General features: G+C 40.0%; 1 protein-coding gene across 6 annotated transcripts; it reads right to left on the reverse strand.

The window, feature by feature from the left end:
* Positions 1-19,852: 19,852 nt before the first annotated feature.
* fgfr2 (fibroblast growth factor receptor 2) lies at positions 19,853-60,468 on the reverse strand. 6 transcript variants are annotated; one of them, XM_077495787.1, is made up of 18 exons: positions 59,882-60,468; positions 58,483-58,738; positions 50,634-50,891; positions 48,299-48,373; positions 45,034-45,203; positions 43,394-43,517; positions 39,773-39,963; positions 39,464-39,602; positions 35,543-35,736; positions 34,357-34,496; positions 31,701-31,822; positions 30,822-30,932; positions 29,553-29,743; positions 28,943-29,065; positions 27,544-27,614; positions 23,928-24,065; positions 23,552-23,657; positions 19,853-21,389 (listed from the first exon to the last, which is right to left on the reverse strand). In XM_077495787.1, exons 2-18 carry the CDS (start codon positions 58,661-58,663, stop codon positions 21,225-21,227), a joined length of 2,499 nt encoding a protein of 832 aa, XP_077351913.1. In that variant the 5' UTR covers positions 58,664-58,738; positions 59,882-60,468; the 3' UTR covers positions 19,853-21,224. The 6 variants fall into 6 exon arrangements, with proteins under 6 accessions (XP_077351913.1, XP_077351912.1, XP_077351911.1 ...); XM_077495786.1 differs by having other exon boundaries at positions 34,357-34,495; positions 35,536-35,736; XM_077495785.1 differs by lacking the exon at positions 39,464-39,602 and adding an exon at positions 38,106-38,250 and having other exon boundaries at positions 59,882-60,466.
* Positions 60,469-61,297: the final 829 nt, after the last annotated feature.

Below are 61,297 nucleotides of genomic sequence, written 5' to 3' on the forward strand. Positions count from 1 at the left end.
TGAAGTGCTCAGCAGATATTGCAGGTGTGAAGGTGAACACTACCACCAACGCGTTTTCTAACCCAGAGGCTATAGAAGCTTTTTTTTTTTTATTGTGGCAAATAAATCCTCTATTTTAGAAACACCTTCATTGTTCAATCTGAAGGTGGTAAAATGACTCAACCTGTGTTGAGAAGGATGCCATATACTGCGCTTTTTATTAGTTTTCCACCATTTAAAATGAAGAATATACAGTCTCATGTGACATTTTTGTGGGAGGTTTTTTTTTTTTTTTTTTAAGATCATGACTTGTAGTCAACTATCGTAAAAAATCAAAATAGGCTAAATCAATCATGAAGGTTGTGAAGTAATATGAAATGCTTCTATAATAGCTGTTGCCACAACAAAAAGTACACTACACTATTTGAACAGCTGGCCTTTTTAAATAAGTGAAAAGAGATGAAAATATGACGTTCTTTGCAGCTAAAACAGTTTCTTGGGAAACTTGCAGTGTGTGGATACGTTCCATTTAGGCAGTTGGACCTACAGACGTTTCCATTGCTGTTATGGTTCAGAGGGTAGAGGATCTGGCTGAGAAAACAACGACATCCCAAAGAAACAAGCAAGGCAAAACGTGGAGGGAACTTCAGGGCAAAAACGGGTAGCATGACATGAAGAAAACAACAATGAATCAACGCGGACAGCATGGAGACAAGAAACTGAATACACTTAATTGATACAACGAGACACAGCTGGGCAGGACACAAATGGCAGAGGATTCTCTGACGAAAAAGTCAGGTAAACACAGGTGGGCAGGACAATACTTGACGAGACAATCTGAGACACACAAGGAAAGCAGAACATAACAGATCACAACAGAAACTTAAAGGAACATGATGACAAACGCAAAACCCACTCCAAACTAGAACCCTGACAAAAGCAAATATCAAACCAAGACACAAATGATTAAAACATCACGATAGGTGTCATCTCACTGATAAACACCTGCCTACCTGAGAAACTGAGAAACATCAACAAGCATCCAGATCAGAACAGAAAAGAAAATTAAAAGGTTTTATTTATTCTTTCAACTTTTGGTAAAAATCCTTTTTATTTATTTATTTATTTATTTATTTATTTTGCAGCATGTACAAATTTTGAATTTGAATAATTTGGTAAATGAATTTGAATATTATTTATTGTATCTTCTCTGTTTAAATTCACACAAAAAAAATGCTCACTTAACTGTTCGTGTGCTTTGAGTTTTGGCCCCCTGTGCAATTAAGTTTGACACCACCTTAATCGAGTCGATCTCTCGTCAGTAGTCAATAAAGGAGCGCACAGTCTCCTGACATCACCTCTGAGTGACAATGATCTTCTGTGCAGTACAGGTCAGCAAAAATCCTCTTCTGCCTTTCTTCCTCACCAGCTTTTCTTTCCCAAACTGTTCCCCTTTCCCTTCCTGTGCTCTGTTAATATCATCATCGAGATTCCCTTGACTCATACTGTCATACATACAAGGGAGGCCCACTGCGCTGAATGCAGCGTATTTGTATCTGTACTTTTGTTTTTGTCAACTGGTATATATCAGACTTGGGTCATTTAATGTTACCTAACCCCATGGACCAGGACACTGACTCACAGAAGCATTTGGCATTCATGTATCACTGTGCTGCCATTCAAAAAAAAAAAAAAAGTGTCTCTGCCTGTTTGCTTCTTTGTTCCAGAAGAGGACATCACATCGGTGACGATGGGTGTTATTATTATCTCTTCCATAGCGCTAAGTGTCCAGATGAATTAATGTGCTTTTTAAGACAAAGCAAAAATCCCAAAAATTAGGGTTTTCACTGAGGCAAAACTGGCAGGATATTCAGGAATGTCTAAAGGTGGCGAAGTTGCAAAAAAATAAAATAAAATTCTTCCAATCAGGTCATTGTTGCTTTTACTTAACTCATTCCAGCTGACATCTCTTTATCAAGACGAAAGCTCACGTTTCTATGTTGACTGGCACCTTCCACTCTTTGTCTTCATTAGCGCTTCTTCCCTTTCTGACCTCTCACATATGGTCACCATCTCTTTGGCTTTGTGAGTTCAGTCGTCACATGAGGGTACAAAATTTCAAGTTCACGTGTTAGCGCACGCCGGGACGTTGTGAGATATGTTATTGTCAGTGAGCGCGGAGATATCCTGTATCTGCCTTAGGGCACAAAAGACATAATACAGAGGAATGCAAAGTGAGGCCACACCATGGCACCAATGTCTTCCGGCAAGCCCATGATAACCATGAAGTTCAATGCAAAGGATGTAGTAGTGTTGTTTGTTTTCAAACAATAGAGGATTGATTAATTGCAGTATTAAAATGCTCTGTATTGAAAAAATAAAGTTAAAGGGGAAGTCAACCTCTTTTTTTTAAACAATAATATCTTCTATTCAGCCCCACGAGTCTAAATATGGTATTCTGATTAATATTACATTTGTTGAATATAGTTATGAAGCAAAATCCAGCCGTTTGTTTCCATCTCAGGGGACGGCCATTTTGCCACTTGCTGTCGCCTGAAGATGACATCAATGTTGCTCAGGTCTCAAGTAACAACCAATCACAGTGCAGCTTCAGAAAACAGGTGAGCTCTAATTGGCTGGATTTTGCTGCATAACTCATATTCCACATTTGTAATATTAATCAGGATGTCATGTTTAGACTAGTGAGGTCACATACAAGACTGTCTCAGAAAATTTGAATATTGTGATAAAGTCCATTATTTTCTGTAATGCAATTAAAGCATTTTTAAGCAGAAATACTACACATTCTGGATTCATTACAAATCAACTGAAATTGTTTTAATATAGATGATTATGGCATTTTTTTTTAGTTAAAAAATCAGCAATATTAAAACAATTTCAGTTGATTTGTAATGAATCCAGAATTTTTGCTTATTTAATTGCATTACAGAAAATAATGGACTTTATCACAATATTCAAATTTTTTTGAGACAGTCCTGTATATTATTGTCAAGAAATGTTTGAGATTGACTTCCACTTTAAAGAAGAATGTGAAAAGTGAAATGACTTCACATTTATAAGTAGAAATATGCCATGGCAGCAGTACATATGGAAAGACTGTAAACACAGGAACCCACAATGGAATTTTTTTTTGTTTTCTTCATGCACGCGCGCGCGCACACACATACCTATATTCACTGAAAGAGTGTTTAAAGTTACAGCCCATCAGAAAGTACTCTTGTAAATGAGATCATATCTCAATTGCTAAACGCACGGCATGTGAGCTGAGTTTGTTTGCATCCCAGTCGGTATACCAAAGAACGGGGAGTTTGTTCAGGCTGCGGGTTACACTTTCCCTCATTTTCCCTCACTTTTGCGCTACACATACTACAAGTAGCCAGTTTTACACAGAACTCCTTTACGCCAATAACCACAAGATGATTAAAAGCCGTAAGACTGTTGAAAAACAATAGAGCAGAAAATTAAAATGATTTAAAAACAACTTTTGTCGAAGAATTTAATGGAAGAAAAAGTATTTTGTATTGTTCATGCGTTAATTTTTCAGTAGGTTTGCGTGCTTAAGCACAAGTGTCGATAAGTTACCAATAGCTAGCTATAAGCTGCAGCTATATTCAATATGTTACTTAGGTGCCTTCAAAGCATTATGTATACAGAAGTTCCCAATAGCTTGCCAGCTATATTGTAGATGTTGCTTAGAATTGAAAGTATTTACTTCCTGTTTAGAGCATATGTGTTGCCAATACCATGCTATATAGCTTAGAAAGTAATGTAGCTTGATTTGTGCTATGAATGCCATAGTAACATAGTACAATTGTCAAGAGACATGGATAAGTGCTTCACAACAAATTTTTTCATCTCTGTATTTTAAATTAGACATTGTGTAGTGGGTGGTGTTGATGGTTGTTCTGCGCCCTAATATGAAGCACTAATCACAGCAGGTGCTGAATCTCACTGGCAAGTTCCTGCCTGTCTGCCGCCAATCTGTAAACGATTATCCTAATCATCCGTCAACAATACTGCCAAACAAGGTCTGCCTCTCCCCCATAATGCAACACTTGTGTCTTGACATACCCACAGCGGGATCAATATCACATCATCTATCAACCACTTTCTTTTTATGCTAATGACCTAATATTGCCTGCGTAGTCCTGCTGACCCGTGTCCAACTTGTGCGCTCGCCTCACAAAGTTTTTTTCGAACACCACTGGGTGACTCCAAGACCGCTTTGTTTACATTGGAGCCCTGTCAGGTGATCTCTCCAGCCACCAAGCCAGGTGCTTATCTGATGCAATGGACCATTGATCACCTTTTACCCCCACAATGAATCAACCTGCTGTTAGCTGAGTGGCGAATCATCCACTTGGTAACTTAACACGAACCTCATATACGGCACCTCCAGGTTCATCGGACCTCCACTTGTTGGTATCCCGAAGATAATTTGACATGTACTCGGCTTTCAGTCTGGAAATTAAACGGGATGTCAGTTGAGTTTCAAAATGTTGCAACACTTTGGATGATACTTGCCCTAGCGGAAAAGAACAGGACACAATTACATCAACTTAAATAAACACCTTTCATGAAGCGAGTTGCACCAACAATTCCAACTCTGTTCCTCATTAATCTCACTTGTTTATCAGGCTGGTAAATATTTATCCACTGCACATATCCCAATTGCCATATCCCTTTCTTAAGAAGGCATATATGAAATGAAACATTAAAATGCTGACAGAGTTCAGTCAAGTGCCACCATATGGTCAGTAGTGCGTTGTTCGTTGTGTTCATCCTGTTTGGCTCTCATTCGTCTTGTCCACCTCCTGACAAACTACAGACAACGTTTGTAATCCATCATGACGCTGTCGCAAATGAACTGATTTGTTTGGGGTTGTGGAACAACACCCACTGGCGGGGGGTGGAAATGTTGAAACAATTGTTGCCTAAACTCTTAAAAATATAAATACAGTCAACTTTGTAACACAGCTGCAGGCTAAACGCTCTAAAAGTGTCCATTTGGTTTCTTTCCATTTATTTATCGCATACTGCAAGGGCACAAAACACTCAACAAATATTCTGCTGAAATTAAGCCACTATGAGATTTCAAAAAGAATTATAGACGCTGACAAATTTAAGTGCCATTTTGCAGGGAATTTAAACTCGCTCTGTGCCACAGCAGCTCATTTTATATTAAAGAGCTCATTATTCTCTTTTCAGGCCATTACTGGTTTTCGGACGTAATGGCACCAACAAGTCTGCCTCCATAGATTGTCAGAGGCGAGGCAGGGGGGTGGTGAAGAAATGTTTCACTGAGCTCCCCTGAACCAGAGCAGATAGCATCGCGCCAAGAGCAGCAGTTAGACCCTGAAATCCAAGCACCCCGCCCGCCACTTCGACCCCCAACTTAATTAGGCCATAATTTTACTGTACGCCACATAGGGGAGACGCTGCCTATGTTTGGGAGAGGGAGGTGTGCTGTGCTGGGGTTTACCACTGGTTCCAAAAGGCCCATTAAAATGTTTAAGTAGCCTTCCTGGGCTCACATTTAACCAAATGCTGCACATGATTTCAGTGCAGGTCAGCATTCCTGCATGCGTCTACAGCCACAAACCAACAAATATTCCACTCCAATGGATTCCATCCAGCTTGTACACATGGGGGGAAGTCTCAAAATGAAGGCCTTTTTTTTTTTTTTTTAATCTAAATTTAACAAAAGCGAAATAAAGCTAAAAAAAAAACAAAAAAAAAACAAACATCTGTTGGCATTTGTCCAACAATTCTCATGACAATGTACAATCTTATAATATTACATTATAAATAGCCCAAATGGTTGGCATGTCTGCTTCGCAGTTGTGAGGTTCTGTGTTAGAATCTCAGCTCTGGCCTTCCTATGTCAACTTAGTATTGTAACACATGTTTTGTTTGACAATGAGTATTTTTATTTACTTGCAACTGACTAATATTTGTTTTGTGAATTATTAATTTTGATATTGTATTGTAACGAACTAAGTGTTTGTGGTTTCCGGTGTTGCCCATTCTGTTTAGCACTCTTATGTCCAAGTGTTAGTAAATGCAACACACAAAAAGACGTTCCATTCGGGTTGGTTGCATGCGTTCTTTACCAGATGGATATTGCGGAGAACTCATTTGAATGAAAAAAATTGTTTTTTTTTAAATATTTAATAGGACAAAGGATTTAAAATCATATTTTATAAACCTAAAAGTACTTGGTATCTGTATCGGCGATATTGGTACCAGTATTTACTTGGTATCAATCAGCCCATATTTAATGTCATGTGTACAAGAGAGAGAGAGAGGTGCAACCGAGCAAGCCTCGTTTGAAAAAAGAGAGAGTTGAATAAAAAGAGACGAGCTTGAAATCCTGTCCTGCCGTGTTTGCTTCATTTAGCAGGGAAGATGCCAGCAAACGTCAGAAACTTGAATCTTTTTGTAACCCGCCTTTGCCCAGCCTCCAGAAACAAGAACAACCTCTATGGGTTACAGGATTTTCTTCCACTGATTCCAATATTACAAATCGAATTAAATTTCATTGGTGGTCGCATTTATTTGTATTTATTTTTATCATTAAATAACATTTATAACTAATTTAAATAAGATCGTCTTTTGATTGAAGCAGCCATGGCGAATGATCTGATAAAGTAAAACTTCTGTGGCTATTTTTAATAACTTAAAAAAAAAAACACATGGTGTGTCTGTGAATGCAGCAGAAAACTTATTAACCCTCCACCAAAAATAATTCTCATGTGCGCATATGTTTCTTTATGCATGAGTGTGTGTTAACACAACATTCTGCTCTATTTTATTGCTGACAGATATTTTGCAACTTTTCTTGCCCGTGAGCCAGAGGAAAACCAAACATCCTCCATCGTAAATATCCTGCAAGAACACAACCTGGAGCGCGTGCCACAAAGGAAAGCATTCACACTACACTCACACACGTACACACCGAGGCTGCAATGGCCTGAGAAATACCAAAATAAAAACACGGTATAGTCGCCTCATATGAAAGATATCAAATGTGTTTCCTTGTATTGGTGTTGTTGACAATTCATCAAAAACAATTTACAAACTTCAGAACGGCATCGTGTCATCAGTCATAGAGGCAAATTGTTTGGAAGGACTTTTTTTTTTTTTTTTTTTTTTTTAAATGAAAGTGCAATCATCCAGTATCCAAAGAGCAGCATTAACTTAATGCACTGTTAAGGCTCCATCAGATTCACTCAGTCAGATGTGGCCAGCACAAATTGAAATTCACCTCCTCCGTGATCGATGAGATCATTATGATCATTAAACGGGGTCTAATTGCGTTAGTGGAGAAGGAGCATTTGTCTCCACAAAAGATTTCAATCTTCAGTGAATCTGAACTGCAAATTGATTCATAAGATATGGAGGAACAAAACTGCCAAATTAAACAATAAATAAATGACCAAATAAATAAATAGATAAATAAATGACTAAATAACTAAATAAATGACTAAATAAATAGATAAATAAATGACTAAATAAATAAATAAATGACTAAATAAATACGTCTAAATAAATAAATGACTAAATAAACAAATAAATGACAAAAAGTGAAAATAAAAACAGATTTATTTCCATATATATTTATTTCCGAATTATATTTTTTTATACATGTCTAAATAAATAAATGACTAAATAAACAAATAAATGACAAAAAGTGAAAATAAAAACAGATTTATTTCCATATATATTTATTTACGAATTATATTTTTTTATATTTATTTTTTTATTTTCACTTTTAGTCAATTATTTATTTATTTATTTATTTATTTAGTAATTTATTTATTTAGTAATTTATATATTTTACATTTTGGCAGTTTTGGTCCTCCATAATAAGAGTTTATGCCTGACTAAAGACATACTAAAGCATTCATTATCGGAAGTGCTTGTATGAATTTTGCAAATTATGGTGTGTTGTTTGATTGGATGGAGTTTAATTATTCTGTGCTCTCAGTGTTGATGCACATCATGTTATTTGTTTGTTGATATGTGTAAAGACAAACAAGCAACATTTGCTTCCTTGGTTGTGCAATACACTATTTGCACAAGTGTTTGCATATTCATTATGTTTATTTTTTTCTAGGGGGGGGGATGATTGCAAATAACATTCTAGCATGTGAAGGCACAAGATGGTTTGAACACTGTAAACAATACCTGTAAAAAAAAATAATAATAATAAAAAAAATAAAAAAATGGTTTTGTGTGCATATGGCAGAAATATAGACAAATGACCACATTTCAGTAAATATCTTCCTAACCTTGGAATGAAAGTACTCAACCATTTGCAAATAAAAACAGATTGGGGGTGTTTTTACAGTTGCAGCACTTTTATAAGGGATATCGCCCAGAGGCTCTGTATAAAGTGAAGACTTACTCATGCCACTGACGTACAGGGTAAAACCTCTGCTTTGGCACTAATTGCACAATTTAAAGCGTAGTTGGAAAACAACTCAGAGAGGCCACACACTGACGGCTTTTGTTGGCATTATACAGGCAGCACACAAATCGCGTAGTCGATGATGAGCGAGAAGGAGCAACGGAACTTGGACTGCCAATATGGAGTTTACATTTTTGACTGGCCAACTCGTTCGAACTGAACTTATTTGCAAGTACGTTCCAACATATGTACATACGTACAGGTTATGCGCAGGCACAAACCAATACCCCGTTTATTATGGGGAAAAAACGGAAATCATGCACGGGCTAGTGGTTAGCACGTCCGCCTCCCAGTACCGAAGACTCGGGTTCGAGTCCTGGCTTCGGCCTTCCTGGGTGGAGTTTGCATGTTCTCCCCGTGCCTGCGTGGGTCTTCCCCGGGTACTCCGGTCTCCTCCCACATTCCAAAAACATGCATGGCAGGTTAATTGGGCGCTCTGAATTGTCCCGAGGTGTGCGTGTGAGTGTGGATGGTTGTTCGTCTCTGTGTGCCCTGCAATTGGCTGGCAACCAGTCCAGGGTGTCCCCCGCCTACTGCCCAGAGCCAGCTGAGATAGGCTCCAGCACCCCTGCGACCCTTGTGAGGAGTAAAAACAGTTAAGTTAAAAATAGTTAAAAGTTAAAAATAAACTTACTTTTTGAACATACTAAATGCTAAAAAATAAACAAAATAAATAAATAAATAAATATCCTTCATTACGGCATAATAGGAAAAATGATGTTTTTTGTTGTTGTTGTTGTTGTTGTTGTTTTTGTTTTGTTTTGTTTTTTTACTCCACATTTACATACAGTAAAGTCGCCCCAACCTCAAACTTCTCTGCCCATGATTTGGAAGCAAGGTTGGGGTTAAGATTTGCCACTTTCAAGCAGATACTGAACTACACTATTTTTATTTTATTTATTTTTTGGGGGGGGGGGGGCACTCATGACACAACTTGATAGCACCCCTGTCATAATCATTGTGGCAATGCATGTGGTGGCAATGGTTAATTTGCAGGCGAGAGGACCACCACCTTAAAACAGGCTAATTTCATCCGAACAAAAAAATAGGTGGTGTAAAGTATGCTATAATTTTGTATTCAATTGTAGGTATTTTAATTTGCCAACTATTGTAAATCATGAATAATATGTCTCTTTACCTCTTACTAAACCAGTACTACTACAGAAAAGTTTTTTTGTGTGTGTGTGTGTTTTTGTTTTTTTTTTTTTTGTTTTTTTTTTTTTTTTGTTTTTTTAATTCCCATCTGAGTTCTGAACCGCTCTCAAGCCCGCTCACTGCGCTGGCAGCCGTGAGGCCTGAGAAGACCGTAAAGGCTTTACAAGGTGACATAACATAAAAATGTGAGAAAGGGGAGGTCGTTTGAAGGAGAGTGAAGAAACTTTTATAATCACAATGCAGGCAATCAGCTTTCTTTTGGGCGAAAAGGAAAATCCTCCTAATGCGATCATTATCGTATGTATGTGTTGCATAAGAAATCATTTGTTCAAGTATTTGTGAATTTAGTTGTTAACAATGAGAATGTGATTGCAAATGAGGGAGCGAATGTACAAGCATGCGTTACACGTGTTTGAAGCTGCATAGCGGAGACGGATGGGTGGGCTGGTGGGCCGTTCCCCGTCTGCCATCACCCATGTCCACTTACACACACTCGGGGGCCTCAGTGGGAATGAAGAGGGGATTATGGCTGCGACCGATCCTGGAGGGGCATGCACTTAACACTACTGTAAACAACAGGGCCATTTGAGTGCTTCACACCAAGTTGACCCACTCCAAATCACGAGGTGAATGGTGGGCGACACAGTCATTGAGGGTGGTCTCGTGAAGACTAGTGACTGTGGCACCCGATTGAATGTTTACATGCATGTCTCATGAAAGAAGCTATTTGACCTCCTACATTTACTGTTAGAAGTAAATGTGTGATATATAATTATAGGCTATGTCTTTATCAATTTATGTACCTTGGCAAGCCAATTCTGTATCATGTATTGAGGTTTTTTTTTTTGTTTTTTTTTTAAGAGAAACTATTTCAAGAAGAGGAGAACAAAACAAACAAACAAAGGCTTGCACAGGTACCATCCCAGTGCCCCGTTTTTTGCAATATGTATGTCAAACATACAGTTGACATAGCAATTCATACGATAAACCCATTATAAGTGAATTTAACTGTTATATTCCTTCCTATTTACGTTGACATTTCGTTTGCGTTCTCGTTCTCATCCACATCTTCTTGCTGGAAGTTTTTTTTTTTTTTTTTTCCCGTCATACCGGTGTCGGTACTCGGTACCAAATGTGATCAGGCTGCCAGATTGTATCGGGTCGCCTGCAGATGTCGGTTTACAATTGTTCAAAATAACAAAAATTATGGACTAAAATTGTAAAAACGTAAATAAGCCTAAAAATATAAAAGCATGCTACTTTAAGAGTGAAAAAAAAAATTAGATTGAAGCACCTTTGTGCTTGCCGGTGACGTCAGTACAGCAGCGCTAACGAAGTTAGCTTCGGTTTGGTTTCTTTTTTAGCTGGTCACAAATCAATCACAATAACAAAAATAAAAACAGTCTTAATGATAATAGGAACACATTAGCAATCTAAACTGACGATATTTGTCACATCTGAGACAATTATTTTGTGTATTTATCATTTAGTCAATCTATTTTATTATTGTGTCTAAGAATCATGGGAAATGTAATCCTACTATCTTGTCACTGGGGTCGCTGGTGTTGGACTCAGTGCAAACTGAGCTTTCTAGCGGCACATTTTGTTGCAATGCGGGACCGGCGCATTGTAAATGGCACCGCCAGCTTCCAATAGCTGTCAAGGCCGAGCAAAAGCAGTGGAGTGCATTGAATTGTTTAGCGCTGTTGAACAGTCAACCAAGGTAGCATTCAGCATTAGCTAGCACAACAAAACTCCCCACCCCACTGACGAATGGGATTCGGTGCATGTAATATGTCTTCCTCACAAATATCCTCCACACCGACGCTGTATATTTGACTTTCAGAGGAACTAGCGTTCGGCCTTTTAATTGTGAAATTCTGGTCACCCTAGAGAAGAGTGAAAACATCAAAACACACAGGTAGCTTGCGACTAGCCTAAAAGCTATTAAAACAAAAACAAAAAGCCATGTCAATCCAGTAGCGATTGTGTCTCCTCAAAGAATGCTAACGTTTCATTTGAGTTTCTTCACGCTAATGTTCACTCTTTTCCACTTCAACTTGGCCTCAAGAATGCAAAATAATAGCATTCAACAGAAATGAGTGTTGGAAATGTTTGTGCGTGACAGAGGTTCATATAAAACGATTTTGCTGCGTATTTTGCTTGGCATGGCTAAGCTGTGTACTGGAGAGGCAAAGGAATTTTTATTCAGTCGCAGGAAAGGTGGTAGGGAGGGAGACTTACCCGATGAATACAATGTGCTTAAAATGTTTTCCTTCACACAATAAATGCACTACAATTCGCTCACTTACCACTCATAGGGGAAACTTAATTTAAACTTAGCAGTATAGTGTTCTATTTCTTTCAGTCTGTTTTGGTGTTTTGTTTGCCATCACTGAACATGCATCATAATCTGTTGTACTCCACAAGTTCATCATCACACATTGTTTAGATTAAAGTTTTTAGAAAAATACGAGCCAGTTAGAATTCCCCGCTCCTCCGTCAAGACTGACTCTAATTAGCAAACAGGCCTGTTGTGGTGGAGGTGACGATGGCAAAAATGATGAGATATATCTCAGCACACATCCCTGAGGAGCACAAGTATTCAGAACCAGTATGCAGGCAGTTCCCAACTCGGCAGTAAATGGTTGAGACATGAGAGACATGCTGATTTTTTGTCTTTCTGGGCAATCCAGGGCATGATTTGTCAATGCACTTACTTAGGTGCCATAATTATAATTATAATTATTATGATATCAGCACTGGCTTGGTCACAGTTGTGTCTGTGGGGTGCAATGAGTGAAGAGAGGTAAATCAGGAGTGTCAGGAAGAGTTCCAGTGTCTCAAGGCCATACAATAAATTCATTGCCTCTGTAAGAGAGATGGGTTATTGACTTCTCTAAATATATTTGATGATCGTGACTCATCTAATGCCATTTTTCCCCTTTCTTTTCATCGGCTAACAAACCATAACCACTGCCATGTAAACTTCTGCTCATGTTTATTACACTGGCAATTGTTGATATTGCAGCTTTGTCGCTTGAAGTAGTCTCATCCGAGGGTGTGGATCTTTTTATTCTCCCTTTGGGAACGAAAACCCAGACTTGAGGCTCCAAAGCTTCGGAATTAGAGCAAAGCAGCAGAGGTTTGTTTTTCGCAACCCGTTGGTGCGTCTGACTTCACCAACGTAGGCCAGCTCACGGAGACGTGCAGGAAGGAGCCGTCACCCCAGATGGTATAGTTCAGTCTCTGCCAGCAAGCGCGTCTGAAGGCCTGGCTGCTGGCCTATAACCACAACTTCTGACAGACGAAAGCCTCAGGCCCTTATGAAACAGCACAAAGCACCTTTTCAGGGGCCTTTGCTGCTTTGCCTCCCTCTTACTGCACAGCTAGGGGCCAAGCACCTCATGGAGGTTGGGATGGAAAGTATTCACTGCTTTGGTTCAACCTCTGCATTCATTACTTGCCAAGTGAATCAGATTAAAAAAAAAAGAAAAAAAAGAGATATTTACACCCACTTTTATGTTGAATATCTGTACATGCATGTATGCTATGTGTGTGTGCAATGTAGAGACGACAGGCGCTAACCTGCAAGTGAACCAAATACTCCCACAGTGCCTGAATCAGCAATGTAGCGCACTTGAACTGTTTAGCCTCTCTGTGCATGTACAAACTACGTCAACCTCAGCACCCTGAACACACCCTCCTTTGTCTTATTTTAACATGGCAAGTGATAGCAACCGCTGAGGACGGGTAGAACAGAACTTAAAAAAAAAAAAAAAGCACTTGAAGTAAGTGATTAAGTGCTTTAAGTATCTGTTCGTGCTTGAACAGGTCAGACAAGGCCCTTTTTGTTCTGGAGCGGAGAACCAGAAATTGCAGTAAGTCACTCAAAAATACTTTTCTTTAATTACGTTCTTACCACTGACAGTTGAAAAGGAATAATACATACAGGTGAGTGTCCTTTTACCTGGTTCCAAAATGTCATCAACCAACAAGAGAGAAGAGCAAAACATTTTTCACTGGTATCGGGAAAAAATAGGTAACTCAAAATGGAAAAGAATGGCAAAGAAGTTGAGAGCATATTTTTAGGTACCTAATGAGATTTCCTGCCATACAACGATATAGTCAAGTTTTTGTGCGCTGCAAAGAATGATGTAGGTTAAAAGGCAAGCCCTGTCCTGTTTAAGATCTTGTCTATCACCATAATATTGTCATGGGATCATTTGTCATTTGGATTGCGAAAAGAGTCTGACACAAAGGTAAGTACGACAATCTTGAAAGGAGATTGTGCGCTAAAAACTCCTGAGTACAGCTACAATATCAATCTTAATGTTTTCACCTGGATCTCAATCTTCCGTCTGCCTTTCGTAACGAGATGAATCATAACCAGTTCGTTTGAGTCATCGTCACCGTGCGGGTTGCCAGCGCCCCGGGCAGGTCACACAATTTGGCCGCAATTGAAATCATTCCACACACTGAGTTAATTTTGGCTTTCTGTGGTAAAGATTTCCAAAATATCACAAGCCACGTAAAGTTGTACCATGCCAGGCTGTGCAGTGGTAAACCAATTTGAACTCACCACCTGGGAGCACCATTCTGATGAACTGCTCTCCCGCGCAATTTCAATCAAACATCATTTATGAGATGTCCTTGCTTTTACGAGTTGTTTTATTAACGTGACTCTGTGTTTACTCAATACTCATAACAGTATGAGTGCAGCCGGAGCGCTTAAGTCCAGTCTGTCTCCTGACATGAAGCGAACGGAGAAGACAGACTCTTTACCTATGAATGTAAAATAATTTACTTTCAGATTGACGTATTGAGGCATCGATCCATCTGTTGAAAATCGAACCTTTTTTCATTTATTTAACCCAACCCATTTGAGTCACAAGTTTGATCATTTAGCCAAATTATGAATTATTATTTTTGTTTTGTCATATGATTAAAAAAAAGAAAAAAACAACACATTGACACATGGCCAGACATCACTCGCATACATGTCTGTCACTACAATGACATCATCACTGGCCACCCGAAGGGGAGCGAGGCTGAAGCTGTTGTGATTGGCAGCACAGTGCAGGGAACATTATGAGTAAGCTCATTTATAGGACACACCCAGACCTGTTAAACATGCTGTGTGAAAGTGCAGTGTATCAAACATCATGTATCGAAATAGATCAGCACTCATAACCACAGCAGTAAACACAGTATTTTTTTAATTTTTATTCCTGGCAGAGCTGGCTGGATTGTTATGATCTTCCTCCAAACAATTTAATTCTCGCTCTTCCTTTTCCCAATGATTACACACCAAATGCTCTTACCTCAGACCTTCAGACATAGTACAGTCAGTTTATAAACGAACTCAAAGCAGGACGTGTTAGCCACAACTGCAAATGTTTAGAAGATCCCAAAGGCCAACAAAGCTTCTTCACCCTTACTCACACATGCACAGCAGTCCCAAACACAAACATCCAGCCGACTCGGTAATCCTTCCATGCAGAACCAGACATGGTGCCTTCCCACTGCATAATCAAACACAAGCACAGCCGTCCCTCACACTCTGACCTTGTGTTGAACCATTGATTATCTGCTACCTAATGCAAATAGTGGAGGGAGAAATGTGCAGTGTGATTACACTCCAAAAGTGTTCAATGAAAAAGGATGAAAAGTCTAATGATTAAATATAAGTAAAATACTAGTGATGATGCTAAATGAAAATAAAATGTACATTTTTGACTGGCAAATAAGTTTAAAGGTTTTGTTGGTACGTACCTGTAGGCTAAATGCTAAAAACTAGGGCTGGGCGATATGGGCGCATTTTTTTTTGCAGTCATTCAGGACGATGACGATTTTAATCGATTTTAACCCTCATGGCACCCTAATCTACCATTTTTTGTAAATGTGCTCAATTTAAAGCTTATATCAAAGGCAAAGCAGGTGAAAAAAAACATCAGAGAGCCCAGCGATGCTAAAAACATAGAATTCCCCCCCACACCACAGTGCATAGTATTGACAGTATTGACTTGTCCATGCCTATGTAATTTTTTTTTTTTATTATTAATTATTTATTTATTTTTTAGCATTTGGCCTACATTAAACAAATAAGTTCAAGTTGTAGTTTTTGTTTTTTTAATTTATCATTACTATGTGTATAGTGCATGATTTACATTTTACATTATTTTTTCAATCCCATAATGCCACTTGTTATGCATATGCACAAGCCATGGCATCATGGGAAAAAATTACAGAATGGAAATCATGCACTGCAGACAATCATAAAAACTACGTTTAAACAATTTTTACTTTAATTTTTAAAAATATTGGTACAATATAGGACAAATGCAATAAAGTCAAATAAAATAAAATAACTTCCACATGTGCAAGTCAATACCCCGTTTTATTATGGTGAAAAAATGTAAAAGCTCTTAGCATTTAGCAGTATGTTTGATCATACTTGCAAATACTTTAAACGTTTTTGCAAATACGTTTGCTTTGAACATATTTGCCGGTCAAAAATGTTTGCTCCACATTGGCAGTTCCACATTTACAAACGTGTATAAGTTACGGGATCTTTTAAGGAGCAGATGATGCCGAGAGGATGTGTGATATACATCCTATGCTAGAAAATGTGATAGTCTTCACAATAACCTTAGCATCCCCATCAGAGATTTTCATACTGAGTAGCCAGGACGGAGACGTGTGTATTTCCCATGTTGAAAACACATACACAAAAATGGCACAAAAAAATTAAAAGTTGTTTAGGGTTAACCTCGTCACACAAATATGATAGACTATTAGGCTTGCTGGCCAGTGAATGAGTTTCAGGTATTGGGTAGAGGATTAAGTTGGGGGTATCATGGTCACTTGGCACTTTTGCTTAAATGAAAGTTTCTCTCTAACTCCATCATACTAAAGGTCACTCCGTCTCCCTCTTTGGGTTTGTTGGGGTCTTATCTCCAGTGGACAGGGGCTCCTCTGGCTTTACATAAAGCCTTGTGTTGACATTCCAGAGGACCAAGGTTTGTGCAAATGCACAAGGCCCCACCAGACGGCTGTTCAAGGGAGGATGAGGCAAGGATGAAGGAGACTGAGGGGGATTATGAAGGACAGGAAGAAACAACACAATGACTTTAGCCACCAAAATGCCAAATTAGCCATGAAGGCCTCAGGTTTAATAAACCAGTTATTCTTTGAGACTTTGCTTGAGCAAAGCATTGATATGCAACGAAATACCATACCATACGTAATAATAACGTATTCCCGCCACTGCCCCAAAAGTCGCACAAAACCAATATTTGGGGTTCAAAGGTTAATCTTGCCAGCACATGGAGCCAAAAGCTCTTCAAATGAAAAAGTAATTTAAGGCTTTGAGTGACCGTGGAGGGTCAATGTTTATCAGATTAGGTCAAGAAAAATATCACTGCTCACTATTTCTTGGGAATTTGAGCAGGGAGGAAAACAGCACCAAGGCATCCAGACAGCAAAGCTAACGCCTAAAACAAACACTTTCAATACCTTCTACCAATATTTTCCATTTATTTTTCATATCAACACAATATCAAAATGGACAATTTGGCTATAGCTTATTTATCTTATTTCCTTATTTTTGAAGGAAAAGTGATGAGCAAGGTAAATGGATGGATGGATGTATTAGCTAGCTAGCTAGCTAGCTAGATATGAGATAGATAGATAGATAGATAGATAGATAGATAGATAGATAGATAGATAGATAGATAGATAGATAGATAGATAGATAGATAGATAGATAAACAAGTGAGTTCATGGTTGTAGGCTACCCACTGAACATCTTTGATGCCACATTTCTGACATCCCATAATGTGATCTCTTACAGACACAACTTCAAATCAAGTGGCTTTTTGTCCCAATGGAACAATCTCATCCTTATACCCCCCCCCCCCCCCCCCCCCCCCCCCCCAGCCCCGGCCACCTCTCTCACACTGCCTGTTTGCGCCATTAGCCTGATGCACAATAGACAGACAGTCTAATAAATGTATTCACACTGCCACTAACAAGTGTGGATGGATATCCGGCTGCCTTCCCCCCCACATCCCACTTGAATGAGGGTAAGGTAGTTTATCCTGACACTTTGCTCCATTTTCACATTTTGCCTCCCCACCCATCCTTCAATCCTCAAGGGCTTTAGCTGCTTTCTTTCACTTATTCAATGGAATAAGAGGAATGCTTTTAGAGGGAATTTTCCCTCCAAGCTCTTTCCAGGTTTCCGGCAACATGAGGAGGCATGTCCAGTGGAAGACATGGGACTCGTTTGTATATGCTTGGGGATGACACCTCGTGATATGGTGGCTTAAGATATGCGCGAGTGTTGACAATTTACACATTTGAATGTTGTTTTTTGTTTGCTTCATATGCAGCACACACTTGCTGGCCTTTATAACCTTTACAAATTGTCAAACTCAAGGTCCAAGATCCAGCCCGCCACATCATTTTATGTGGCCAGTGAAAGCATATGAGCACCTATACTTCATGTTTCTTGCTAAAATCTGTACCAAACCTACAAAACATAATTTTGTGTAGAACTGTAACTTCATCAAACTAAAAATAATCTCAAGGTGCATATTACAACAACTTAGAACAAAATGATTGTTCATAATGTTGATCAAAACCAAAACAGTTTAACTATTCTAAGATGACGAGCATTAGCATACCCAGGCGCAAAATATTGCTTGTTGTCTGGTTAATGAGCCTTTTGTTCTTCATACAGTAGAGATGGTGCTACCAACTCTAGCTTGGCTAGCCAATAAATCAGCTTTGATTAACTTTAATGAATGCAGAAAATCAAAGACTTACTCTGTAGAATTAAATCTCTTCTGATAATGGAAAAAAAAGACAAGGAAAACAGAATCAATCAGCTAATCAGACGAATCATTAGCCTGCCAAGATCCAAACAGTGGATCTTTGTCTGATAGCAGATCAGGACACAGTTACACTATCGTGACAATGATGAGTTCTTTCTTCATTAAGGGAATTGCTTTGACCGCTTGCATGGATTCCCCATCTAACCTGATTGTATTGACTTTGTTGTTGTGTTGTATTTTCCTGAAAGCAGCAGACTCATTCTGAAAAGACAACTTAATTGAGATTCAGACTCTTGATACGACGTGCGGTCTTATAGACAGACGGGATACAGAAAAACGTGCCATCCTTTCAGTTTGTCCGGAAGCTTAGGAATGGTGGAAATTCCCTTACATCATGTAGTAAGAAGAGAATCAAAGCATACGAGTAAAATGTGTCATTTTCTCCCATGCACAAGATAGTGTTGACAAAGGAGATCTGGAACAAGATTTATGTGGGCTTTAGAAAACACATGAGCCAATGTAAGGTTTAGGCTACAACTGTCCAAAATTAACATTCCATAAACATTTGTGAAATCGTGTTTTATGTTTCTGTAGTGGCGTACTAATACCGGTATGTAGATTTTTAAATTAACTGGAATTGAATTTTTGAAGGAGAAATCAAACTTTTTTTTTATTTTTTATTTTTTTAACAATATGTTCTATGCAGCCCCTCTAGTCTAAACATGCTTGCTTATTAATATTGTTTGTAGAATATGAGTTAAGCAGAAAAATCCATTGCAGGGACTGACCAATCATGCCTCACCTGTTTTCTGAAGCTGAGCCGTGATTGGTCGTTACCTGAGCCCTGGGCTACTGTGATGTCATTTTCAGTCAACAGCAAGTAAAATGGCCGCCCACTGAGATGGAGAAAAAAAATGCTCAATTCATTTTTCACAAACATAATCTTAACCAGAATGCTGTTTATAATAGTGGAGCACATACAACATATTATTGTAAAGAACATTCTTGGCTTGACTTCCCTTCTAATGCTAAAATATAATTAATGTATAAATAGAAATACATGAATATAATAATGATTTATAAATATAGTTTTCCAAAATTTTTCAAATTTATTTGCTCCCAAAATACATTTTAAATACATATTCATGGTTAAGATATAAAATTCTAATTTTGTATTACTGAAAATAAAGAAAATGACAATCATTTTTGTAGTTATTATTAAAAATTACCAACTACTACTGTTGTGTATGTCATCACTCTCCACCCAGTTATCTTCAAACATCAAACAAATCACTTGGACATCATTATAAGATTGATTAGACCCACTGTTACTGGTCAAAAAAAGAAGAAGAGAAAAAAAAAGAAGCAAATTCAGAGCAAAAGGTGCATGTGGTTTTAATGATTTATTTGCAAATGCGACAGGTACATCTGCAACGGAACAGCTTAATGTTGGTCCAGTACAAAATAAAACCACACTGATTTCATACTCCTTAAGTGTTCGATTGTGTCAGGTTGGGTTCTAGGTTTAATCTAAAAGAGGCAGCAGATAATTAATTAGAGTGTCTTTCAACTAAATCCAGAAAACTTTCACTTCCAAAAGTAAAGCGAAGAAAGGGTTAAAGGTCTGGATAGAGAATGCCATCAAGGTCTACGTAAAAAAGGAATTAGCTTGCTATAAAATGTACAAATTTCCAAAAATTTAACTTAATATTCACATTCATATATAAAACTTAGAAAACACGGTTCTGTCAAACCCACTAAAAATAAGCCATTTTCCCCCATTACTGCAAAGAAATAATTTTTAAATTAGCATACATTTCAAGGATTATTTAGATATTATCTTCATTATTAATAACATCATATTGATTTTGTTCTTTCTCCAGACTTACTCATTAATACAAACATCACAAGTCAATAAATTAACATGCTACCTCAGTCCCTGAAAGCCAATATTGAACCATGAGTGAGTGTGAGACAGGTTTTTAGATGTGTATGTGTTTCGTGAGGAAAAGCTGTGTGCAAACCTGCCTATTACTCCAAGCCGGGTGGAGGGGAGTGGCATAAGGTGGGGTAAGTACCTTTTTATTTTTGAGTCCATACAAAAAATAATTCATTGTAAATATATAATATATATTTATACATATTTGAAGATATTTACAAATATACCCAAAACTACACGTTATAGTGTATTTTTTTTTCCTCTAGAATAAATGGTAGAGAGAAGTGGAAAAAGAAAGGCATCAATATTACAAAATAAACAGGAAAGCTTCTACGTGCGCTTTCCTCTTCCTCGGTTTTGTTAGTCAACGCTTGGTCTCTTTAGTCCTTTTCCTATTTTTACTCCTCTTCTTTAAAGTTCATATTGGTCCATATAGTCCTCCAGGAAAAAAAAATGCAAGTCTTGGAATGCCAGCCACTGGAATGAGGTCTCCAAATATTGTACATTCCGAACCTCTTTGTGTACAAATATAAATGTAAAAAAAAAGAAAAAAAAAGTTTCTGTTAATATGAAAACCGAGCGATAAGGACCCTTGAGAATGTCAGTTCATACATTCTAAGAAGAAAAAAAAAAAGCTCAGCTTGTGTCGGGCCCCCATCCTCTTCTTAACACACGAGGGCATGTAGGATGTAGTGCATCTGGTCCCAAAGGGGTCCATAAATCAGATGGACAAAAAGGGGGCGGGCCAGGAACCTGGGTAGATTTTCAGGGCAGGTGTCTTTGCTGAGCGTGATTTGGGTTTTCTGTAAAGAGCTCCTCATGTTTTGACGTTGCCGTTGATGTGCTGATACTTGGGGAGGCACGGCTCATCCGGTAAGGGCTCGTGAGAGAACACGGAGTCATCGCCCGAAGAGCAGGAGCTGCGCGTGTCCGGGAAGATGGGCGAGTACTGCTCTGTGGGGGTGCACAGGTCCAGATACTCCTGTTGGCACAGACATAAAAGCTTGGGACGTATTTTACAAGCGGGACATAGGGAATAATGCTCAATTTGGTCAAATTAGGGATGTTTGATGCCACTTTTTTTCCAGACTAATACAAATATTCATCTCTGGAGTAGTCACCAATACCAAGTACCGATACAATTAGTACTTTTGATACATACAATTGCTCCAAAAGACAATGACAAAGGATTTTAAAGAAAGACCTGTATATTTGTAATAATGGCAATTTTAATTCCTACTTCCTGATCGTTAAATGGCTGTAGTACGATACTGTATCTAGAAATAACGTTGGGTATTGGCCCGATACTGATATATGGTATTGGTACTTGCCCATTCCTAGGTAAAATAGCAATGTATTTTCTAAAAACACAATAGGATAAATGTAAAGAAATTATCACATTTTTATAAAGCGTAATTACTGTAGTATTTGTGTGTTTCCTTTAAGGGGTGTGGCAAATGGTAGTTTTGCCTGCTTGTATGAAAATGGCCAAAACCATAGAGGTGTGTTTCTGATCAGTGAAGATGATTTGAATAGGTTTTTTTTTTTTTTTTTTTTTTTAATAAATAAATTAAAAAAATATGCTGATACTCCAAATGGTTCAAGAACTGGTTCAAATTTACTTTGGGTGCCCATTTTTTTAGGTGTTTTTGGCAAAATTGCCCTAATGATAAGAGGTTTAAAGTAGTGCAATATGACAACTAGTGATGGGCGAGTATCTAGTATAAGCCATGCTCTTGTGCCCATTTTACAATTAGTAACTAGACATTACAAATTAGGAGAATAGAAAATGTGCATGAACTCCTTTGCTCCCAAAAATGTCTAAATACGTTCTATTTTAAATACCACCAGTGTCCCAAAGACGTATTTATACGTTTTTAAATTGTTTTTTTTTTTTTTTTTTTTATGCTAGAGCATACAGATGACTTTGATGCAGCCTCTGAGCTGAAGAGAAGGGGGTGAAGCAATGGTAGTTATTACAAAACGGCCAGCAGGTGGCAGCACAATATAAGAGATCAACCAGGGTCATGTTGCAACATGCTGTTTTGCCCACAGTTTTAAACAGATTTATGAATAATGATGAAGTTTAGCTATATTCTCATGCTAATTGCTGCAAAACGGAAACAGATAGAATTATACTTTTTTTCATGATGAAAGAAGAGACTCTAAATCTTTCTTTTGGTAGGTTTCATGTTTTTCTACAATATTCTGTGGGGCTTGCAAAATCAGTCAAAATCCAGTAAAACAGCCGAGAGCGGAGTGATGCTTATCGGTTTTTGGTATTGGAAACTATTCAAGAGTTGAGTATTTGTACTGATGTTGGTCTAGAAAAAATATCTATCAATGTGTTTATTGTAAATACTTCAATGAAATATCCAAGGAAAAAATGATCCTCAATGTATTTATTTGTTTATAAGGCCAAATGATGCATAATATATATTTATCTCAACAAAAGATGAGAAAATTTTTGGTGGGTCTGCTTGCGAGAGAGTCGCCTTATTGTGGTTTTGAAGAAAAGAGCACTGGCTTCCATTTTCTCAGCTCAAAAGGAGAAGAAGGCTCACATTCCTCAAGACCTCCACATCTGCCAATGGTTTAGGGCAGAGTGGGTGGGGGGTTTATTACATTTCAAAAGTTCAAAATGAAACTTGGGCTTTTTTTTTTTTTTTTTTTTGGCTTGAGTTCACGGAGTTCCAGAGCAGATATTGGTTTTGACAGCTTTCCATCTCCTCCGCTCAGCTTGCAGATACCACAAAAGACAGGAAGAGGACTGGGCTTCGCTATAGAGAGCACGGTCATAATGATCAGTCAAATTTATGGTGCCTTGGATCAAATAATTTTGATAGAATTTTTGTGTGCGTGTTGGTAGGTGTCACGAAAACGACTTTGTACCCGCAACCCCGATTATACGCCGAACGCTTTCAGAAACATTCTGCTGAACCTTGCATGTCCTGGCGAGCGTACAGTTTGGCTTGGACCAAAACTCATGTTACGCTGTGTCGGAATGTATCATATTATTCCGTTTTATTTTCACAAAAGGTCGACTTGCATTTGCAAGGAAAGCAGAACAATCGCGCGGTACGCTTTCAAATCACCCCGAATTCTTCCAGGAACTTTGCGGAAAAGCGCCGATGCTGCACCAACCTCGTTGGTGCTGAGGGTGAGAATGCGATCCAGATCCTCGACAAGCTGCTTGAAGGTCGGTCTATGGGATGAGATGGCGTGCCAGCAGTCTTTCATCATCATATAGCTGAGAGACAAAAAGACAAACGTTGCTTTCATTAATAAAATGTTCATACAATTTCTCTACCACTGACTTTGCGTTTTGACTGATTTTCAGCTAGCCGTACAAAGCAGTGCCATTGTGCTCTCATGAATGACAGACACTGACAGCAGCCAGTGTCAGCTGTGTGACAGAATGGACCGAGGAGACAGAGCAGGTCCCAAGTCATGGATCTGATGGCGCGCCATAAGAGGGCCAATGTGCTCGTTGGGAATTGAACACGTGAACGACTCTTACAGCTCATTGGTGCAGTTGCCGGGTTTGTCCATGCGGTGGCCCTCTTTGAGCAGTTTGAAGAGCTCTTCCACAGGAATGCCGGGGTATGGGGAGCCCCCTAGGGTGAAGATTTCCCACATCAGCACCCCAAACGACCACCTGTTAAGGGACAACAACAAAGGCGCAATCAACGACAGTGACGCAGCAGATTCACGTCATGTGTTGGACTACGCGGATTGCATCATCGTGATCATAAAGATAAATGCTTGAAAATGGGTTAAAGTGGTTTCACTTTTCAGAATTTTGGTAAATTACACTGGGGAAACACATTTTTTGTTAACTTGGGCCTGTTGGCTGTTTTTCCACAATCCTTTTGGTGTGAAATCCAAAACTGATCTTCTTCTTTTTTTCTCTATCATATCAAGTATATAGAATCCCGATTTTCTTAAAATACATTAAATAAATGTGTCTGTATGTAAATAAAACACTAGGATGGATAATTTACAAGCTAATAGAAAAGCCAGCACTAATAATCCTCTTAATTGCTACTATGCTAGCTTTCTGTTAGCTTTTATTGCTAGCACTGAGCTATAGGGAGCTGCACACACACCTCACTGTCTCAATTGTGACTGCACAAACAAGTTATAATATGGCCAGAGAGGAGTCCAATCATATTCAGCTCTTCTTACTACAGTCTTTCTACAGCTAACAGTGGAATATTACTTATCTCAAGATTTTACGTGCTAGGAAAAATGACAGCAAATTTGAAATTGGCACACCAGTTTTAGTTTTAATCAGCATAAAAATTTTATTCTGATTTTTTTTTTTTTTTTTAATTGTTCCCCAGTGTTATCTATTCAGCCTTGAGTTTAGACAGCCACAATCTGTATGAATGGACAACAATTTCAACAATCTTACAATATTACTGAAAGTTTTATTGCAATTGACATCGGGTCACATACGCATGTTTCTCGTGTCAATGCCGTCCTTCATCTTGCGACACCAACCCACTCCCAGTGCCACTCCGGCCCTGTTCTCAACAATAGCTTTTGTGCCTGCTGTGAAAACGACACACACACATTGTGGAATCACTCCACACCAAAACTAACTGGACCACCCAAATGGCAACAAAATCAGGTCAGGCCAACTGACCTATTGATTAACTATTAATAAAGTTCCTGTTTGTAAATATCTCCGATTCCGTGATTGTTGATGTGGGGCAAGTTTAGACAGACTGAACCCACATAAGATCAATCTTACAATGTAGCAAGCAACATGCAAGTGGGACTGCCGATATATATCAGTTTCTTCCATCTGTTTACACAAGCAGCACCAGCATCATGCTGGTCCGTCTTGTTGACACACTCGTCTCTCCTTTCTGGGCTACTTTGTAAATGGCTCTCAGCTCCGCGTCACCCCGTTTGCCGTGCGCGTCCGTGTCCTCGTGCGCCCACCCTTGACTCAACAAACAAGCACACGCATCAATATGTGACCTTTTACTTCACCTTGCATATCTTCCAGACAGCTAATCAATCGGAAAACAACTGTGCAACTGATAGATACACTACACCAGTGAGTTCCAGCCAACTGTGAAATTATCCAATTTCACTTAGTTGGTCCAAAACGTATTATTATTATTATTATTATTATTATTATTATTATTATTATTATTATTATTATTAACTAAAAATAATCTGTGTTGTGTCTCTATGCACATAGTGACAGGCAGATTATCGTTGGCGTCAGGCCGAAACCTTGGCCCTTTTCAGGAGACAACAAAAACAGCATGTTTGTTAGAAATGTTATGAGATTGAAAAAGAGGAGAATGATTATAGATTAGTGATAGGCCGATTATCGGTGCCGATATTGAGCATTTTGACAGTTAAAACAACCCGGTTGTATTATTTCACAGATATTGTTCAATTCTTTCCAATAAAACAAGGCTGGGAAATTGTGATCGGTGCACCCCTAATTTTGACGCTTATTGACATGAGCCTTTTTTTTTTTTTTTTATCTGATGGCTAATAATAGATACATTGCAATCTGATTTAACTACAGAAGATCAATACTTTAAATTACTTAAATTTATAGTAAAATAGTTTAAATTATTAATTAATTGATAATAACTTCATATAAAATGCAGCTGACCCTCTGTAACTTTTGCTGAAATTAAAATAAAGATAAGAAAAAAGTTTTATCATTCAATTAATTTGAATTTTTTTTATTTGATTTACTGTATAATTTGTTAGAATGTTATAATTAAGAATATGAAAAGTTGTTTAATAAAAATGCTTAAAGACATGTCAATAAAGCTAAGTGTTGGAATTTGTTGTTTGTTATTTTGTATTGACGCCATTTTTGTGTTGACGCTATTTTTGACTGAAAATGAATATCTGCTCCAAATATTAGTTATCAGCCTCCTGTGATTTCTTTCTTATAGTAATCTCTTCATATGTCGAGCAGAAGAAAGAAAGTGGTCAGAAGATCTTGTGAGCCTGATGCCCTACAAAGTTTGATTTTAATCCCCCGCTTGCCAACAACTGACCATGCTGCCATCTTTCTTTCATTGAGCTGCAAGGGACGACTTCCATTACAATTCATGTATTCATTTAATCTGATGTCATGTGGGGATTGCCTGTGCCTGTTGTGGCTTGTGAATTAAACAGCCCTCTTGCTTTTGCTTTCAGACGTTGCTGTATGTGATGGAAAAAACAATTACTAAAAGTGAGTGACGAAATCTAATTAGCTGACTCCCATCCACTCTCCTGTTATGATTGATTGGTGCAGCTCAGTGGAACACGACTGGCATCATGTGTACATGCAGATATTATTTACGGGCGCACGCACATGCACACATAAACACTTCCAGATGAGGACTCCACAACCCAACTGGAAGAGCTCCATATTGTGACTGCCACTGGTGCATTTATGTCTCAAAGACACACAAATGTACGTGGTCAGCTTGCGAGGCATTTACCTAATTGCCACATGCACCCTGTGCCGCCTGCGTCTGGAGCAGAAACTTCAAACGACGCTGTCAGCTCGCATACGACTCAAACACCAAAAAGGAGTAATGCTCTCCCTTTGTTCTCTTTTTAGAATGAGTGTTCTTGAACGTAAAAAAAAAAAAAAAAAAAAAGGAGACAGTGACGGGTCAGCAATTCACATGCCAGATGAATGAAAATAAGCATGGTGGGGGTGAAAGATTATTTTGAGCATCTTCAAAACGATGAGCCCGATGTTCAAAGTGAGGGCGAGACAGGAAGAGGACTGGGATGCAGGGCTGCAGATTTGCTGCACTTAGATGAGTGTGGGGGCCCAAAAAGAGGGCGGGTGCTGGGAGGCTTCTGAGCTGGGACGGAGAAGCAAAATGTGAATCAGTGGGGGTGTTGGTACTGGCGGGTTCTGGGCTCCTTCCAGGGCCCTTTGAAGCTGCTCAGATTAGTAACACGGCATTGGCTACAAGTCTAGCGTGAAATCTTCACTTTTGCCACAAACCGGCCAGCGTTGGCCCCCTATAGGCTGCTAGCTCTCCACCCAACAAACACCTCAAAATCGCCTCCATCTATAAACCCAAGACATAAAAAGTACAGATCGTATGAATATCACTATTATCTTATTGTTAAGTATTACTTACACGTCACTCTGGTGAGTGTAGACGCGGTCAAAAAGCGCTTCGGGAGCCATCCACTTGACAGGAAGACGACCCTGAAGACAAACAAAAGTGGAAAGCTTCATAAAATGATCAATTTCCATTTCTGGCCTGATCAGCATTTTGTCATCTGCAATGGGTAATAATCCACACCATATAGAGACAATACTTTTTTTTTTTTTATTCTATAAAAATGTTTTAATTTTGAAAAACAGGACATTATTTCAAATAAATTATGATTCAGTTTCTGGTTTGGCCAATAACATGTCGAAAAATAAAATAGGAAAAAAAAAAAACGTTCATTATTTTTGCAAAGTAAAAGCAATCGTTGTATTGATTCAAATCAAAGATAATTGGTCTGCTATCATGGAGGAGAACAGAAATTGGTGAATTTTTACCATTATTTACTGAATATTTACTGCTGAGAAGCTGAAATTCTGAGGATTTGTAGAATTTCTAATAAAAAATGTATCTAAATTATTTTAAAAAACAATTACCAATTAATTTGATAATCAAATAGTTGTGGATTAATCATTAAAAAAAATATAAACAAAAACAAAAAGGCAAAAGTAGGTATCAAAACATTATTGCAACTGATAGATAGATAGATAGATAGATAGATAGATAGATAGATAGATAGATAGATAGATAGATAGATAGATAGATAGATAGATAGATAGATAGATAGATAGATAGATAGATAGATAGATAGATAGATAGATAGATAGATAGATAGATAGACTATAAAATAAAAAAAACTTGCTTGGAGAGTGAATGATGAACTGTGATGTAGCCATACTCATCGATATTACACGTAGATAATAGAATTATGACCAAAAAAAATCATGTTTGTACGCCAACACAAATCCAAAGCAGCAAAACAATGGCAGCTCTGTCCAAAAACATAAGCGATGGTCATCAGTGTCACGGCTGCCAATGTCATAATCATCATTTACTCTCCCAACATCAACTGTTGTTGTCAGCTTGTTCTCAGCATGATCGTGCATGGGACGAAAAGGCAAGCATGCATACGAAATGAGGGCGTGCGGACTGGGCTGCTCTGCGGTGGGAAAGACGCCACCGGGCCACTATGCAGTTGTCAATTATATTTAAATTGCTCCCCCTCTCACTCGTTCAGGCTAATTGTATAAGTGCCTATGAAACTAAAGGAGGGTGAGGGATAAACAAGGCAGTGGACAGAATCCCGACATTCACAGGCTGCCTGGGAACCTGCGGCTTCTGCCAAGACACAAATCCAAGAAAAGAGTGAAAAAGAAAGATGAGGGAAGAGAGTGAATTTGAAGGATGGGTGAATAAATCACAAGTTTGCCAGTCCCTCAAAGAGCTGGATGGCATGTGTGCAACATGCACGTCCGTGACTCACATTGGTCGTCTTTTTATAGTAGTCGATGTTATGGACGTCGCGGGCCAAACCGAAGTCAGCGATCTTCATGACGTTGCTTTCTGTGACCAGGACATTCCTGGCTGCCAGGTCTCTGTGTATACACTAGGATGGAGAGAGGGAGAAAAGAAAGGGGGGAGGGTGGGGTTGCAAAATGGAAAAAATGAGGGCACAAGAAGAATAAGACATTTACGTCACTCTACAAATAAATTAACTCTGAATAAAAGTCTGAAAAGTTTGGATTCCGCCTTTGTTACATGCGTGATCCGCCTCAGATCAGTAGATCACGCATGTGCAAGAATGTGCGTGTGTGCGAGTGAGTGTTGCATTCCAACAGTGAGCGGGAGCGTGAGGCTGTCTTTGGACAACATGGCTGCACTACTATTGAGGAAAACAAAACAAAACAATTCCTCCACACAGAGGGGCCTTTGTCATGGGATGAGACACAATGACGGGCTTGGACAGGGGGGGTGACATCAATGTTTTTAAAAGATAAAACTCCCACAGTGACTCACAAGTGGCGGCCGTAGCAAAACCTTCCTTCATGCAACACAATCGCTACGGCAACAAAAATCTGTTTGACGTCGCTTACCTTTTGCGATGCAAGGTACTCCATGCCGCGTGCCACTTGATAAGTGCAAGACACCAGATCTTTGAAAGTGAGCTGTTCGTCAGAGACGCGGGCGATGTCGTAGGAGTATTCCATCCCGGGGGGTCGGCGGGCTCGGAGGTACTCCCGGAGGTTACCTTTGGAGGCGTACTCCACGATCACATACAGGGGGCCTGCATTGGACGAAAAATGGCATTGACTTGTTGAATGTGCTTAAATTAGTGTCAGTGCACTAAAGAAAAACTGTTTTGTGTTCTAGAGGGTTCCACATGGGCAACTTAAATGCTAGAGGGGCCATAATTTGTGCTACAAATAGGCGACTTGCGGCTGTTGTGATGGTACATCATGTAATTTCTTTATTATTGTAATCCCTTCATACTATGTTGAGCAAGAAAAGAAAGTGGTCGGACAAATATGTGCAATATGAATTCACATGTAAAACGGAATATAAGGCGTTCCACAGGGTTCAATTCTAGGGCTTCTACTGTTTTCATTGTATCTGGCGTCCCGAGGTTCCATCTTAAGAAAACAGTGGTTTAAAGTGCTTTATAAATATAGAGTTGAGTTGAGTGATGGCAGTCAATGTCCTAACTGCATGATTTGCAATTCCAAATTCAGAAATTCTAGTCCAGAACAACTAGCTATCTAACAACACTCAGAGACACTTCCTTAAAAATGCGTAGAGAATGTTTAAAGAACATTTAGAGAACAGTGGGACCTTGAATGAACCCCCAAGAGTAATCAACATTTGCCGCCTTTGAAAATGTTTGCCCCTCAAGTGGGATATGGGTTTAAGGCTCAAATTAAGCACAACTAAGACGTTTGCCATCTAGTGGTAAGTAGCGATATTACAACTTAAGAAGACTTGCAGTTTGGCACCCACAGATTTGCAAATTTAGGGATTGTTTTTTTCTTTTCTTTCTTTTCTTTTTTAACAAATATTTTTTTACATTTTGGTTTTTCACTGATTTTTCCAGAATGTTCCCCTCTGTTCTTCATGGAAAATATATATTTTTTTAAATTAATAATTAATAGAGGTTGTAAATCAATAAATAAATTATTTAGTGAATTAATTTTGTAAATAAATGAATAAAAAAAAGTTTGTTTGTTTGTTTGTTTGTTTGTTTTTTGGGGGGGGGGGGGTCCCCTATTTTTTATTTATTTATTTGTTTATTTTAACAAAAAACTAACAAAAAAATTGAATCATGCGTTGCCCATCCCTGCCCGAGAGACATAGACCTTTTTGCTTACCATCTTGTGTGCAGGCCCCCAAAAGATTGATGATGTTCTTATGTTTACCCATCATCTTCATCATTTCCATCTCCGACACCAGGTCAGACAAGTCCTTTTCCGTGGCGTCATCTAAAAGCAGAAGAGGAATGATGGAAAATTGCGCAGGGAAAACAAACACGCCCACGTCCTGCCTTCCTTCTAACCCTTGACTCGGAGCTCATTGTTAGCCAGTCAGACAGCACCTTGTTTTGTAGTGCTTTGATTAAACGCAGCTGACAGACAATGTGGACTAAAGTTACAGCACTGAGGGGATCTCCTCGTGCAGACTACAGGAGCATCCTTTCGGTGCCAAGGGGCGGAGAAGAGAATGACTTAAAGATGCTCAATCTGGATTCATTATCTGCTGCACGAGCTCACTTTTCATAGGAGAGTGCTTGTATCCGCACAGCTAGAATGACATTGCCGGAATTCCTCTGCATGACGAGCTTTACTAAAGAGCGCATTTCTATAGACGGGCTCCTTCTGCTGCTTTACCTGATCCTTCCCCACTATTGCCCCTGCTTTTATTAATAACAGCAGTGTGACTCGCGTCTTTGTGTGGGTGCTGAATGAGCTCCTGCCAGCTGCTGCTCTGGGGTCAGCTATGTGACCACTTCTCACCCTTACCTAGCCGACCCGCCATCCTCATAGGTGTCATTCTACAAGTACCAATAACAAATAGTAATGACTCCCCCAGGCTCCGCTTTGCCCTGCAATGAACTCTCACTGGAGCATCTATCCCATATTAAACGTGCTCAAGTTGCCCACACAACGTTAAGTGGTATACACGGCATCCCTGTAGTTTGATTTTTGGTCCCAAGTCAGGCGTTTATAGTTACAACCTCAAGATCTACTTACCTTTTAGCATTTTGACAGCGACAGTTACAGCCTCTTTGGGTTTGTCTTTATCAATGCCAAGAGCTTCTGCCATTACAACTTGGCCGAAGCAGCCCTCGCCGAGTGGTTTGCCCAGGGTCAACCTGCAGCCACATGCAATAAAAAAACGACTCTGATCAGGAGATGAAATACAGAGTAGAAGAAATTAATGTGACTCACTTCTAATAAATAAAACTGATTGTGCATGAGAGTAAAAGAGGGTCAGAATCAAGCTTGCTTCATCTTTGCATGGGTCGAATTTTTTTTTTTCTTAGTGGAGCAGTTTTGCAAATCAATGACTTCATTTGAGTTGCAACTTTCTAAATGTGTGGAGCATTTTTTTTAAAGGTTAATCCTGAAGAAAGGTTTTATTAAACAATAAAAAATGTGACAATGGAACAAATGAACAATGGGATTTATTTTCTATATAAGGAAGAGTTTAATTTCTTAAATTCACAGCAAACTCTAGTTTCTTGTCTAGAAGCAAAGCCAAACTGAGTTTCTCTCCGCAGTCTAGACACATTATTCTTATTATTATTATTCTATTTTGTTGGTTAAAGTTGGATGTTCTCCGCCCTTAACGCGGTTCCAGACAGACATCTGCGAAAAGTGGACTCAATCACCCCAAGCACTAAATTCCCGTGTTAAACGCGCTAGCCGTGCCAGTCTTAGGTTAGCTTAGCAATTAGCATGGCTTCGCCGTTTTTCCTAGTCATCTCTTTGTTAGAACAATACTTGTCAGATGTGTAGGCTTATTATCCAAAATTTTCCCCAAAAGCTGCAACGTGAAGCCATTTACTTATTTATTTTTATTTTTTTAACCTTTTTCACCAGCTTAGCTGCCAGTCCTGTATCGAAGGTGTGTGCTTCATTGGCACACTGACTGCTGTAAGACCAGTTGTTAGAAAGCTGGATATTGCAAAAATCTGATAAAGCCTGGGAAGGCACTCAATTTCTAAACTGTTTACCATGCTTTGGCACATGTTAATATGTGCTTTACTTGTGCCATTACACAAGCTCTCTCAGCCCAGACACATTAACTTGTGATGGGTGACAGCTGCCAAGTTGCTGCCACACCAGCGGACCTCACCACAGTTCCATATGGAAATGTAATTACCTATGTTTGGCATGCCATATTGTAAATGTAAACTATGTTACAGTGAAGGATAATTCACACGTAAGCTTTTAGCTGGAATCACGTGTAGGTGGTGAAAAAAAAAGGGTAAAGTCGATAAAGACTTTCCATTGACACTGTCAGCCATGTATAGTTTTAGTTGTTTGTATTTGTTTTCCTTCATCTTTTGATTGACAAGTGTTGGACTCACCCCTAATTTTCAACATCTTGGCTATGTAAACTCACACTGCAGGCCAAGAGAGGTCCGGGACCCGAGGCTAGCAGCTTGCCACAGTAACACAATCCCCTATCTGTCTACACGCGCTCGCCACACTCAATGGCCACCATTCTGTCCATACAGCCACACATAATTGATGTTATTTTTTCCTCTGCACAAGCCGCAAATGTTTGCATTCCTCAGCATTCTGCAATTCCAACATGATCCCTCAGGCGTCGGGCGACACGAGCAGTATAAAGGCCCAAACAGAAATACAGACATGGATTCAGCCTGAGGAAAATATCTTTTTTTTCTCATTATAAAGCATTATATATTATAATATATATCTGGGCGGCACGGGAGCCGAGTGGTTAGCACGTCCGCTTCCCAGTTCTGAGGTCTCTGGTTCGAATCCAGGCTCGGACCTTCCTGGGTGGAGTTTGCATGTTCTCCCCGTGCCCGTGTGGGTCTTCTCCGGGTACTCCGGTCTCCTCCCACATTCCAAAAACATGCATGGCAGGTTAATTGGGCGCTCCGAATTGTCCCTAGGTGTGCGTGTGAGTGTGGATGGTTGTTCGTCTCTGTGTGCCCTGCGATTGGATGGCAACCAGTCCAGGGTGTCCCCCGCCTACTGCCCAGAGCCAGCTGAGATAGGCGCCAGCAGCCCCCGCGACCCTTGTGAGGAATAAGCGGTCAAGAAAATGGATGGATAATATATATCTGTATAAGTTTATAGGGCCGCTGTTGTTTTATTGAGTTTATATTATAAGGTCAAGCCTTTTTTTTTTCTTTTTTTTTTTTTTAAATAATATGTTGTGATAATTATAATAATGTTCTATGTGCCCATTCTGATTAATATTGCATTTGTAGAATATGAATTGAGCAGCAAAATCCACCCATTTTTATCCATCTTCAGGGGCGGCTATTTTGCGACTTTCCGTCAACTGAAAATGACACCACAGTTGCTCAGGGCTCAGTTAACGACCAATCAGGACTTATCTGTTTTCTGAGTTTGGACATGTGACATTCACAAGCTGAGCCATGATTGGTCGTTACCTGAGCACTGAGCAACTGTCATGTTATTTTCAGTTGACCAAAAGTGGTAATATTAGCCGCCCACTGAGATGGATAAAAATGGGTGGATTTTGCTGTTTAATTCATATTACACAAACAAAATATTCATCAGAATACTATATTTAGAATAATGGAGCCATAAAGTTTCTAACTTGATTTCCCCTTTATGGCAAGCAGAGCAATTGAACGACTCATATTCCTGACAAATTGGGACAATGATCAAATCTGCTGACCTGTCTCTAGCAAACTCCCACCGCGGATCCTCAGGTAGGTCGTACTCAGGAATCGGGTCATCGTGTGCAGAACTCCGCCGCGTGGTGATGCGTACGAGTGGCGTGTTGGAGTTCATGGAAGCGCTGGAGTCAGCTGACACCTACAGATGCAAAGAGATTGGCTGATCACCACTATCTAGGTTCAAAGGACAGACAAAGCTCTTGGACATCACTAGAGGAGTTGCTTTACGCACATCTGTATTGCTTCAGTACTCGATATTATCAGCAATGTTTGCACATGCAGGCATATTAATACGCTTCATTTCAGAACTTCCTGTGTTATCTTCGGTGATATGAATCTGTGTTGATGACTGTGAAGAAGTGAACACCAAGAATGTGTGATAAGCAGCTTTCCGTGCTTCTTGTTTTCCACCCTCACCTTACCTCCACACAGGATTCAGTCTCTGCAGGGTTCATCCAACATGTTTTCATACCTTTTCATTTTCATGTGAAGAAAAAGCATGTATCAAACATACAAATTCATATATTGGACAAGTGGTTCTTAACCTGGGTTCAAACCCCAGGGGTTCGGTGGTGGGCAAGTCACACACCCGACTCATCTGATTCGCTTGGCTATCATTGGCTGCAGGTGATCACATGACATTGCTTGGCCTGTGCAGCATGGAATTTGGTGCGCTCAGTAATTTACTTGTGGCTATTGGTTATTTCTTTATTATTGTAATCCCTTCATACTAACTATATTGAGCAAAAAAAAAAAAATGGTCGAATGAATATGTGCACTATGACTCCACATATATAACAGATTGTAAGGTGTTCCACAGGGTTCAATTCTGGGGCCTATGATGTTTTCATTTGATCTGCTCACCCTCGGCTTCCATTTTAAGATAACAACGCAAGTTGTTTTAAAGTGTTCTATAAATGCTGGGTTGAGTTGAGTAATGGGGTTCAGCATCCTTACTGCATGATTTGTAATACCAAGTTGAGCAAATGAAAAGGCTACTCCGTGTTCATTTTGTTCCCCAGTAAATCCTATACCCATGTCTTGAATTCGGGGGGCGCATATTTTAAATGTTTATTTCTAATGTGTATTTAAATTTTACCAACCAAACATTATTTTTGTCTTGTATCTGTTGTGCTCCTCTAGAGGTGTTAAGTGCCATAGAACTCTTTATCTACTTTCTGTTACCTGGCGGCGCAGAGGGATCTGTTTGCTGAGTTTGTGAACTGCAGGCTGGCCGCTGAAATCCGGTTTCTTGGCCGTGTTCCTCATGCGGCACACCACCACGATGACCACCATGCATGCGATGAGGAAGACGCCTGCGCAGTAAATGGCGATCTCCACGTAATCGGGCGAAAGGGTTTCCACGTTTTTCTCTGCAGCTGATGCAAATGAAGGAAGGTGCAGTGAGAAAGAGATTGTTTGATTAAAGGAAAAGTACTGATCTCTCTTGCACATGGATGAACACAGACACAGATGCTGTAGGGGTGACTCGTGTGTAAATGTAATCACCATCAACCTTAACGGAACTATCGCTTGTCTCCAGGTACCAGCATGCCGAGTGTACCATGTGAGAGAGGAGCTAATGTGAGCACACCAAGAAAAAGACAACACACACCTCACTTAATTTCACACACGAAAGAGTGCAAGAAATGGTTTCATGGATGTGTGTTTGTGCTTCAGAGATGGACTAAATGAACCCTCAAAATTATGAACGTGCTCTTTTGTATTATGAAGCCAATTAAGACGCCTGCACGCCATCTAAGGAGGAGACTGTTGGTGTGAGTAATAGAGTACATACTACTCCCAGAGTAATTTTCTTATGAAGGAGTATTTAGGCCATGATAAAAAGAGAAATAACGTTTATGTTTGTTGGGGAAAAAAAAAAAAGTCCATTAAACAAGAGCAAAAATGAGGTTTCAAAATGTTAGTGTTTGTAGTACCTTTGCAGAAAAAAAAAAAGACTTCTGGGTGTAAAAACATTGAATTATTAATTATTTCACAGTTTGTTAAAATTGTATACAAGTGTAAATTTACGGATGACTCATATCGAGCAGGTGTCATCTTTGTATGCATTTATACTCATTTTCATAAAATTACAGTTTTATTGATGTTGTTTTGACTTGACTATTTCAATAATTGCATTGCTTATTTTCTTCATTTTGTTATGACTCACATCTAGTCAACAATTTTGTAAGATAAAACATTTACTGAACATTAGTGGCAATTGATACTAGTTTTCAGCTGATGTGACTCTGTTTTAATAAAGTTCTAAAAATAGAAATATTTCTGTATTTCGTCATTTTGGCTCGGTGTAAACTGCTGAAACGGAGCTAGAAAATAGAAATTATAAGAAATATTACTATTAATTTCTTAGGTGAAAATAAGACCGTGGAATATTAACTCATTCAAACCCAAAAAATGTATAAATAAGTTTTTTAATACTTTGCCTTCCCTACCAAAAATGTATTTATACACTTTTTGTTTTTTTCTATGCTAGAGCACACAGAAGGCTTTGATGCAGCTTCTGACCTGAAGAGGTCTCTTAAAGCAATGGTAGTTATGAAAAAAAAATATAATAAAATAAAAATAAAAATAAATAAATAAAAGGCCAGCAGGTGGCAGCAGAGTATAAGAGATCAACCCGGGCCATGTTAAAACAAGCTCTTTTCCCCAGTGTTTTCATCAGGTTTGTGAATAATGACTAAACTTAGCTATAATCTAATGCTAGTTGCTGCAAAACGCAACTAGATCCAAATATACTTTTTTTTTTAGCTTATGAAAGAAGAGACTAGTCTTTCTTTTAGTAGGTTCCATGTTTTTATAGCAATAGAACACAATATTCTGTGAGCCTTACAAAATCAGTCAAAATCCAGTTGCTTCTGTGAAATTAGCTGGGAGTGAATGAGTTAAGGTCATTGTTTAAAATTACCTGTCATTTTTATTTCCTGGAAATTTTTTGTATTAAAAAAAAAGTTTGAGTGCTATCGGTACTTGGTATCAGTGACGACTCAACAGTTGAGTACTGGTATTGGTCTGAAAAAAGTGGTATCGAAGATCTCTAATATACTGAATACTCTCATATGCACAATTACAGGCCTGTATTGTGGTAGTGAAAAGAGATGACATCACAAAAGTTGATTAATGGATGCAAATAACACAGCTCTCACATACATGAATGAGTTTTGCTTCATAAACTGAGTTTGGGCTCTGATAATCTGGAAAGTAAAGCCAAATTCCATGCATAAACTGAACTTTAACTTTCACTCTTTATTTCAATAAGAAATAAAGACTCAAAAGACGACAATTATCAGAGCCAGGAAAAGAGAGTTGCTGACAACCAAAATATGTCAATGAAATGCTTTGTTGAAGGAGCAGGCGAGATGTGACAGAAGAAAAGGTGGGAGACAATTCCTCCCTTCCCTTTGGAGTCTGGAGACACTCAAGCTGCTTTGGGAGCTCAACTTCCGTCCCCGAGTTATAATAATTTGTCTGCAAACGACATTCTTATCTGCTTTGGGCTTTCAACGGCTTCCCAGTCCAGATTATATTAAAGAATATATGCCCCTTGTCACTGTTGCATGACACAATCTTGGGTTACGACCACGCAAGATCAACTGAGTCATTGAATATTTCAACTATATGTGACTTCTACTCCAGAGGGAAGAGTGGCCTTCTCCAAACCACATAATCTAAAAATGTTGGACCATGATAGAAATGTAAGGAGAGGACAGTTGAACCGTGTATTTACCTGGAAGCACCGTCAACCAAGCAGTGTGATAGGAGATCCCAATAGAATTACCCGCCAAGCACGTATACTCCCCAGCATGTTCAAATGTTACATTGGGCAAGTAGAGAACTTCTATCTCCTTATCTGTGGTGTTTACACCCGCGGTCTGGAGAGAGGAAGGAGGAGGAGGTGGAAAAGAAAAAGGAGAGGGTAGATGATAAGAAGGGGGGGAGGATAGAGAGAGAAGAAAAAAATGAGACCCAAAACACCAAGAAATAAATAAAAGAGTGGTGTCCAACGTTGAATTCCCATCTAGAGCAAAGATGTTGAGTGGATGAAAAAAGGTAGGGGGGTGAGGTGGACAAAACAACAATAAAGAGCCCAATAAATCACCAAAACATCTGAAATTAAAGGCAAACAAATAAGATAAAACATCCCATAGCCAAACCAAGGGACTAGAACTAGAGGCCAGTCTAATGCTGACATTAGACCGGGCACATGCACACAAAAACACAAGAGAGCATGGAGAGAACTGCTACATACACGACATCGTATGGAGGACCAAAACTGCCAAAATGAAAAATAAATAACTACATGAATAAAATTAAAATTAAAATCATTTATAAAAAATATAATTCAAAAATTAAATACAAAAAAATATATAAATGGAAATAAAAACAACAAAATGTATAGCCCTAAATGAATGAGCCCAAACCAAGACCGCCCCCACATTTGAATAACATTTCGACCTGATGAGTGTCAACAGCTTGAAATAAATAAATGTGAGAACAGTGTTTAATGTATTGATATTTAATTCTATATATTTATTTTTGTATTTATTTCTACATTTATTTTCATTTTTTGAATCTCGTTTTTTATTTTTTTGTATTTACTTTTATATATATATATATATATATATATATATATATATATATATATATATATATATATATATATATATATATATATATATATATATATATATATATAATTACTGTTCTGGCATTTAATTTTTTTATTATATTTTTATATATATTTTTATTTTCACTTTTGTTCATTTAGTTTTTTTATTTTTTTATTTAGTCTTTTATTTAATTTTAATTTTAGCAATTTCGGTCCTCCATATGTATTGATACAGCGTACAAGACAAGAAATAAGAAACAAACGCGTGTGCTGTGGCAATTTTAGTGTTTAGGTAGGCAGCTCCACCAGTGTCAGCAGCTGCAACGCAAAGGTGTAACATTAGGGGAGAGACGCTCGGGAGGACCCAGGACCACCAAGACACCACCGATAGGACCGCCACAAAACAGCAGGTCAGGGTTGAAGCCCAGGAAAGCACACCAGGAGAAGAGGGAAGGCCGGTCAGGTCTTTGGGTTACCTGGCAAGACAGTCAGCCAGCCTGACTGGCTGGCTTCGCCTATATAATTGGAGACTTTACAGATATACTCTCCGGCGTCTTCCGGCGTCACGTTGGTGAGGTTGAGCACCTCGGCGTTGGAGCTGTTAATTCCTGAACGCTGAAATCCACACATTATGACAGGATAAGGTCAACATTGGAATCATACATGCAAATGTAGGAGAAGGAGAAGACACCACGAGCCACAAAAGACCTATTATCATAATATATCGTTGAGGAGAGAACATTATCAGCTTGAATCCAATCAGGAGAATACAAACGATGACGTACCTTTAGCACTTTGACATATGGGTGCCCATCGGGACCGTAGCGACTGCCGTTTTGGGTGATGTGCTTCAGCCACTGGATATGAGGTTGGGCGTCGCTATACACTTTACAGACAAAGCGGGCGTCTTCCCCAACATAGACGGATGTGTTGGCGGGCAGACCAGCTTGGAGGATGGGTCGGTGAGGGGACCGTTCTGGAAACAGGGAAGGGGCTTTTTAGTTTAGACAACTTTAAAGAGACATACAAAATATACAATGGATATAATAAAACATATACACAGACAAAAATAAGCCCAAGCTAAATCATTTCAAAATCATTTTGGGCTTAATCAGTGGCATTCAGAATGGAGGAAGATGTTGGAAAATGTTTTGTACTGATTTATCTTGATCTCAGTTTCTTATATGACAAAATGTAGCATTTGAACTGGGGTGTGTGGACTTCTTGTTGTGTTCTTTGTCACAACAAAAATAACTCCTAAACCTCATTTCAACCAAATATAAGCTTTATCAGTGTTTAATCGATCGCAACCGTTTGAACTGTATGTCCTGATGGAAAAGTTGCTTTACCCTACACTTTGCTTTCTTATGACCAGTGTTGTTCATTTCTCTTCTCTCATGAGTAGGTTGCGCAAGTCTGGTGACACACTACTGACACAAATATTGTCATCCCACCTACAATATCTACAGTGGAACACAAGAACTGTTCAACTTGGTGGGAATGGCTAAAGTAAAATATCTTGAAAGCAGATGGTAAACATCTTTAGATCATCCATTTCATTTTAACGATTACAGTATCTCCAGGACTTCCTGAGTTCTGTGTGCAAAGATTTCCTGGTAAACGTGGACAGGCAGAAACACGACCGCTCTCGTTATCGGACAATCATTTGGAGGCCTCGCATAATTCTAAAGACGCGGCCATATATCCTGAAAGGAATTTCAGTGCTGGAGAAGGACTTCCACAAAGTTAGGTGTTTGCGCGGCATGGCAGTTGGAGAGTTATGCTCGCATGTGTGTTGGAAAGTGAAACACCTTCACGGCACCCCCAACATGTCCCGCTATCTGCATTCTTCTGCAGGCAAACATTTGGACTGCAAATCCAAACAGAGCGAGACCTGTTGAACAATGCTCCCTTTCAAACTGCACCGGGCCGCCACAAGCGTGCTGAGGAGCACACCGACCCCCACACTGACAGCAACCACTCGCTTCCATCACACACACACACACAAACACGCACACGCACGCACATTCACATAGAATGACATCACTCAGCCTGAGGCACTGCATTGCCTTTTCAAACAATGCCTGAAGGTAAGTGCAGTGCAGCATACAAGTTAAAGATGGAGGCCTAGGAATTCATAGTTACTAAATGACAAAATGTGATGAGAAATAGAGTTTGCTTGCTTCTTTGTCTGTCTGTACATTTTTTACAATGTGTCAGATTCTCACTCCACTTTCCCACTCCTTATCCTAATTCCTATATTGCTGTCGTGTTAGCAGTGTCCATTACCCACCACCAGTTTTTTTTTTGTTGCTGTTCTTTTTAGTCTCTATCAAGCAAAAACATGTTCACCTTCGAAAGCAGGGGTGTCCAAACTTTTTCATTGACAGAAAAATGGGAGGATGCAAGGGCCATTTTGAAATTCAAACTCAAAATTTTACTTTCATTTATTAATTAAACACCAGGCAATACATTATATATTTATATTTCCTAGTTATTTTTGTGACAAATTACTATACAACAGATTTCTATTCAAACTGTATTATTTTAGTCATAGTGTTTACTTGTACTTTTGCAGATCTAGAAAAGCTCTAGTATATAAACAAATTCATTAATAGTAGTGATCCCCATCCGATTTATTAATTTCTTTTAACTAGCCTTATGAGCCATGTCAAATGTAATTTTTAGTATGTACAATGGGCCGCTGAAAAATGGATGGCGGGCTGCAAATGGCCCCCCGGGCCACTGTTTGGACACCATTGCTCTAACACTTTGACAGACATTCGAGATGAACTATGTTCCCTTCTCACTTTTCCCAATGTAAATGTAAAACTACAAGCGACAATTAAAAAAAAAACAAAAAAACTGGCAAAACGGATTCATTTGTCACTATTTAATGTCCTGTGGAAATACACTCTACCGGAACAATCATGATGGGAGTCATTGGCAGGCATCCCATCCCAAACACAAGAGAGCAATGACGAAAAGAGGGGAAGATGTCATCTCGAGATTGAGAAAGGTCCACTTTTATAATTTAATCCATATATAAAATAAAAGTGAACTTTCATATCCCTAACAGCTATTATTAGTGATAACCTGATTTTGAATTTTTGAACATTTGGCTGGTTATATTAACAAGGTTATGATTTGTGACAGAATGCAGGATACTGTATGAACGCTCTGCCTAACAAAACAAGAAGAAACGGTCAAAATAACCAAGGGCCACTGGGTGACGGCGTCTCTTTTGACTCCCCCATGTGTCCTCTCATCATACGTATCCAACCGCTGCTCTTTCTTCAGGGGGCCAGTTTGAGCCACAAGTCACTAGTTTCACCTTGTTTTAGCTGCTAATCTTGTCATTTTGGGAAAAAAAACACTGATTAGAGCAGTCTATTCTGTTTCTCCTCCTTTTCAGTTTCAAACCCTGCTCTCCCTTTGTGCAGCACATTATAAAGGAGTAAAATGAAGCAAGAGGTTGCAGGGGGCAGTGGATGTGGAGCCAGACGTTTAGAGGCTTTACTGCTTGGCTATAAAAAAGAACAAAAAGAGAAAAATGCAGTCGAAAGCACAGCTTTGGCTTACTGCGGAGTTAACCAGAGAAGGGGGGCTGAATTAGGGAGTGTGTATTTATGTGCATTTGGCGATACGCTCATTGTGTAAGAACCCTCGGGTATTTTATCTCCATTTGATAAAACACAGAAAGAAACGTGACACAACACATTCTCATGGAGTGAGCAGTGGACGCTTAACGTCTCTATGTGGATCAAATATGAGTTGTGGATTGTTATTGACCTTTTCACTCGGATAAGTAAGTCCATGTGATTACTTGTAAGCAACTCAAGCAAGTCCTAATGAGAGTCTGCACCATAACATACCGGTACATGCTCGCATCGATTCTCAGTCGCTATCCTACTGTTATGCTACTGACTATTGATTCTGCTAACTCAGCAGAAAAAAAACAAACACGTTGCTTTTGTATGCTCCAAGGGTCATTAAGAAGGGTTGACCAGTTTGATGTGTGTAGTAGTGCTGACCCAAGCACTGCGTGTGCTCCTGACGTAGACACTAAATTATCATCTAATTATTATTCCATGACACAATAGAAGTCTCAGTCTGTATTTTCAATGCAAACTATTGACTAGAAAATTGTTGCTTCTTCTAAAGGACTAACCAAGTGAAAAGGCCACATAGGGGAAATTTACGCTTGCCATCCCTCCACTCCTAAATTAGCATAATGCCGCTGCAATGTGGGAAAAAAACATGTCCATGTTTTTTCAATTTTACGTTTCTGAGATGTATGCATTCAGTTTCATCGAAATAATGTAAAAAAAAAAAAAAAAAAAAAAAAAAAAAAAAAATAGGGAAAAATGGAGATGCACTAAGATTTGTATGTTGTCATTACTGACCCACAACATCCAAGGTGTAGGTGTGGCTGATGGATCCAAACTCATTCTCCACCAAACAGGTGTAGTTGCCTTTGTCCGATGGAACCACACTTTCCATGATAAGGGTCCAGTGCTGACTTCGTACCTTCAGAAGCAAGTCAGAAGATTTATAAAAGGAGTTAAAACAAAAAAAAACCCTCCAAACATGTCAGTGCAATATATAATAAGATAAGATAATACAAAAATACTACAATACTTTACAAATCTTTTAAGTATTTCAAGACAAATGTTTGAATGTTAAGATAAAATGGCAGAACAGTTGGAAATTAAAAATTAGGATTGAAAACTGCCATTATTTTCCATATAATTTTAAGGAGAAATGATATTATTATTATTAGGATTTATATTATTAGCATTATTATATATTGATACATGTTATGTATAAAAATACTTCTAAGTCATATAACAATGAAATGAAGTCTGGTGGTAACTGAGCACGCCTGTTGCCAAAAAAAAAACCAAGAACCTTGTCCTTATTTTGATGATTTCAATACGCTAAATGAGTTGCATTGGTGTGTGGGTCTCACATGAGCAAGCAACAATAAAAACGATTTCTGTCTACATTCGGAGTGACTGGAGCGAGACAAGCCCACATTTCAACACAAAGGGGCGCTTATGCCACAGGGTTGGGCTCAGGTACGGCTTTTGTCTAACATTTGTTCACAAAACAAAACAAAACAAAACAAAAAAAAAAGGAAATGAGCAACCTGAGGTTTGTCTGACAGGCTGAATGTATCATTTTCACCTGGCTGCTTTTTTTTTTTTTGTCTGCATTGTAAAGATGCAATATTAGCAGCTACGTTAACACAATCCTCACCTTAAACGCTCCTAGTGATGCGACAATCCGCCTTTAGCTATCTTCATGTTGCATCACAACTTTACGGGAAGTTCCAATCATCTGCTTTACTTTCTATGTGCAATTATTCTTCTTTGGACAAAGGAAAATAGTGATACAAAACCAATTGTTGGATGTTGGAACAATATTGTTCTTCAAAGAAATTGGGCATGTTTGCGTCTTTTTTTTAAATTTCCCGACAAAGGAACCTCATTAATGTTTTAATTAAGTTTCACTGTAAGCATAATATCACGCAGAGTTGTGTCATCCACAAGCTCAACAGAAACCTCTTACAGTTACTCATTGACCATTTTGTGAATCACACGTAAAAACATATGATAATCATAATCGCACACAAACCAAAGCAAGCGGGACCAGTTTTCCCTGATTAAGTTACCTCAGTCTCTTCACGGTTCAATCATGACACTACCTAATTTTCCCATTACTGTCCGTGGGGGTATTGCACCCCTAAGTATCACGTCGGCTTCTCTAATGAGTTACAGTGAAAGAATCTGCAAAGCATCCTGGTGAGAGGTAGCGCAAGGATGAGCAATTCCAATTTCACACCAGTAACCCTGCCCTCGTTTCCTCTATCTTCATCAGAGCATGAAAATGAGGTGGAAGGGCATTCACAAGTATTAGAAAAGCAAATTTAACGCTCTTCGCGAGGATGATCACAAGTAGCTGGAATGATGATAGCGCATAAGCTGGGAAAGTCTGACATCAGCGATACATACAAGTATGATATATTCGTTGTTTGTCCTACCTTATAACCTCCCATGCGGTCCTCTTGGCGGAAAGGCCTGCTGTTTTTAAGCCAGCGCAGCTTGGGCCGGGGGTTGCCTCCCGCAGCACAGCGGAACTTGACTGTGTTGGCAGCTGGCACTGCATGCAGCTTCTTCTCCATCTTTGCAGCCGAGGTCCAGTATGGGGCGCCTGCAAACACAGAACAGTTAGTGTGCAGTTAGGCTGAGATCTCTCATTGTTAACTCATTGGGACCTAAGATGGTGATAAGTGCGGCTGCAGGAGAGCCAAATGCAGGCATTTGTCCAATCCAACAAGCACCTTGATGACACTGAATAACACAAGCCAGAGGTTCACACTCACAGATCAATAAAAATACAACTTCTTCCAGAAAACTCCACAGGGTTTTCCAAAAAAATAAGGGGGGGGTCTTTCCTCTAGCGGGGAATACACTTGGGTATTGCCAAGAGGCTAACAGGACTATTATATTCAATTTCATCTCATTCAACTTAGCAGCTTTCCTTTCTCCACTTCCTCTAATTCCCATAGCTCCCCTCTTTATCGCCCTGGGAAAACAATTACCGGTATGTGTTGTCAGAGGAGAGAATAGAACTTTTAAAAAGAGATCTCATTAGTTCATCAACTCCTAGTGATTCTCTGACATCTGCCTCTGACTGCGTTCTGTTTCTTTCTACGCATTTCTGTCTAGCAGGCAGCTAGCTAGATTTTCTTCCAAGCACCCCTCCCGCCCCTCTCTGCACCTGGGAGCATGATTGCCGAAGCAGATGGGGCTCCGAAGGAAAGGAGAAAGTTTTAATGGCGACCTAAACGGTCTTCCACACCATCACTTCCTCTCTTGCATAACCGACAAACAACAGAGGGAATTCCCACTCTTAAGACTACAACTGTCTTCAAACATATATGTAGGCTACTCTATGGGCCGGCTGTACCCCAAATTGCATTTGCATATTCGGTTAGGATTTAACTACCAAATCCCGAATACATTTGAATGGGTTACTAATCGTACTTTTGCTTTTACTTTTTTTGCTTTTATGTTTTCCAAAGAGCTTCACCAAGCCTCATATTCATTTTTTTTTTTTAAAACACATCTTAGTGTAACAAGACAGCTGCTGATGTGCTAACCAGTGGAAACGTTTTAATTTTTAGTTTAAAATATCTTTTTTAAAAGCTCATTTAACTTATTTTATTTATTTACTTAACCTCCAGGATCCCTCACCGTACACTGGTCAATGGCAGAACCTAGAGTGCCTTTTCGCTTTTGGGACAATTTTTAAATCCAGCCGCGTCATGCTATCATACTGCTAGCTAACTAGCTAGCTAGCTAGAGTGAAGCTAACCTAGGACGGTTTTATTGACTGTATCTCTTCTGTCGAGATTACAGATTGGTGCACAGACATATGTTCCATGACAAGAAGCACATCGTTGGAGAGTAAAGTCAGCAAACAGTGCTCTTCCTTCCCAGAAGAAAGCATACTGTATGCTGAGTGCTCAACTATAATTAGTCATTCCATTTCTATCCCTTCACTCTCGTTATCTGTCTCCCTTTTCCTTGGTATCTTTACCCCTCACTGTCTTCAATTCCACTCTCCTTGTCAGCACTCCATGCATCCCCCCCCAAACTGATTAGATGAAGGCTGTCCTATTGCAAGCCTGTCTCACCAAAACGACCTCTGACCCCAAAGTGGCAGCCAGGTTGGAGGATGAGGCTAAGACATGAAAGGTGAGCGCTGCTGTTTCCCATGCCCTCCGTCCGGAGGTGCAGCACTTCAAACAAGATGACCCTCCAACCTCTCACCAGATGAAGTGGCCAACTGCTGTGGTGCCCAAGAAAGCCCGCATCTGGATCCACAGTCATGGCTTATCGCTTATCTGAGGATGGCCCACGGTTGAGCTGAGGTTATCGAACTGCTGCACTGAGTCCTCAGAGACAAATCACTTGGTCCAAAGTAGTAATTCAGTCTTCATCAAGTATCTACCAAATGGAAAGCCTGCTCTAGTCTAATTTCCTGCAACTCTTTCATTGAGCTCACTCCTCCCCAGTGTTGAAAAAATGATTTCTTTTTGGCTATTTCTCTCTTACAATCTCATCATGTGAGTTTTCTTGAAAGGGGAGGTCCACCAGCAGCCACTGATGATGTAAACCATACCGAGGAAAGCTCTCAACCAGAAAAACTGTGACAAACACATGGCTCTTTGCCTTCATCGTGACATCAGTGTTTACCCACCCATCTCCTCAAGACAGCTTCCCTCACATGAAGAGGCTCCTGCATGTCTCCTCCACAAGGCTACCGCTGCCAACCAAACAAATTGACTGTGGGTATTTTTTCTGTTGTTCAATCTTATTGACAACGAAAAGGCAATCTTGTCCTCTGCTCGAAAGCTCCACATCTTGCTCAGAAGAAAATGTAACTGTACAGCTGCCCTTTGGTTTTTCAGTTTATTACAAACAGAGCGCCTGGATCTTTTCCCCTTTGTCATTTCTGCAGTTCGAGTTCTGGTCCTCCCCCATATTTAATGGTTTTCAGGCAATTATGGTGAGCCCAAAAAGGGAGGCGGAGAACCACTCATTGTGTGTGTGGAGAATTTTAACAAGATGTGGAAGCCCTCATCTTCACTTCAGCCCCTTTTTGAGAGTGACCGTGTGCACGTGAGCATGTGTCGGTGAATTACTAACCCAGACATACTTGGGCAAAACTTTCTCTTATGTGCACACACATAGCACTGACGCACACAAACACACACACAACTATGTCAGGTAGGTTACCAGGTCCAGATGGTTGTCTTTTTTTAATAGATCAGCCCAGCTGACTGACTGGCTAGCTAGATGGCTCCTAGAGGCCCCCTGGCTACCTGCGAGACACAAGCTGAAGGAATGTCAGGAATCTCTGAATTCTCTGGAGCATCAAGTACGCATACAAAAACACACCCAGCATAAGTCTTGACAGGAACGTAAATTGGTGTTCTGGAGTGACCAGAACTAAACCCAATGGAATGAAGTTCCTTACTATACTTACAAAATAAAAACCCTGGTAAAATGGTGGACTGACCCAGATCACTCGTCAAAGCTAAAATTACTCTTATTACTCAAAATTGTATATTTGGACTACATACATATTTACAAACATCATGTAATCAGTGGATTGATATGACAACAAATCAACGACATCAAATAATGGCAACCATTCAAAGGTAATTGCCATCTAAGCGCAACGAGTAATTGAGGTGCGGGTCACGCTTTACAGTCATGAATCCCTCCCATACTCACTTAGCTGTTCTCCGTCCGCCCCTGTGTCTTCTGTTCGCTCTGTATCGTCCTCATCATCCCCCGACGAGATGGCATCTGCACAGAGTACCGAGGGTTACTGACCCCCTTTTCTCAGGCATGCACATCTGCACACGCATTCCATATTGCAGCAGCTCCCGCCCTCTTTTGCATCACGGACGGGGTTTCATATCAAGCAGTTTTTTTGATGGCCAGCGTAGAAACAAAAACTCTGCAGCACACTGTTATAATTAATGTAGTTGTAGTTGTAAATTGGGAACGTTGCACTTGCTTTTATTCAACGAGATGAGATATTGACTCTTAAATTTAGTTATCTTTTTGCTTGCTTGTGGGTTTTCTCTTTTTGTACAGACTGCACCTGATTTTCAAAAATTCAACGTTGAGGGCTCTATAATCATAGTCAGGGCATCTGTTGCAGGGCGCAGATGATGGCGGTTTCTCTCTCTTTTTTTTTTTTTTTTTAGCTCCGCGTAGGCTAATTTGGCCTGTCTTTGCCGGCGCAGTTCGAGGGTGTGTCGTTGGTGATACGCCTGATAAAATAATGATTTGGTGGCAGAAGGCCAGTCTAAACAAATGCCAGCTCAGCCTCAGACCATGTCAAAATATTTATTTATTTATTCATTTATTTATTTATTTATGTTGGAGTGCAGCTTGTGCACTGTGCAGTAGACAATCATTTATTTTTTTGGTCCAAAGCAAGAAAATGTTTACACAAAAAAAAAAAAAATAGAAACACTAAAATTATGTAAGTTCCTTTTGGACTAAACATAATTTATAATATATATTTATAACATCCATCCATCCATCCATTTTCTTGACCGCTTATTCCTCACATGGGTCGCGAGGGGTGCTGGAGCCTATCTCAGCTGGCTTTGGACAGTAGGCGGGATACACCCTGGACTGGTTGCCAGCCAATCGCAAGGCACACAGAGACAAACAACCACTCACACTCACAAGCACACCTAGGGACAATTAACCTGCCATGCATATCTTTGGAATGTGGGAGGAGACTGGAGTACCCGGAGAAGACCCACGCAGGCACGGGAAGAACATGCAAACTCTAACCTGAGTCCTCAGAACTGGGGTATTTATAACATATATTAATTTATTTATGTTGGCAAAAACTTGAAGTTGGAGTGCAGCATGTGCACCATGCAGGAGGACGATAATTTATTTTTTACGAAACAAGAAAATCTTTAAACGTAAAATCAAATAAAAAATATTAAGACAAATTAAATTCTTGAAACACTATAAATATGCAAGTACCTTTTGGATTAAACAAAATTCATTACATTAGTTACTTAAATTTTTTTTGTTTTTTAAGGGGCAAATGGATAATTTTAAACTAAAAATAGTATTTATCTTTTTTTACAATTATGCCGATTTTGTAATTGTGGAGTGGAATAATTGAAATTGTAATTGAATTTTGATTAACTGTACAGCCCTAATTTTATATTTTTTACATCACGTCACTGGCCAGCACAGCTAAGGGGGGCACACAAATGATCCGGTGTAGCTTCCGCTTCACATACATCAAAAACCACTTCTGAATTCTGCCATGTTGAGACTAGTGCCAACTAGCAAGGCACATTTAAAAAGAAAGAGAAGATCCACTTTGATTAGTCATGGTTGAAATTGGCTGTGATCAGTCCCACAGCAGCGAAGATCTGCCTCACTAACCCCGGGTTTACACCGGATGCGGTTGCGGTGCGGTTGCGGTGCGTTCCGGCGACGCAAGCAATTAGATTCCATTCATTCGAATGGTGCAGTTTACACCGCTTGCGGGTGCGTTGCGTGTCGACTGCGTCTCAGCTGCGGCGTGCCGCAGGCCTTCCGCAAGGATAGACCTATTTTCTATTTTTGCCGGACGCCGCAGCGGTAGGCCTCCGGAAAATGGCAAGCTAGCACAAAACACATCGAGCGGGACAGGAAAACCGACGCAGTTTCACAATAAATTTCCGGTTACCTTTCAGAATAAAACACTCGCCAGCTCCTATTTCGCAAGCTTTTCAGCAAAAGGCGCCGCCGGGCCATGTGCTCATTCACGGTTTAGACACCAGCGAACATGGACGAGGAGAGGTTTATATTGTCAAGACGCAGTCAAGACGCACCGCACCGCACCGCAACCGCATCCGGTGTAAACCCGGGGTAAGATCCACCTGCCTATGTGAGTCTGCAAAATTACCAATACCGGGTCTAACTTGCCTCCGGTAAAGAGTTACAACGCACGACGCACAGGATTTATACCCTAAAGAGCCCCGAGTGTGTAAACTCATTCTGTCCTGTCCAGCCCTGCCCTGCCTGGTCCCTGACTCACCTGTGACATTGACTATGAAGCAGACCGTGTCTTTGCCCACACTGGTGCAGGCATACAGCCCCGAATCCTTGGGTGTGGCATCACGGATCTGCAGCACCTCCTGCTCTATCAGTGTGCGGTTGTTGATGCCCAGAGAGCTGCCGTCTTTGGTCCAGGTGATGGTCCCCGTTGCCGGCAGAGGGCAGCTCAGCTTCAACACCTCCCCCGGGTGCACAGAGCACACCGTAGGTTTAGAAATTTGGTATTTGTTGGATGCGTCTGCAGAGCGAATGAAGAAGAAGAAGAAGGGGGTGGTGGAGTGGATGAAAAGGGTGCACAGGAAGAGAGGAAGAAACAAGCCAGTGTAAGAAACAAAACCACCACAACAGCACCAACTGGATGCACTTCAATTAAGTTATGCAGGCAGAGCAAAATAGAAGAGGCCTTTTTTTTTTTTGTAAACACCACCAGTGAGTCATTTGAAACGGAGTCCTTGGAAAATACCAGCAATCATAAAAACAAATGTACAGTGTGACTGGTATTTATTGGAGAGCATGCGAAAGCCAAAGCATTGAGCAAAACCATAAATAAATCACCCAATGCATCGTTGACGTGTGAAAATTCAACATGGTTGTGTTGAGAAAGCCCCAATTACTAACCTTTAATTCGATACCAAGTAGCGTGTGTACTGTATATGTGTGTGAGAGCGAAAGTGAGTAGCTGATACATGGCAGTCTTTAAAAAATAAAATAAAATAAAATAAAAGGTAATAGAGGCTTAAGATGGAAGTTGTCAGGCAGAAGAGAAAAGTAGCGCGTGTTCTGTTTGAGTTCTGTGCTTTCGTGGAGGCTCTCGTGCCTTAACTTAGCAACCCCCTACCTGATTCTGTTGTTTCTATTTATGTCTTCCTTATTGGGTCATTCCATGCCAAATCATCAAATGAGTTCAACCAAGGAGATTTTGATTTGAATGAAACTTGGTGGTTGAAGGTGATGGCACAACACTAAATGTAAAATTTTAGGTTAATCGGAGCAGGTTTTTGGGAGTTACGGCCAGCCAAATTTTGACATTTTTGGCAAAACCTGTCCTCAGACATTCGTTGAATATTCATTGCAACAAGTACACCATAAAAATCAAAAACTGCGTGATTAAGATTTTCAGATTTTTTCGGAGGGGGGTGATTTGGCACGGAATGACTATTCTCGTTCATGAAAAAAGAACACAGAACATCAGTTAGCTGAGTAATATGAGCGAGACACTTCTCCGCTCCAAACAGAGCGGAGAGCCTTCACCTCTGAGGGGAAAATCTAAATCTGCCAGAAGATGCCTGTGGTGTACACAGTGTCCTTAAAAGACTATGATGGCTGTTATGGTTATGGGACCAGGTGAACCTTCAATAACTCAAAGCTGAGACTGTATTCCAACAGAATAGTAAACATTCAACGCTGTCAAATACAGCCAGTTGCATTATTCGAACGCCTTTACAAGTGACATAAATAGTCCTAGTTCTATTCTTTGTTGTAGCCAAAAAAAAGTCCTTAATGCCACACAGGGAAAGCGGCAAGAAAATGGAAAATGGTATAGTATGGTGATGAATGGATATTTTGCGTCTTCTAGGTTGATGCATATAATTATGGAGGTTGTGGCACTCCCCACCTTTCCTCCGAACAAACACACGTTTTCAACCACATTGCATCCACATGATCTTCTGCTGTGTGTACGTGTGTGTTAAGTGTAGAGTATACACACTCTCGCCTCAACAGGAAAGGAAATTCTGCTGCGAGCCAGCAGCCACGGCATGTGTGCATGCCTCGAAACGTTCCCCTTGGGCGAATAAACACACACAGGTACAGTTCCTGCATTGTCTTTTTTTCTCTCTTTCCTACGATTTGGAAATAATTAACCCTTCCTTCACCAGCCTCGGCTGCGTGTGTGGTCTGATAAGAGGAAAAACTGTGGCGCTGAAGAATGGAATCCATCCCCGCCACGTTTTACGACGTGACGCTTCCATCCTGTAGGCCTTTTGAAGCTTTGTGCTTCATTTTTTACAGAGGAGATACTGAAAGTGTTAGGACACTCCTACCTGGCATAGCAACACAACACCTGGATGTAAACAGACTGTACAATGGTCATAACATACACAAGGAGGATCCTGAGGTGGGCCACGGTACAAATATACAGTGGAAGATTAATGGGATAGCTTATTTCAAAAGAAAGACCAACCCAACCTGGGAAGGGAACAAGAATATACAAGAAAAGACGACAACGGAACATCCGCTTAAGTGTTTCTTTTTATCTTAAAATGACTTACATTAACCAGAATCCTATGTGAGGTACAATTCTAGTGGATTAATGCATCTTCGAAATCCTTTTGGAAACCAAAACCAAGTTTCCATGATTTAACTTCTTCTAAAGCAGACGATGAAGAAGGAACTTCTGCCGGAAGTAGAGAACTGTAGTCATGGCAACTTGGTTTCCACAAGGATTTACAAGGCTCATTAATCCACAAGCATTTGAATACAATGTAGAGCTGTCAAAAATAATCTATTAATCGACAAGTAATCATTTATCAAATTAATTGACAACTATCTAAATAATCAAATAATCGTTCTGAGCCATTTTTTTTTTTTTTAAATTGCCCAAGTCCTCTGATTTCAGCATCTCACTCAACAGTAATTATTCATTGATTTCTTTAGTACTTCATGAATGAACACTGATTATGAAAATATGACATTTGCAAACATTTGTTCTTACTTTGGAAAGACCGAACCGGTTACATATTGCAACATAAATCCCCACTTTTTTTTTTTAATCACTATACGATGAAATACGAACTACACAATCGGTGTTTAATAGACAGGAATAGGGAAAAATGCTTTTCTAATACACTTTAATGCAAAATTAAAATTATCTGATTAGTTGATTAATCGATTGAGCAATCGATTCTAGAAATATTCGATAGTGACAACACTACTACAATGTGAATGTGATGCAGAATTAGAGTAGGCCATTTTTAAGATAAAAAGACATTTTAACATGGTTAATAAGCAGACGTCCGTCGTCGCGCACACTCTGCTCCAATTTCTGAACACAACTGGTTTGGCTGTTGGCTCCATTTTTGGGGGGCACTCTTAATAACTAACGGCACATTTGAACAATGTGATGAGTTTGCCAACAGAGTGAATTTCCGAACACACCCACAATGAGGCCACAGGCGGTTAGACAGTGGGTGGGTGGTGATGAGCTCTAATGTTCATGGTCTCGGTTTTGTAAACCCAATTTCCCCTTTAAAAAACCCCAACATTTCTTGACTGTTCCGAGAAAAATAGTAAGAAAACCTCATAATAGTGGGTGAACTGCAATATAGATGGAGTGATGCCACAATAACCTAACCGCGAAGTAGCGAGGGAACAGTATGTACATCGGAGTAACGTTAGCATCAACGTTAGCTTCTTTTTTGCAGTAGCAAATATCATAATATTAACAGCAGCTAATTTTACACTTGCATGACAGTTAATACTGGTCAAAAACTACTGAAAGTTGTCGGTTTAGTTTATAGAAGGATTCTAACAGTTTGACCCTGGAATGGATTGTTTCTCTTTCCATTATTTCCCTTGGGATTTGTTTTTCTTCCAAAATCCGAACAAATCTGAGATAACCGACAATCCAGGAACAGATTGTGTTACATAAATATCAACAAGAGGGAGAGGTGGTCTTCCAAATGGTGTGCTTAATTAAAGAAAGCATCGACGTGTTAGTTCTACCCTCATCACTTGTTTTATCTCTGCTGGCTCCATCTGTCCCACTCCATCAACTCCAGCTCACACTGCCTCCCCGATTCTTTCTTTCACCTCGCTTTCCGTTTTGCCCTCTCCTTCCCCCGTTCCAAAAACACCCCCCACCACACCACGCTCTCACCCCTGACCCGGCTGACCTGACCCTGTTGACACCTCCAGCATGCCTGACTGTTCATGGGAACCTGTGTCATATGTGAGCACACTTAAACATACTGAGAATACATCAGCAACCGCAAGGAGCCTGAAAGGGGGGGATTAGAAAAACATGGATACGAGCGTCATGATAACAACACATACGTGCACACTGACGCAAACACAAACACAAGTCGGACGCATGCCGGGTTGAAGAGTTGAAACGACAAAAGCTGCATCCCCCTTTGCGCTACACGAGCGGGTGGCAAATCTTGCTGGAAAGTAGCAAAATGTCAAACAGCAATCACTTCTTTTCCCTAAAAGTGTGTATAGCGTTACTTTTGTAGAAAGGTTTATTTAGCTAAAAGTCGACTTTTCCATCTCTTCACTCACTGACTAAATGTAATGACTGCCATCCCATCTCAGCGGCCACACAAACACATTACCAAATTACATTATCTGCACAACTCCTCTTATCCCTCCTTGTTCCTCTCCTCATCCTTTTGCATCCTGCTCACGTCTAAAATCCCCGGATCTTTCTCTTCTTTCTTGTCCATCCCTCTTTTCTTTCTCTTTTTTCCCCTTTCAAATTCAAATCCTGTCTTTGCTTTTTATGCTATGACAAAAGAGAGGCTCTGCGAGCCGGCCCCCAGCTAACATCCATGGCAACGGCCCCTTCATTTTGCCTAACCCCCTACCACCCATTCCTAATCAAGGTTTTCTCTGAACCCCACCCGACCCTTTTAAATCTGGCTTCTTCTTATCTCTTTATTGATTAAGATTCTCAGCGTCAAGATGTCCTTCCTTCTATACTGCTTTCGGATAATGGTGAAGCCACAACATTAGAGCTACACCGCCAACCATCCATTTTCTATACAACTTAACTTCATTAGGGTCACGGGTGTGTAAGAGTGTTTCCCTGCTGACTTCCAGCACGAGGTGAGGTACATTTTGGACTGGTCACCAGCCAGTTGAAAGCCAAGCATTCACATTCACACTATTTAGAGTTTTCAATGAAGCTGGCATGACAGGATAGAACATGCAAAATGCACATAAAAGGCCATGGACAAGATATGAACCCTCAACCTCAGAACTGTGAAGCAAATGTGCTAACTTGCCCAGCTTGTTGTCTCAAAGCTACACATGCACTATTTGATTAACAGAATGCTAAAAGTTGCACAACAGGAGTGCCACAAGGCTCCATTCTTGGGCCTTTGCTTTTTAATGTATACATTAATGACATAACCTCAGTGTTGATGTAATGATTATTATGTATGCTAATGATACAGTTATGTTCACTCATGGAAGAAATGCACTTGAGATGGTGATGAGTTTAACAACAGATGAAAAAGTTTGCAGCCTGGCTTAAGAGTTCAATTTATTTCCGATTCACTACATTTTTCGGATAATGTTTTGGCCAGTGAGTGATTGAACATTTAAGCTAGGCTACTATATATGCCTAATTTGAGAGGCTACAATCAGGTAAAAAAAAATGGCACCTATGTGTTAAAAGCAAACTCTATTAACTAGTCATTTACACTGGTATAAAGTAGTAATCTATTACTGTTTTCCTCTGCCTCCTGCTGTGGACCAGCGACACTGAAGGTGTTAGTTTGGAGTTCAGGTCTATTGTCAACAACATACCGCACCCCACCGCCGCCCCACCACCACCCAACCCCCACCCCCAACCAAAAACACACACATTCTCCATGTCATTAGCTCACCAACTGACACTTTTAGACTTTTACAGCTGCCCTCCTACTATTAAGAGATGGCACGGTGTTACAAAATGGCAATAAACACTCAACACTCACTGCATCTTCTCACACACTTGAGCACCATGACCATGACTGCTACATGCAACACATCAGTGTAGAAATCTAACAAATAAATCTGTGCCAAGACCACAGTATTCACACAGTCAAGAAGAATGAAATAAAGGCTGTCTCTTTTGAAAAACCTCCAAATGTTAGCTGTGTCAGTCTCAACATGAAAGACTCAACTTTGCTGTCTCTAATTATCTAACCACTCAACTATTTGGAGAAGTCGGTCTCCATGCTGCACAAAATGTTTTTTTAAAAGAACAAAGTTTGGCAGGGAAGGCCGGACACGGGCCAAGTCATGAACTGACTTTTGTCAGCTGCGCTCGCTTTTGGGCCGTCTTCCAGCGTGCCACTTTTATTCGACATACGCAAAGGCAAGCAAGGCCCTGTGAGCTTGAGAAAAGCAATGCGCAGGATTGTGTTTGGTGCCATTGTCAGAGTGCAAACGGAGTGCGCCTGGACAAGGTAAACACGCTCCCACAGATACCACAGCGGCTTCAGTGACAACAATGACTCTGTTGTGTAGGGCCTTAACCACCACACTGGCTTGGCTACAAATGTTACAGGTAGAAAAACTTGCAGGGCCACACGGGCTCTACTGAGACGACGCTGATACGCAATCTCGCCCATTTGAAGCTATTTTACTCCCACGCGCACTCGCTGCATGGCTGCAGGGCAGAGCGGGCTGGAGGGAATCCCAAACATCTCCGAAGGGGGAGGGGGGTGTTTTTAGGACACACAGGGTGGGTTCAGCAGCCACTCTGTCTCCCTGACATGAAGTCAACCCAGATATTTTCTTGATAGTAAAATGATGTATGTGCCTCCACCAGTCTAAACACGGCATTCCAATTATTATTGTGTTTGTGGAATATGAATTAAGCAGCAAAATCCACCTGTTTTTTTATCCATCTCAGGTGGCGGCCATTTTGCCACTTGCTATAACTGAAAATGGCATCACATTTGCCTAAGAGCTCAAGTAACGACCAATCACCTCACCTGCTTTTTGAGTTTGGGCAGGTGAAATTCGCAAGCGGAGCCGTGATTGGTCGATATTTGAGTCCTGAGGAACTGTGATGTCATTTTCAGCAAATGGCAAAATGGCCATCCACTGAAATGGATAAAAATGTATTCCACAAACGCAGTACGAATCAGAATACTGCATTTCGACTAGTGGAACATATTGTAAAGAAAGTTTTAAGTTGACTTCCAACTTAACCGATCAAATATGGAAAAATCTTCTTTGGCTGGCCTTGCGTTCACCCCTGAGCCATAGCAAAGCGAGACAGCCTCTCATCAACACAACAAACAATCATTCTTAACCTCTAAAGGCCAAGAGAAGCTGTAGGATGAATACTGCATGTGAGTGGGGGATGGGGGAAATGTAATGTTTTCTTGTTTGCCAAACAAACAATTAGCATGCCGATCAAAGCAGTACAACAAAAGGCTTTGGAATGTTTTTTCACACAGAAATAGAAATAAACACCATTTTACAGACAATGAAAACATGGACAAGTCTCCAATTAAAAGTACGAAACGAATGTCAAGATAAACTAGCCAGATAACTAAAATGTATGACTGCATCAACTCTTGGATTACATACATTCCATTGATACGATTAACAATAACTTAAGGAAAAAATCAGAAATCTGCACAAAAATGGATTGTTCTTGCTAGACCCACGTTTGACCACTACACCAAAACAAACAATATTATGAATTAATCAAAGGCAAGTAAAGTATCGGGATTATTCATTTTAGTGTTTTTAAGAAAACCAAAGCATAAAATGCTTCATGTTAAATACAATTTAACTCCCAGAACAAGCATAATGGTACCATTCCAAAAGTCTCCCTTTCCATTTCACTTAAATCCAGGCAAACAGGCATTGCTGCCAGCATAAACAGTGTCCCACCCTACCCGCTCCCACCAACCTGCTTTTCACACTCACACACAAACTAAACTACAGCAGACATCGGCAACAGATGACAAAACGTTTGTTCGCGCTTTTCAACATCTATTTCTTTTAACGTTTTACTCCTCAATGTGGCCTGCATATTCCACATTTGCTTCATAAAAACAATTCCGACATCCGCCATCTCCCGACCCGCTCTGGCTGCTCACCTTCAGGTTCCAGAGTGGCCTCCTCTTCCTTGGTGGGGGTAAGGGGCGGCCGGGCCACGCTGACAGTCAACAGGGACAGCAGGACGGCAGCCAGCAGCCAGACCCACGAGGCCATCCCGTTAGAGGGGGCCAGCGCTCCCCATACCCCCCTTCTCCGCCGCCCCCTGGACACTGATCCCATCTGAGGGGGTCCGCCCAACCATCAACTGCTGCCGGGTCGGGCTGTCACGCACTGGAATTCACCCGATCACCTGGGCTGAGAGTGGAATAAGACAATGAATGGTTACTTGAGGAATTAATGCTAATTTTCTTTTCTTTTTTTTTGGTGTTTTTCACTCGATCATCTGATTTGAAGTTGAAGTGAGATCTCTGCTTTGGAATCCTTTACAATACTCATTCTCCACAATCAAATCTGCCCAGCAGACACCACGTTCGTCTCATTAATCATCACCTAGTCATTCCTGTACGCATGATGCATCAAACCTGTTGCGCGCCACTGCCCTTTGGGTATATTTCACTCGCTTGATTATGCAAATCAACCGTAAAAATCACGTATTATTCAAATCTTTGGTGAATATAGTAGTAGGATTATGGCAGACATCAGCTTTTAAAGGTCCTTGGATGTTCAAGTTTACAGCCCAATATTTATTTTTGTGGTTGTTTGACTTAGTGAGAATCACAATTCGGTCACAATGAAGTAACAACTATTAAATCTAAGTTACTAAACTGATTAACAATGAACTTACCACATTTCACTTTGGTAGAACGCATACGGATCAAAATGTCTAAAATAAAATATTAGTAAAGCAAGCCTTGACTGTAAAATAGTGTCCAAAGGTGTTGCTTTGCTCCCAACGTGAGCGCCGCCTTCATTTAAAGCAGACTTTGAATGAAATTTCTTGGCGCTGATTGAATTCCTTATTGAGATTCAAATCAGTTGGCTTTTCCTCAATGGGGGGTCATTTGGAGCTGCTCGGTGATTTAGGGGCCCCGGTACCAAAGCAGTGAAAAAACAACTGCGGTCACGGGATAATTGGCACCATAAAGGCGATGTAGAAAATTAAGCATAGTAATAAATAACCAGGAGCCACGTTAATGGGCTCTAAAGTGATGATGCAAGGTGTTGTATAGTTCTTCGTCTTCTAAAACAAACAAGGGCCCATTTTTACTAGGGGGAGAAATACATTCTTTAAGTGAAGTTCAACACGCTTTGGTCGCATGCACGCTTGACAATAAGCATATTGCATATTCTGAAGTGGTGTTTATTTGCATTTAGACCTGGAATTTACATTTATCTTCAACTTTAAAGTTTAACAGAGTATTTCTACATTAATGCAGAGAGACAAGTTGATGGAAACTTTTCATACTGAGTTTGATCATAAACTGAAGAAGCACTTACCAAAGTGGAGTAAAATCGTGGAGCTGTTTTGGCATGCACGGATAAGGGAGGACAGAACATGGGCTCAATCCAGACGGAGGAATGTCTCCCAACTCCTCAACTCTCCGAAAAGAAAATCTGTCTGGCGTGAACAAATCCACTCTCAGATCAAATCACAGAATATATTCCAAGCCTGATTCGCAGAGTCGTCCGCTGCCATGCAAAGAAATCCTACTTTTACGCGTTTTATCCGTGGAAATAGGGTTTAAAAAAAAACAAAAAACAAAAAATGGTGAAGTAGCACCGAAACTTTCCTCCTCGTCACCAAGTTTCTTCTTCCAAGGCGCAACAGCAATCCAGCTGTGCACTTGTCAACTCAAAAGAAAGTCAGTACGAGGGTAGACGTGGGATTAGGACGCACAATAATACAGTTGTCCGATGCAAAATGTGTTAAAATCCATCATCGTGCGTCCTCTTCTCCTTGCCGACACTCCTCGCAGTGTTTTACGCAGACGCTTTGTCAGGTTTACTAGCTTTTCTCCTCCTTACGTCTCCACACACTGCTCTCCTCCCTCCCTCAACGCTCCCCCTCTCGCTGTAATTTGAGCTGCTTCCTGGCCGCAGTGCTTTTGGGCCTCGCCTCCCTCCGCCCATCCGAGCATCCAAGCGTGTGTGACCGTGTTCAACTCGCTTGAAAGCGGCAGACTGAACGAATGAACTCCTAAGCGCGCTCCGCAGTTAGAGCGCCCTCTCGTGTACAAGGCGCGACATCTCACGGTCTACAACGGGCTTAGACCGGTGTTTCCCAAAATTTACTGAGACATTTTCGGGACACTTTATAATAATAGTAGTAGTAATAATAATAATACTAATACTTTATTTGGATAGCGCTTCCAATAAAATGTATCATTAATCATTCATATGCCGACTATAAACCAATAAAAATACATTACACACTGTGGTTGTTTCAACTTTTGACTTCATGACGTCAACTCAAAGCCACTCCCAGCTACCCAGTGAAAATCAGATGAGTAAAACTGTTTTATGGCCTCACAATCACAGGGAGACACATTAAAAACAGAATCAAGACGATAACACACAAGAGGTTATCACCATATAACAAAAAGGATCATCATGATAGATAATAACCGATACTGTAGATTGTCAGGTTGCCAATTAACAGTAAAGTGATATAATTAAAAATGCATGTTAGGTTCATTGAAAACTATAACTTGTTCATAGCTGTACATCATGTAAGCTCACCCATAACCAATAAATAATATTAATGGCATAGAGAATGTGTGGATGAATGAGCGGACAGTCAGACGTATCAATTTAGCAATCCAGTATGATTAGGATTGTATTCGTTTTCAGTGGTGTAACTGTGCTGCATTCAAATTTGTGTTAGCAACACAAAAAGGGCACACAAAAAAACCT

This window comes from Festucalex cinctus, chromosome 14, assembly GCF_051991245.1.
Source record: "Festucalex cinctus isolate MCC-2025b chromosome 14, RoL_Fcin_1.0, whole genome shotgun sequence".
Classification (NCBI taxonomy): domain Eukaryota; kingdom Metazoa; phylum Chordata; class Actinopteri; order Syngnathiformes; family Syngnathidae; genus Festucalex; species Festucalex cinctus.

Excerpts from the sequence above, each read along its gene's own strand:
- fgfr2 (XM_077495783.1), bottom strand. The coding sequence starts at position 58,663 with ATGGGATCAGTGTCCAGGGGGCGGCGGAGAAGGGGGGTATGGGGAGCG. Across the intron at positions 50,892-58,482 it reads GGCCACTCTGGAACCTGAAG|ACGCATCCAACAAATACCAA; the intron begins GTGAGCAGCCAG and ends TTCGCTCTGCAG. Across the intron at positions 34,496-35,535 it reads TCTGCGCCGCCAGGTAACAG|TGTCAGCTGACTCCAGCGCT; the intron begins AAAGTAGATAAA and ends TGCATCTGTAGG.